General features: G+C 35.7%; 1 protein-coding gene across 1 annotated transcript; it reads left to right on the top strand.

Annotated features, from left to right (window-relative positions):
* Nucleotides 1-25,617: 25,617 nt before the first annotated feature.
* On the top strand, nucleotides 25,618-30,532 carry LOC121320256 (ALX homeobox protein 1-like). Its single transcript, XM_041258507.1, has 4 exons — nucleotides 25,618-25,924; nucleotides 27,527-27,834; nucleotides 28,599-28,727; nucleotides 30,162-30,532. Exons 1-4 carry the CDS (start codon nucleotides 25,705-25,707, stop codon nucleotides 30,480-30,482), a joined length of 978 nt encoding a protein of 325 aa, XP_041114441.1. The 5' UTR covers nucleotides 25,618-25,704; the 3' UTR covers nucleotides 30,483-30,532.
* The last annotated feature ends 41,557 nt before the right edge of the window (nucleotides 30,533-72,089 follow it).

The following is a 72,089-nucleotide window of genomic DNA, read 5'->3' on the forward strand; positions in this document are numbered from 1 at the left end:
AGTTCACAACATTGGCACTCAAAGAAAGCTGTAAAAGGCTGCAGGAGACGTTCCTGTGCACGCATTCGGGCTTCAGTTACAGTTTTAGGGCCCTATCTCTGATTATAAACCGAATCTTAAAAAAATAAAAAATCTGTACTTAATTTTCCTACCTCCTGTCTATCAGCTGTTATATTTAGTCTGCTTTCATGCTTTGTGAAAAAAGGTATTTCTCTTAGTCTGCATGAGAAAAAGTAAAAACTGATTTTTTGAGAGTTTCCCTTTTTGACCTCTGAATGACCAGATAGCTGTTTCCTTTCCCTAAGGTCTTGACCCAGGGCATGGAGAGCAGGAGACAGTTAATTTTGTTGAACCCTTTTTAAAAAGCAAAAAATGTTAATTAGTTACCCTGTTAGAAATACACAGACACATGTAATACATGCGCAATAAATAATAATAACAAAAAAATGTTTAGTTTCTTAATTTTTGTAATAATTGTAAGTAAATATTTGTCATGCCTTAATTTTTTTTTTTTACTAACCTTTTTTGACTTTTTGTTATCAATGCTTGCCTATACAATCTTTTATCTTAGTTTGCGTTGTGACAGGAGCTGTATAATATTAACTCCATCTGTAAAGTATCATTAATAGAGTAATTCCACAGACGTTTGGCTAATACATGATTTAGTTTTTAAAATCATATTTTTTAATCTGATATAGCATGTTGAATAACTGGCACCCTAGAAATGAAAGTCATTGTACCAATACTTTACCAAAATGGGGTTCATTTCAGGATTATCAATGGATCTCAGCCAGTAGTAAATAATGTGGACATTTACTTTCCCGATGAGTATACAAACATGCTAAATGTATACATAATCCTGTGTGGTAAAGGCAGAAAATGCAGCATGTATCCATTTCAATAATTTCACAGAGTAAAACCATAATAATGTAACTATTTAAATATAATTGTATTTTTTTGTTTGTCTCTGACAGAATAAATGCTGTAATATATTACCTTTGATATATTTATTTTATTTTATCAGGCAACAAAACGGTTGAGACATATATCTTATTTACATACCCTTCTCAGAAATAATACTTGCACAGTATTTTATTAAGTCTATAAATTCTTATTTAATATACAGAATTGTGTAAGTCCTAAATGTTAACCTATTAGTTACAGAGAAGCAATAACACTCCTCTGCAGTGTTAAAAATGTTAGCCTCAGAATCGGCTGCAAAGGAAAGGATCTAACTTTGAGCACATTTTTTAATCATACTTTTATCAGACACAGATTCAATAAAAAAAAAAAAAAAGTAGTCAGAAGCTTTCATTGCAGGTGGCTGTAGGCAGAGTCATGGTTTGATAGTTATTTTGGTTGATATTTTGGATGATTTAAATTAATGGATTATAATCTATTTACTGAACTGAAATTAATTTAAGCAGTATAAATAAGGAATACTAAATTATTCCATTAACTTGTAATGCGACAGTGTTGGCTTTTTATTGCAACCTTTTGAAATTCTTACGATACTGTCCTGACAATATAGCAGATTTATAAATGTTTCTAATACCATTACCTACCAGCTAGATTGGTTGCATGGTTGTTAAATATATGCCTTGCTTCTGTACCATTTTCCTTTCATGACATGGAGCCATGTACATGTTCTTCTTATTTTAATTAAAACTGACTGGGAGGATGTTTATTTAGGAGCTGTTTTCATTTTTATTTTTGTTTTACCGTGTTTTAGCAAGGTTGTATATTATAATTATTAGGTTACTCTTAACTTTGGGGCTTTGTAGTACAAATGTAAGTTAAATTAGTATCAGGTTTAAGTAAATGTGAAATAAACAAAAAAACGAAATGCTTAAATTGAGTAGGGGAAGTAAACAATAAATCTCATTAGCAGTTTCCTGAGGTATGAACTTCAATAGTTTGGTTTCCTAATTTAGGCGGTAGGTCAACCCAAACTGTCTTCTGTGTGAGGATTTTGAGGTAGAAAATATATTTGCAAAACTAAATAAATAAAATAAATGATATAAGTTTTTTTTGGTAAAAATGTACTTGAAAATATTAATTCTAAAACCATTTAAAAACTTAAAAGACAGGATGAAAAAAAGAAAAACTAAGTAAGAACTATATGAATAAATAATAGGGACTTTACATAATGTGTACTAAATGTTAATAGTACAGTTCATTATTTAAATCTATCTAAACTAGATTACTATACTGTTTTTGCACACAAATGTACCAACACATTTTCACTGTCATGTTTTTAAACATTCTTTTATATTCATTTCTAAAAACACTTCATTGATCTTTGTTTAGATTTCTCCATTTAGAGATGTATCCTACCAGCTGTAAAACAAGGAAAAAACGTTTTGAAAATGAGCCAGTCGTGTAATACTTTATAATTAAGTAGCCCACTGTTAATGAGGACCTCACGAGCATCACAGGTTTTTAGCTTGAAAGCAATGATCAGGGGTTGTATAAACACTTGATACAACTGGACAAACATGTTCTCTTCTTTCAGGATTTATGATGGGGATTGCATTAACTCTCCTTCAAGGGTATATGCCACCATTTGCTTTCACTTCATTGAATAGAAAAATGTTCAAGGCTAATGGAGTAACATGGAACAGTTTCATTTTTCAATTCGTAAAACACTGTATAGTACCATAAAATACTTAAAACGATTTACTTTTTCAAGTCTCTCTTACTCTCATTTGTGCAGCTTACATCCAGCACCTTCTTTCTCATGTAGCTCACTCTGCAAGCAGCGATCCCATTCATTCTTTAACCAGCTTCCCATCACACAACAAGATGCCATTCAATGCAATGTTGGTGTGCTTGACCTATAAGATTCTTATATTGAGTTTAACCTGTAGATGACCTTGGCTTGTTTGTTCAGATGACAGTTCTTAAAGTGCATGCAGTGCACTACTTTTTTAAGTTAATTGCTGCAAGCCTTGACCTTCTTCATTGTCATCAAGCGGCCCTGAAGTGCTTCATTCTCGGATATCGTGATATTGCTTCTGTTGCCTCGATAGTGACCTCAGATTACATGATACCCTTGAGAACTATACTTAATAAGCTTGACTCCTGGTCATCAGGCCAAGAAGGAGTTGGTGCTGCTGGACAACTTTTTCTTATACTATGTATGTACAATTAATCACTGTCAGTAATATATGAAGAATGTGATTGACTGTATACAGTGGATGAGTTGACATTTTATAATGTTCTTATTCCCTTGTATGTGTTGTGCAAGGGTGTTATCTCAATCGCAACACATGCACACATACAACATTGTAAGCCTGTCTATATTTAATTGTTATGTTGTAATAAATCGATGTCAAATAAATGTAGTTAATTAAATCAAGGGAGCAGTTTCCTGAAATGTTTAGTATGTTATCTGCAGTTACACTTTGTAAGAAGGTAGAATTGTAATATGTTAAATTCCTGTCTATTTTAACCCCTAGAACAAATGTATGCTGTAGACATACAAAGGTTAGTACCCAGCATTTGTCAAAGGAGCGTAACATCAAACTGCATTACTTTGACACTTCCTTATTATACGTAAGATTCATTACTGCTATTTTAACCAAAAACAACTGCTACGGTACTTGGAATATCTGTCAGACCAGCTCTGCAGGCCATACTCTTCTGTTTACAAGACGATAGATTGCTGTTTCATTGGACTGTCACAGTAGTTATTTAGGGATGATTTATAAGTTGTGAAATACATAGCTATGAGCTGTTTTCTCCCACTTTAAGTGGGAAAGGGTTCTTGTGCTTACTTTTTCTTCTGGGATGGGTACAGTGTGAACTTGGGTTCTGGTTCAAATCCTTGCTCAGACTCAGTATACTGTGTGGCTTTGGGCAAGACCCCTGACACATCCCTTTGTGGTTCATCATTCCCATCGCACTAAAACTGAACGTGAGCAGGACCCTGCTAGTAATAAGTTACATGTGACTTCAAGTGGCCAGTAGAAATGTTATCCTAGGTTGACAAGGTTGTTCTGTGACTTTGTAGCATTTGGTGGCAATTGATGTGTGTTGTCTGTATGCACAAACATAATCCCCATACATACACATATGATATAATATTGTTGTTACTTTTAAACTGCAGTTTTTTTTTTCCTTTTGTAAATGTGATGCAAAGCGGGGCAACGCTTGAATTCAAACCAACATTATTCAATTGAACAACACAGTTAGACATAACAAAACAAAACAATTCTGCTTTACATTTGGTACAAAAAATAAATAAATGGTAGTCCTCTATTAAGCAGAAAAAGATACAATACATAAGTTTGTGGCTTCCTAATTGAGGTTTGAGTGGCTGCCTGAACAAAAGCACAAAAAAAGATCATTAGGGACAATAAAGGCCAATTTATTTACAAGTCATGTTGCCTTTTATAATCTGAAAAGAACTGCACAAGCAATTTCAGACTCAGATGTAGCATACTTAAATTAAAATTGCATCCTGTGTAGGTCAAAACTGGTTTTCATGTTGTTGCTTCCGCATTGCTTTCAAATGATACTCCAGCATTGTTTTCCAAAGCTGAACTGTAATTTACTGTAACTTATACCCGACAATCAACAAATGACTTCCAGTGCACTGTCACTTAAACCCATAGAGTAAATTAATGCAATCTGGTTCAGAAACGAAAAGCGAGAACTGAATTTTGTCTTGTTTTTACTTCAGTCAGTCTCACGTACAGTGACCTGCCTGTATGATTTATCTTGTTCTAACCAAATTATAAAACAGCAAGCATTAACAGCATTCTGAATTTGTGATGATGACATCACCAATCACATAAACATTCCTGTAGACTGTTGGTGATTGGCAGAAATTTGTGATAAATATTGATCATTATTTACTGTTCCTACACCAACCTTATGTTAAAAAAAAAACATTTTTTGTGATAATGGCCCTTAATTTTTAATTTTGAATGACCTTGCACACTACACTTGAAAACAAATGGTAAATATCACTGTGGATTCATATATCTGAAGTGTTGCTTACCAAAAACAAGCCCATAGAGTTGTTAAACTGACAAAATGTTACATCTCAGTTTTGGGTCCTTAAAGCTTACCTAGTAAAAGCACTGATGCAAATTGCATTTATGCAAGCATGGTTCAAATCCTGTTTGTGCCAAGTTGGCCTTGCCTCCAGGGTTCAGTAGCTTGTAAAAAGAGACCATTGGTTTGGCAATGGGAACAGAGGTTTCCTGTTGGTCTTCTGTCCGTCTCAAACTGTTTAGACAAATGAGGGTAAAGTTAGAAAATATATAATAAAATTATGTAAATGTATTTCACTAAAATAAAATCAAGCATCTATATCCTAATATAAACTCTTGACAAAAAATGCTAGATTCTGTGGTTGTTCAGGGGAGCAGTGCCAGCTAAAACAAACTTTTATGTAATTTTTAATTCATTATACTGGGTTAAAACATATATGTTTATGTATCTCTTATATTTTTAGCATTTTTGTGGTTTGAGGTCAGCAGAAAGAAAAACATTTTAAGAGACAGATAATACAAAACACAGTTTCACCACTGCCCCTGTTAATAAAGCACACCATTATTACTGAAGTATTTCTTCAGTGAAGCACATTGGAGTACTGGATATGCACATTTTAACATCTGCTTCTGCAATAGGTTTGGGGAGTATCATTATTCTATAAGTTAATATGTTGTGTGTAGGGTCTCTTATTGTAAGAGAAGTCATTTTGTGCAGTTTGGGTGAGAGGACCACAAAGCAAAGTTTTTCTGGCTGTTCAAAGTGTGCAAAATGACATCACTCATACAATAAGAGACACTCTACATATGACCTATGAATTTATTATAAATTCGACAAGTGAAGATTGTACTCAGTCCAAATTATAGGGGGTTTAGACTAACCTTTTAAGACACTCATTTCCTGGTGCCATCTTTACATAAATACTGAAACATTAGGATATCAAATAGGTTTTGTACATTTCCTGCTTAGTCTTAATAAGGTATATAGTTGCCAAGGCATTGTCACAAATATTTGATGCTAGAATTCTTTGCTTACTCTCTTTGAAGTACCTAAATACCAACCCTTCAAACACAGATACATTTTTATTGTATGAAGACAACAGAAAGACACACCTAAGCCTGGCAAACACTAGATCCAACAGACAAGTACCATCTATTAAGCAATAATGATCAGTAACATGAACATTCTTGATTATGAAATTGAGCTACCTTCTGCTAACAGCCTAAAAAAAATGAACTCAAGTAGAAATCAGATGTTTTAAGCTGTTAAACATAACTTGATCTACATACTTTTAAAGGATAAAAGAGATTACATATTATAATTTTCTTTTTTAAAAGAGGAACAAGCAAGAAACATGGTGTATAGTTATTTTATTTTATTTAGTTTTTTTTTATTTATTTTTTTATATATTTTAGTATGTTTTACTGGCTAAAATCGGCATCTCTTTGTTTAACTACTTGTGATGTACAACAAATCTTTATTGCTGCATTTTGGTCAATCCATTTTAATGATATGCAGTAGCAAAAAACACAAATCGCTAATATTACAACTGCACAATGTTTTTTACTGAAGCTCATGAGGAGGAGTTTGCTCGTCAGTATATACTACCCCAGCCAAGAAAATAGAGAGAAGCAGAGAGATAACATACCAGTGACTTCACATGTAAGTTGGGGATTATAAAATAAGTTCCAGAAATGTGAAAAGTTGAAGTTATAGTTCTATTTTAATTTAATTGTTTGTTTGTTTTTTCTTTCAAATTAGAGTATTTTATTATATAGACAACTGGTAAAGTGAAACCCGGGGCAGCTGTGCTAAAACAAACGCAGTGGAACATTTTAAAACCAGTGTACAGGACCACTTCAAGAAACAAGAGGTATAGTAGTTGTGTTTAACTTTTTGTTTTAAATTGTAATACCTTAAATCATAGGGTCAATAAACTATGACTTATTTGGTGGCAGGCAGCACAGAGAAAACATAAAATGTTCATAAATGTTTCCTGTTTTAATAATGTTTCCATCTATAACTTCAAAACACTCAAATAAAAAATACAAAGTAAAAACTGTTTAAATTTTAAATGACAGCTCATGATAAGGATCAAGTCTAAAACTCTTAAGTTATATTTGAAATGACAGATCATGATAAGGATCAAGTCTAAAACTCTTAAGTCTTGCTGAAAATACTGATAAGCGAAAGTAGTTATAGGCCCACCAAATATTCTAATCCCACATTAAGCATAAAATCCAATGACAACACATTTTATAGATGTTAACGTGGGGTTTTGATAGTTTGCAGTGTTTGGTTTTAAAAGTTTTGTTTTCTGCAAGTGTGGAATCTTTGTACACATTTCAACTTGTTACTGGCTGGATTTTGACAGTGATCTCTTTCTGCCAGAGATTAATCCTGGAGTACTGAATGGTGGGCGAGTTTAGTTAGTGGTAAATATACTTTTGTTTTCTCATATTATTGACTGCAATGCCTCAGTTCTTATTTTTGAAGTCTGCAATAACATATTAGATCATTCATGTTATTGTAATTTCTCTATTGTTTTTCAGCCAATAGAAAAATGCCAGTGTATAAGGTAAAGACAGAAATGGGCTGAATATAATTAAGTTGGCTTCTGTTTTCTGTGTTTATTTTTCAAAATGTTCTGGCTGTTTCAGCGTTTTTCAGGCATTTATTTCTTATCCTGTCTTGACAGTGAATTGACTGGTTCTTTCTGGTATCATATTGCCAAAAAATAATCTTCTGGGGCAGGTTTTTAAAAACATTGTAATCTGGAAAAAATTATCTGGATTCCTATATTTTGTGATAGGGATTACTCTTACCTGGATCTTTTTGATCCGGCTTTTCAAAAAATGTCACTGCTGGATTACATTTATCCAGATTACAAAAAATCAAGATTATGAAATTAGTTATATATATATATATATAATTCACTTTTGCCCTGCTAATGACACTTGATGCCAATCCCACTATGCAGCACGGACATATTTCAGTAATACCCATGCTAAAATGAGATGCACAATAGACGGACGATATAATTCAGACAATACGCTTGTCTGAATTACCTGTGTATGGAACCGGTACGAGCAGCATAATTCGAGCCTGAATATTTATTTTTTTAATTTATTTATTTTTTTTGCTCAATATCACTGTCAAACACAATGTACCAGCCACTGAAGGTGAGGATTTGAGTGGAGCCGTGGCTTTAGGCATACAGCATGTTGCACCGCAAGCAGTATCACAACAGGAAGGACTTGTTGGATATGTGTGAGGGTTGCCATTGTAAAGAACTACTTCTAGAACGATTCTCCACTGACGTTTCACGTGCAAGATATGTCATTTTTCCCACATCTTTATTTCTACATAGCACATACATTTACATTATTTTCATTAATTTGTGTTGGACATTGTGTAAATAAATGGAAACATGTATTATACTACTTCTATTTGGACATATATTGTGCATTTTGTATCAACATTCAAACTATATATGTGTGTGTGTGTGTGTGTGTGTGTGTGTGTGTGTGTGTGTGTGTCTGTGTGTTCTATGATTATTTAAAAGTGAAATCCACGTTTGCAGTTTCCTGATAATAAGAATTACTTATAGACACATTTTTTTGCTTTCCCTTGAAATTCATATTAACAAGATTTGACTACATTACAAACCAATACATTTGATTTCTATGTTGTTTAAAGTGTAGGGTATTTATATAATAGTGTATAAATTATTGAAGTTATTTAAAACATTTGAATCATAATATAGCCTTTACAAAGTAATGCTTTTAAAAGTATGCTATTGTGCTAAAATTTGAATTGAAACAGACTAACAGATTACATTTGATAACACATTTCTTCAGGGAACAGTTATTTCATGAATGTGCAGTTTGTTTATTTAGGGTTGAAGCGTGAGCTGCTTGTAGAAATGTCATATTTTGTTTCATGTTTGAGTCTGTTCTCCCCTGCTGCTCTCAGGCAAGCCCTGTAAGCAGAGAAGGTCTGAATCTAGAGAGTGCGTCCAGGCCAGTGGTAGTGCTTTGACTCAATCCAACGAAAAATATAATCAAACATGCATACACTCAGCGGGACCTGCAAGTGAGTAGTGAGATCATAGATTGAGCATTTAAAATAATAGTTTTGAGGCACAGTTTCAATTAACAGGCAATAATTAAGGCGGTAGTTAATGTGCAGTTTCCAGTAGTGAGAGAGAGAGAGAGAGAGAGAGAGAGAGAGAGAGAGAGAGAGAGAGAGAGAGAGAGAGAGAGAGAGATTTTTTTTTTTGTAAACTATAGTTGATATAAGTGCATTATTCCATAAGCACTTTTGTAAGTTACTCAATGGAAGGTTTAAAGAAAAACGTCAACAGAGCGAATTTTGTATCAGTGTATAGATATTTAGTGAAACTTTATCTTATTCCATTCACCGCCCCCCGTCACCGTCACCCCCAAAAGCCAATCAAAAGATTCTTTGTATACCTTTATATCACTGTAACTAGCACTTTTAAATGTTATCTTCTTCATTTAAATTAAAGCTACTTACAGGTTGGTTAGTGTATTTTTCTGTAGCTGTAACTGAGATCCCCCAGTTATACTAACATTTTGGTGAGGTTTTATCACAGGTCTGTGTCACTTGGATTATTATCAGTTATCTTGTTTCTTTTTTATTATCTTTCTGTTGAAAAAACCAGACAACAAATGCGTATAAGTTTAATTGCCTAAAGAAATAATGTGAGAGACCTGAAGTCTGTTTATTTTAGTGTGTATTATTTGCCTCTCAAACCAGACAGCATCATCTTTAAACATTTCACATTTTGTAATTTATTTTACATTTCTAAAATACTGTGTGTGAACTGATTACCAGTCTTGCTGACAATATTTATATGGGATCTATAAAATAAAATGTAATGTTAAAATAAATAATTCACAAATATGAATAATTAATTCACATGATCTATTATAAGAGGGCCCTTTAATAATTCATTGCCCTCAAAGTGTTTATATTTTTTTTGTGTAGGTCAGCTAAATAAAGGATTACTGTACATAAAACATATATACTCTAGAGCACCACAATGAGCAAGAATAAACATTTCTCAGTTTGTTTATCACGTATTTTACATTTTACAATATTTGTATGACCACCCATATTGCAAATGTAGCTGAAAAATATATTAAGAACACTTCAACGGCAATAAATACATAATATAATACATATTAGTCTGCATAATAATAATATTAATAATAATAATAATAATAATAATAATAATAATAATAATAATAATAATAATAATAATAATAAACACAGAAAAAGTATCATCAAATAGTTTTTTATTTGCCTGCTGTTGTTGGAGGTAAAGGAAGGGGTCATATAAAGGACATGGCAAAAAGACTTTGCCTGGGCAGGAAACAGCAAAAGGCCCATTTAGAAAGAAAGACTGCCCTTCTGTCAAAGGTTTTCCTCAGGGTCTTTTGTGACAAAGATGCTACACATAGAGAAGGCCATGGAGGGCACCATAGTGACTAGATTAAACGCGGTTTATAGAAAGCATGTCACAATAAAAGAAAACAGTGTCCACTTTAACATGAGCAAATTAGATTTTGATGATGATTGAAATGAAATACACGAGGAAGGCATCTAACGTAGTGTGAAACAAGCTGTTTGTCACTAAGGAAAAGAAAAAAGTGTTAGGCAAATCGTTTTAAGATGAAAGGTTGCTGTAAATAATAAAATAATTAGGAAAAAATTATGAATTTAATAAATTATGGTATAAAGTATGGTTCTATGGCATTAAACAACAATAACAACAACAACAAAAGGCACCTGACAGTAAACAATAAGTGTACTCATTGCATAGGATTTTTAAAATAACATATACATTTCTCACAACTAAAGGTCATAAGTTTGACAACAAATACTACAAAAAGTTGTAAATCACGAAAATATAATAATTGATCAATACGTTATTGGTATACCTGTTCTCTAGTCAAAGGATTAAAGGTTGATGTTTTATATGAAATACTACATTGTTTAGGCCTGTATTATGAGCTAATGATCCCCGGCCATCTTTTGCCATCTTTTCCTAACTGACACACATTTTCTGTGTGTAAAACGTGCACAGAATTCTCTTTGTACATCTACACATTGTCAACAATACGCAATGAGAGATCGTCCTTTGCTCCATTTGGAACAGGGCCTCTGTATATTTTTGTATGTATTGGGGTACTCTAAATTGTTAGAGCACTCTCTCTCTCTCTCTCTCTCTCTCTCTCTCTCTCTCACGGAAATCTCTCTCTGCTCCTCTATATCATAGTGCATATCTATATATATATCTATATAATATATATATATATATATATATATAATCGTATGAGCATAGCATACTTTTCTATGAAATATACATTAAATCAAGGTTTAGAATGGCTTGGGGGGTGATTGTAGTTTAAATTACCAGTGTGTCTATTAAACTATGTATATAGTATATAACCAATCAAACATTTTTAATGTGATACTTGCTTCTCACCAGGAATTTCCAAAACCCATATTTGTTTTTATAGCTTATAATACAGAAACCACTATCGACACCCAACAAACTTTAAAGTGAAATTATTTGATCAAGTTCTTGGCCAAATAATCCCACATGCTTTTGTAGTGTGTCTGCCTTTTATTGATACTATCCGCTGTTAGAGAAACACTTGCATAAGAAGCGATGCGTGGTTCTGTCATGAGTTTTGACACGAACTGTACACATGGAACACATAAAGAAGTCAAAAATCTGAGGCGCCAAGTATTACTCTAGTATAAATATTACTTTTGTATTACTTTAGTATAAATACATGTTAATTTGGATTCATATGTCGTTTTTTCCTGACTTTATGTGAACGAAAAGACACGCATTTGCCCGTTTTCCCATTGGAAATAGTAATATTTTGAAATGTCCTGGTCACAAAAGCAAAGTTTATGGGGAATAATAGCCATTTTCTATACTTTTGAGACATAAGCAATTAGGAAATAACACTTACTACCCAGGAACAAAAAAAAAAAAAAAAAACAGTACATCCTTTCATATCTATAAATCGTTTTAAACATGATTAATGAAAAAGTATGTTCATTTTTTCAGTGTATTAGCTTAACTAAGTAATAATTGTTGTGGATCTCTACTGCACATTGAGTCACTTTTGCCAATGGTGTTGTTTAATTTGAACCAGTATATTTTAATGACTAAAAACGTACCTGCTTAATTATCAGATTAATAAAACAAATGTAAACATTTCCTTATTTTGCTGATATTTTATAAGCTTTTTTCATGTTTAATAAAATAATACACAAATGAAAGAAAACAAAAATGAATTATGCCTCTGAATGGCTCCTTGCCAGCAATTACATGCAGTCTGTTTATTATTTTGCCTAGCTTTACCATTTTCTTTTGTGTTTTGACTGTCCTGTCATGCCAAGGGTTTTGACAACACTTTTTAAAAGTTATGTTTGTTCATGATGTAGAGGTTCTGATGAATAAAAGCTGTGTTATTATTTGAAAGCTTAGCACACAGCTATCCTTTTAAAGTGATATTGAACTTTTGCCCCTCAGGAGCGGTTTCATGTTACTACACAATAACATTTGTAATATTCATCTTAAAGACATGAATCCAAAATGTAAGCATGGTGTGCTTTGTACTTTTTATTATAACAGCCTCCATCGACACTTTATATATATAAAAAATAAAAATAAAACTAATAATTTTTAGTATGGTAACTGTCATATCCCGCTGAAGATCCAGCTGGTAACCAAGTTTAATAGTCACGAGAAAGCAAAATACAAATGAACTTGCTTTATATTATGATTGCCGTGCAGGCATCTTTCATGATATAAAACCAGGTCTCACGTTTCCCTATGACAGAACATTACGAGTGTGAGAAAAAAGAAAGAAAACTAACAGTGAATTAAAGAGCAGTGTCTTAATACTAAACATTTAGCCATTCTTTACATTTAAACATATGCATATAGTTTACTACAGGACAAATATGTTTTGTATCATAAATTGAAATGAAACAGTTTGTGTCAAAGGCATGTATTGTCGACTGATGAGAACTATCAATTAGGCATTGCATTTGGTGATTTTTTGTGTGCATTTGTATAAGACTATGTTAAAGAAAAAAAAAAATTGGTGACGCTGGTGTTTTATAACTGAACTGTATCCCGTTAAGACCGCCCACGCAGCATTTGACAGGCTGAACAAAATGTCAGTTTATCAGCCGAGATGATTATTGGTTGTTAGTTGCATTGGAAATTAATTATATCCTGTGGTTACTTAGTAAAGCCTGGCCACGCAGCATTTGACAGGCTGCACAAAACGTGACAATACGCGTTTGATAAGGGGTGATATTAAAACAGGTAATTTCTCAAAGAACTTATGGTGCATGGTGATTGTGTTTTTTTTGTTTTTTTTTTAAATCGTGATAATAAACGGGGAATGACATTAAGCTAGGTGATATAAAATGGGTTCATCTTTACTTTTGGCAATTCACAGTATGACTATATTTTATTATTTAACCACAGTACAGTTTAGTATATGTACAGTTTACTGTCAACATAACCTAACACGGAATACTAAATTGAGTATTTCTTGGATCACAAAATAAGGAGGGACCTTGATAATGTACTAAAACAGCCATATCACTCTAAAATTCAGTTAATCTTTCTATGTTGCTTTTTGTTTATATAAGTCATGAATTGAAGAATTCAACTTTAATTCGAAGACAACAACCAACAATACTTTTGGGATATGCCTGCCACAGGTCAGGTATTCACTGAGCATTTTATCTCGGTGGTGCTGATAGGCCCTTTCGGGGAGTGACGTCCTCAGTTCCGCTTCCCGAGGAAACAAACAGTCACTCCACGGAGCTCACTTCCTCTTTTTCTTCTCACTGCGGTAAGGTAAGGTACTAACCTGTCCAGTTGCTGTGATTGAGTCTGTACAAAAGAACTGTCACTCGAGATTTCAGAAGTTCCCCTGCAATATTTTATATCGGCTTACCACTTCTCTGAAATCAGAAACTCTGCTTCAGTGAATTGAGTTATAAACACTGCGCAACTGCATTTTGTTAAATCTTTTCTCTTTTTCACCAGCCTTCATTGCTTTGCAATTTTAGACTGCTTTCTAACCCACAGTGCTTGTTGTTTGTGTGTATACTCTCCTGCTATATGCAGCTAAAAAAAAAAATACAGACGCAGAATTTCGTTTGCTCTGCTGTGTCCCTCTGTTGAGTCGACTTTGCCAGGTTGTCTTGGCCCACCCACTTTCACAGTTCACCCTTCTGGTGTGGTAACTGTTCTACCCTCACAGCTTTGCTGTTGTGTGTGTTTATCTTCTACTGCCTTTGCAGTTTTAAAAGAAAGCAGTACATTCTTCTTTCCTGTCTAATAGCCTACCACAGCTCCTTGAGTCTGTACTCCACTCTGTTGTACGCTATGCACTGCCCCATTGTGTGACAGCACACGGTCCAAGCCAGTATCACCCGCGCTACACCCTGGTGCAGGACTGTGTGCTTCCCTGTACTGCTCTCCTGATTGCCTACCACAGCCACTCGAGCCCGTGTATCCACCCCGGCGTATGTGCTACTTCCAGGATGTGTTGACTACACACGGTTAAGGCTAGGCGCCTTTCCCCTGTACCTTCTGTGTTTGCCGTCTTCAGTGCATCAGCACCCCGGCACTCCAGTACTCAGTTATTAGGTGCCCCCTAGTGCTTTAGCACCTGCGTGACTTCAGACCTTCGGTGCTTCGCCGCCCCTGGCGCCCCAGTGTCACCCTCCAGATGTCCTCGGTGCTTCAGCGCCCTCTGGGCCTCAGAGCCTCAGTGTACACAGTGCCCTCATTGCTTTGGTGCCCTTGGAGCCTCAGAGACTTGTTGCACGCAATGTCCCTGGTGCATTAGCACCCTCGTGCCTCAGCGCTCAAGAGTGCCTGTCTGTCGTCACCACTTTGCAATTTAACACCACTCCCATCCGTACACCCTCGCGCAGGTGACAGGTCATCCTCCACCAGTGTAGGACTGCTGAGCCGTCAACCGATGGTGTCTGTCACACTTGGGATGTAGTTGAAATGCATTGAGCCACTCTTGCAGCGGGAGCATGAAGAGTAAACCCAGCCAAATGGCTGATATGGCTGCGGTCATCGGACCCAACAGTTTCTGGCACAATACCAGATTGACCTGCAATCCCTGTCAAAACGGAGAGGCGACCTTGAATAGCTACTACTTTGTCGTCCAACAGGTGTGCGCACATTGTACTGGAGCCAGAGCCCCACGTACGTCGTGCACTGCACCGGTGTAAGCCGACTCTTTGCATCATTGATGGTGAGGCCCAGCCTCGCCAGATGCTCTGTCATGACCTCCGTGTGGGCCACTGCTCCCTCTCGTGACTGGGAACAGATCAACCAGTCATCAAGGTAGTTTATTACTCTGCTCCCCTGCAACCGCAAGGGGGCCAAGATTGCATCTATGCACTTTGAAAACAAATGAGGAGCTAGGGAGAGACCAAAAGGCAGCACAGCGAACTCGTAAACGCTTCCCTGAAAGGCGAAGCAAAGATACTTCCTATGCTCTGGAAGAAACAAAGAAGGCAACCTGCAATGGAAGCGAGCAGGCTGCTGAAGGACAGAAAAAGGAACTCGATTTTTATCGCTGATTCCAGGAAAGCGGCAAGCCAGCTTTCAGCACAAATGCAGGAGAACGGCATTTGACAAGAGCTCTTTTCTATCAACACACTCACCTAAACACGTCTTGAGAAGCAAAAAGAGAAATGGCTTCCTCAGGATGACGGTTTTAATCCCTCAGTGGGGAGAACCAAGTACGTTATCCCAGGAAGAGGCCTATCGGCAGCTCTGATAGAAAGAGCTCAGCAATACCTACCCAATAGGCAGGCATAGCCCATAGCAATGTTGGTGGTCGTCTTTGAATTGAAAGTGAACCACAGTTAATCGCTGTATTTAAAAGTTTGTCAACTCTCTTGTTCAGAGGCACTGCAAAACATACATAGCTATGCCAGATGTAACTGAAGCAAAAACAATTGCTCTGCGAGACCGTCCCTCTTCTCCCAAATGGTATCTCCTTTTATTTGTCCCTAGCTTGTGGGACTGTGTGCTCTATTCCTCTTTCAACCACTTGTTGGTACACATGCTTGTTGCGCTGTTTCAGGCGATCGAGCTGGTTCAACACATCCAAGTCACCAACTATACTTGTTAATGCCTGGGTTTCCTCCTAGCTCCGCGATTTTGAGTGAAGTGTGATCACATATTGTCTTTGGACATAGCTGGGATCAGTTACAAACATCTAGTAAGCAGCTCACTTGCTCTTCGTGTTTAATTTTAGCGTACAAGAAAATCCATAATATTTAAAATACATGATATACAGTAAAAAAAAAAAAAAAAAAAAAAAAAAAAAAAAAAAAAAATTTGTTTCATATTATGCAAAGTGCATAATAGATGAAACAGTACATTAAATACAGTGGAAAGTGCAGAATACCTGATAGTAACGTAACATGTGAAATAGTAGCAGCAGCTAATATCAGATATCAGGCTTAAGGAGCATGGAAAGCAAGAGAGAACAGGCGGGTTTTGAGAGTAGATTTAAAGAGAGTGACGGTGAGAGTATAATGCACCGAAGCTGGGAGAGAGTTCCAAAGAGTTGGAACCATGAAACTAAACGAGCATTCTCCAAGTGTGGTGCACTTTTGCTTGGAGATAACAAGCAGGTCAGAGTCGGAGGACCTCAGCTTGCAGGCAGGGACATAGCGAGTCAGCAGGTTGAGGAGAGGCTGATGTGATCACATTTTTTACATCTGGTAAGGATACTGGCAGCAGCATTCTGAACTAATTGCAGTTGGTTTATGGTGCATGCCAGGAGACCACCATATAGAGAATTGCAGTAGTCGAGTCGAGAGGAGACACATGCATAACAAAGTATCTCTGCATCTGGGAGGGAAAGGTAGGGACAGACTTTGGAGATGCTTCAAAGATGGTAGAAGGATGATTTTACCACGGAGATGTGCATCAAAGGAGAGATTGCTGTCAAGAAGTACACCAAGGCTTCATACTGTGGGGGAAGGCAGCAGCAGACTGTTTCCAAGGTTCAAGGCAACTATATTGAGATTCTTAAGTTGAATTTTAGATCCTACTAGAAGGAGTTCAGATTTGTTACTGTTCAGTTGAAGAAAATTGACAGACATCCAGGCCTCGATGTCTTGAATGCAGGCAGAGAGCCGGACCATGGCAGAGGGGCTACCAGGGTCAAGTTTAAAGTAGAACTGGCTGTCGTCAGCATAGGAGTGAAACATGAGGTTGTGTTGGCGGATGAGGTGACGCAACGGAAGCATGTAGATATTGAAGAGAAGGGGCCCAAGAACAGATCCTTGGGGACACCACAGATGACTGGGTTTGCAACACCACTGCGTCCAGCATAAAAAAGTAAGAGGACATCCAGGAGAGACAGGTTCCAAAGATTCCAGCATAGTTCTGAAGGCAGTCAAGAAGAATGTCATGATCTATGGTGCCAAAAGCAGCTGTTAGGTCAAGAAGAACAAGCACAGATGGAGCAACAGCATTAGCATTGAACAGGCGATCATTCTTCTTAAGGATAAACAAGCTCATTAACATTTACACGTGAAATGCAGTTTCCACGTGAAACTGGACTGGATTTACCCTATCCTTCTCTTTGGACGTTTTTTTCGGCCACAAACTTAATTTACACGAGTAATTCCCCCAAATGTGCAAGCGCATTGCCATTTCACATGTTAATTGACCCGCATGGAAACCCCATGTATGAAGGCGGTTTATTATTTTTTTTAATTATTTCAATGAGTGTAAGTCACATGAACTCTTTGGTTAATATTTGACACAGATGTACCTTTCAGCAAACTGAGTGCGACTTCTTAGGACAGAAAAAAAGCATGAGACTCACAGCTGTTGAACTGTTTTTATAATCTAATCTGATCAAAAATAAAGTGATTTGCATCCTACAGCCAGTTTTATCACATTGACATTAGAAGAATATACAACTAGAGGATTTGTTGAATATAACAGACATAACAAGGCTTATGTCAGATCATAAAATAAAACACTTGAAAACAATGTATAAAATGCCTATCATTATTTAATTGCTTGTCTATTCTTATGGAATCCAGTAATTACTGTGCAAACTTTATGGTAGTGTTATCAACCTTATTATCCTGACTTCCTCCATGCTGCAGGGCGTAGCTTATACATATCTCTTTACAAAGGTAGAAAACGTGTCCAGCTAGATTGAGAATTGTGCATAGCTAGCAAACCTGTATTGAGTCAGATCAATGGAACTTAGAAATTATGACCCACATCATTTTCTGCCCAGTGAATCTGTTCCTTATGACCCTTTGTGGCAAAGCGTAAGCCTTGCACAATGGAATATGTAGTTTATTGTATGTTTTTGTGTTAATTGTTAATATTGATTTAATTGTTTAGCTGCTGTGGCGCTCCGCTGGGGACGATTACCCGTCTGCGTGGAGCAGCAGCTGAAAGCAATCAGCTGTTCCAGCAGGCAGGTGGGCGTGTCTCAGCGGAGCGTCAGTATAAAAGCATGTTGATCGCTGTGATCGGGGCTGCTGCAAGGCCTGCCGTTTTCACGGCACCTTTTGAGTTATAGTTTGGGGTATTGTGTTTTATTTTGCACTTTTTGTACGGTTTTCTGTATCTGTCCTCTGTGCGTTACCATCGCTGGTAACGTCACATGACCGCCTTTATTTTACTTTCACTTTCTTTTTGTTGTTAATAAATCCTGCGCGCCTGTGCCGGCGTTTCAACACCAACCTCAGTCTCTCTGTATGCTTGAACAGCGGCTACCCACGCGTGTGACCCGAGGAAGACCCTGTCACACCCTTCCAAAGCGTTTTCAATAATTTTGTAAGGAGTGAGGGCTCACAATGGCTCATGTAGTAAAGAAACTTGTTGCTCAAGTCCTGGTCGCCTTGACTTGCCAGTCTTGGCTGGGGGATGACAGGGCATGTTACACTGGCCTTTGCACTTCCACTGGCAAGGGACAGAAAATCACCTGAGGTTGGTTCACGTTACTGCGCCCCAGCAACCCCTGCTGTTCAGATGGCAGAGACCTGCAGGATGAACTCTATCCTCCAAAGTTCAGTAGTCTGGCTCATCCACTGGTTAGGATGGCTGTCCCCCCTGCCCAGTATTTTTGTTACAAGGGTGAGGAGGCATTAAAATGTGTGAGAAACTGAAAAATACCTAAAGTTGGTCAAAAATTCTACTTTGTTGTTGACAATTATGAGAACATGTTTTATTTGATCGCCAAACACTCAACATTGCTTTCATTCGAAAAGGCTGCAATGTTGGCATGAAAGCAAAAGAAATCTCCGCCAAACTCCATTTGTAGTTCATATTTTTTATTAAAAGAAAAACATTTTATAATATCGTTAAGGTATGATGAATGTTTATCCTCACATGTTTCTTTCTAAAATGAAATTTACAAATGAAACACCAGCCAGGAATGAAAGTGCATCAAAGGAATTAAAGGTAAAAAATGTAGTTTAGAGAAAGAAAAAGAAAAAGTTTTCATTTATGGTTGTGAAATACATATAAAACCATAGAGAGTTGAATATGTATTATGTTGTTCTGTAATGATGGTTTAGTAACCACAGGTTATATTGTGTATACAATAAGCACGGATACAATCTAAGATGGAATTCTTAAAGGTTTTATAAGACAAATATTTTAATCTGGATTCCAATAAAAAAAAAAAGAAAAAAAGTCAGTTATGGTCTGCACTGAGTGTAACTTCAACCAAATGTGTAATTTGGCTCTGTGTCAGGCTGTTGTTGCTATGGACCTTTTTTGACATTTTTATAGATATTGCCAAAAGTTTTGCATCACCCTATAGAATTAATTTTGCTTCACTTGAATGAATAATGTTATGTTAACATATTGAATTACATACTGTGTTGTAATTTTCCATATACTTAACGAAACACTGACAGACATGTGAAATGTGAAATTTTGAAATCTAACACAAAATACTGTCCCACCATTATAGCTTTCAGTACATTATAAATTCTAATTTTGTAGTTTCTTTGATTACATGATGTTAAGTAAACAATCTAAATTATATTCATATAGTTTTTTTTTTTTTTTTTTTTTTTTTTAATTATGTCTCAATCCATAGCTATATATCCAAACTGCACTGTGGTGTTTTGAAGCAGGATAACATTTTTTGGATTCCCAATGAACGTGAATCATAGATTCACTTTCACTTGTCATATAATAAAGATATGTATGCCTCCTTTAATACAAACTAATTCAAAATCTAGAGTAGAAATAACAAATGTGTATGATTTTTTGCTTGTTTTTCCTTGTAAAACTGAAACTTTAAAGCGATGAAAAATACAATGACTTACTTTTCAGTCAAAATGATATTGGAGGGCATGTATTCATTGATGTGCCTTTTGGAACTATCTGTGTACTCGCACAGTAATTAGGAAGAATTTGTCAGTATGTTAACCCTTAACTTAGTAAAATGTTCCCCTGCATTTTGAGCAGAGGGACACTTTGACTCTTGTTTAAAAAATCATGCAGCAAGCCCTGCTAGTATGAATACCAACACCATCTGTCATTAGGAGGTACATCACAGTACAGCTCAATGTGAGAGCACTGGCTGTGTTCTAAATACAATAGATCATGAGGTTAAACACATTACAATATAAAGGCACTGCTTGCAGATAGTAAACTATTGGAATCTACCTGCAAACTGATGGATGCTGTTATCATCCAAATACCTACATAAATGAATAGTTTGGTAAAAGTCTTGTAATTGTAAAGTGTTTTTACGTTATAATAGAGCTGTCTTTTAGTATATTACCTAGCTCTCATAAAGTAGCACTTGTGATTTTAAACAAATGCTATTTAAAGCATATTTTAATCAAAAGCACCAAGATTTTAGAAACACAATAGAAATGAAGACTATATGAAAATTATTAGTGTATTTAGGTAAGTTTTAGGTAAGTTGTATTTATCTCAACCACAAACAACTATCAAATGCATTTTACATACAAAGCATGAATACAGTGGCTCTCAAAAGTATTTACCCCCCTTGGACTTTTCCACATTGTATTGTGTTACAACATGGAATCAAAGTGAAAAATAAAAATATACAAATTGTTCTAAATTAATTACAAATACAAAACAGAAAATAATTGAGTAAGTATTCACCCCCCTGAGTCAATATTTGGTAGAGGCACCTTTGGTAGCAATTACAGCCATGAGTCTATTTGGATAAGTCTCTACCAGCTTTGCACATCTGGACACAACAATTTTTGCCCATTCTTTGCAAAATTGTTCAAGCTCCGTCAAGTTGGATAGGGACCTTTGGTGAACAGCAATTTTCAACTCATTCCACATATTCTCAATTGATTTGAGGTCCGGGCTTTGACTGGGCCACTCCAGGACATTGACCTTTTTGTTTTTAAGCCACTCCAGTGTGGCTTTGGCTGTATGTTTGAGGTCATTGTCCTGCTGGGAGATGAATCTTCTCCCAAGTCCCAGGTCTCTTGCAGACTTCAGCAGGTTTTCCTCCAGGATTTCTCTGTACTTTGCTGCATCCATTTATCTTCACAAGCTTTCCAGGCCCTGAAGCAGAGAAGCATCCCCATAGCATGATGCTGCCACCACCATGCTTCACGGTAGGGATGGTGTTCTCAGGATTGTGTGTGGTGTTAGGCTTGCGCCAAACATAGCGCTTAGCTTTGAGGCCAAAAAGCTATATTTTAGACTCATGAGACCATAGAATCTTCTTCCTCAGAGACTCCCACATGCCTTCTGGCAAACTCTAGCCGAGAGTTGATGTGAGTTTTTTTTTAAGAATGGCTTTCTTTCTGCCACTCTCTCATAAAGGCCAGTTTTGTGAAGCACCCGGGCTATTGTTGCTGTATGCACAGTGTCTCCCAGCTCAGCCGTGGAAGATTGTAACTCCTTTAGAGTTGCCATAGGCCTCTTGGTGGCCTCCCTGACTAGTGCCTTTCTTGTCTGGATACTCCGTTTTTGAGGACTGCCTGTTCTATAGAGAATCACAGTTGTGCCATATTCTCTCCATTTTTTAATAATGGATTTTACTGTGTTCCGGGGGATATTCAATGCCTTGGAAATGTTCTTATGGCCTACCCCTGATTGGTGCTTTTGAATAACCTTATTCCAGATTTGCTTTGCTTTCTTCATGATGAAGTTTTTGTTAAGAAATGTACTGACCAACTGTGGGACCTCCCAGAGACAAGTGCTTTTAACCTGAAATTAGGAGAAACACCTTAATTGCACACAGATGGACTTCATTCAACTAATTATGTGACTTCTAAAGACAATTGGTTGCACCGGAGCTTATTTAGGTGTGTCATAGCAAAGGGGGTGAATACTTATGAAATCAATTATTTTCTGTTTTATATTTGTAATTAATTTACTGCAATTTGTAGATTTTATTCTTCACTTTGACATCATGGACTTGTTTGTGTTGATCAGTGGCAAAATTCTTGATTAAATCCACTTTGATTCTATGTTGTTACACAGTAAAATGTGCAAAAGTCCAAGGGGGGGGGGGGGGGGGGGGGATGCTTTTGACAGCCACTGTACCTACAAAATGAACACTTATCAAGCATGAATAAATCAAAAGTACTACAAGACATGAGCTAGTTGTGTGTTTATCTAAATTAAGGAAAAGTATCTGTTGTTGATGAAGTTAATTTACTTTGCTAGTCATGTTTTATTTCTATTTTATTAGTGTTTTTTAATCTTTGGGTAAAACCCTCTTGAATTTGGTGTGTGTGTGTTCTCAACACAGTATTAAAGCCTATCTACTACCCACCCCCCCTTCCACCCAGTGAACTCTGGAACCAAAGTTGCTCAAAACAGATTTTTCTAATGTATGTTGGTGCTCATGAAAAAAGCTCAATTGAAGACCCAGATCGTTTCTATGTATTCACATCAGTAGAGGCAGCATAAGCCTCTTCACCCTCAAGCCAACCCTGGAGGGATCGTCCTCTTACTCTTGGTCCTTTTCCAATCTTTGTAGAGTCTTTTTTTTAGACTGTCTGCAAAGGTGCCCTGAATTGTAAGGTAGTTTTTTTTGTTGTTTTTTTTAATAAATAAAACAAAACAAAACAAACGCTACACATACACATACACACATACATAACATATATATATATATATATATATATATACATATATATATATATACATATACACATACACATACACACACACACACACACACACACACATATGCATGTATAAGTAATTGTAGACACACATGTAGAAATGTAGAATGTAGCAAACAGTCTTAATACATTCTGTATTATAACTAGTACAATAACCAAGAATACCTCATATACAAAAATTATTGTCTGATGCCATTATATTAACTTTTGAAGGAATTCCTTGCTTGGTAAAACATTGCATCACAATCTGATATGCTGGAGGAAACTTAGTAAACTTTTTATTTACAAATTAAGGGCACTTTGCACAAAGTTTATTTTAAAGTGTTATTTAAAGTCTGTTTTTTGTAAATAAAATACAGTTTGATATTTATGTTTTGTAATCTTGACCAACAAACAAGTCTATAACATGAATATCAGTCATTATTGCATTCTTTAAAATAACTCATGTGTTCATTAAACCTTTGTGATTTTACCTATCGTTTGGTATTCTAAGGTCAAACTATAAACAAGAATATTTTTTCTTTTCATTGAAATGTATACGTTGAAAAATAAATGATGTATGGCAGTTTCTACACTGCAGTTGTATGGGTATAATTAACTATTAGTAAATGAATTAATACAGAAATTTCAATATAAACAAATAAAGAATGATATACGCATAATTTTCCTCTCCTAAGAAATCTGAATGCAGATACGTTTATCTTATCAGCCTATGACTGTTTTATGATGTTTACATTCGAACTGCAGTGAATGCCAACAAGAGTTGCACTTTAAATAAAGATCTGACAATTAAATTCTGCATGGTATTACAGTTGTATATTGAGGGCATGTTTTGTGAAGTTTTAAAATGAATAGCTTTATTATTATTATTATTATTATTATTATTATTATTATTATTATTATTGTTGGGATTTGGGCTCAGATTTGTTTGTACCTGTCGAGGTACTTGATCATTTATTTTGAAACATATATTATATTTTACAGTATACGGAATCTACAATTCCAATGAAACATCAAAAATCATCTGTTTCAACAAATGTAATTTTTAAAATAGGCCTAGGCTAATTTTGTGTATGTGGTTAGTTAAACCTTTGATTTTAATGCTATGTAACTGTTTTAAATTTCCAGTTTTATATAAATATTGTCAGTCATTTTAGGTGATATGTCCACTTTTTAACTATCACTACTGTAAAGTGTAGGCTAAGTCTTTGCCCATAACCTGATTCCACGTGTGTTTTTAATAATATAATTGCTAATGTTTATTTCCCTGTCAGGTCATTTTGCTGAGTTAACGCTATACCCTAAATGTAAATATTTTACAAACAGGGAAAAAGGTTTATAATTGCATATATTAATTTTATAACCAGGACCGACACTGAAGTAAATGTTTGGAAAATAAATATGTGATGTAAAGTCTTGGGAGAGACCCATTTAAATGGTAGGCCTTTAAAGACAAAAACATAAAGAAATAAGTAACTAAAAGTCTTTGTTGATCGGGATCACAACATCTTTCTAAAACATTAATTATTTAAGTAACAATCTGCCTTTAAAATAAGAAAATACATTTTATAACACCTTTTGAAAATAAACATGCCAAGACCCAATAAAGCATTATCTATTTTATCAACTCTTAAAACGCTGCTTTCAAAGTCCTAGGGCATTCAATCATCTAAACAGTGTTTAGACATATAGAGAATGTGATCATATTTTTAGAGCAGCTTTATCTTGCCTTTAAATCCAAAGAGAAGCTAATATCACTCTGAATTGGTTGCTTTAAAATGTATTTACCCATTGTACATTTTGACCAAAATAAATGAAAAAGTAGGCTTCTATTTGATTTACATGACAGATTATTAAAATACATATTTTCTCAAATGAATAGATGTAGCCTAATAAAAAGATGTTTCTAAAAGTCACAAAATAAAAACTGGAATATGCAGGTGCTTACTTTTACTGAAATGGTCCCTAAAATTTCTAAACAAAATGCAGACTACTATTATATTTACCTTAATTTGATAGCATGTGTCATGTAATGTTTTATGTTATATTAATGAGTGTAAAAGTATGTGTGTCAGTTAGCTTTTCACTTTCTAAAAATCCTCCAGAAATGAGTCAACGTATTAATATTCACAAATCCTCACACATTGTACACCGCACTTCAAAACACGTGTTGGAAATGAAAGTCGATTTAATAGATCACATTTATTTAAGTCAGTTTTACTATCACTTTAAGTTGTATTTGGTTTGGGAGGAGTTTCGGCTGCTCAATATTAATTAGGAATTGGGAGGCTACTTTGGGGGACCCGCTGGGCTTCAAGATATAAAAAAGAAGCCTCGGGATACTTTGAGACAAGGGAAATTGACAGGCTTAAAGAAGAGATCAGCTGGCTAAATACCGCAGTCTGCAACAAAACAAGATTTATTTTCTGTTACAAGGCGAGAGCTCTGGTTAAGCTGTAGCTGATTATGGAGTTTCTGAATGAGAAATTTTCCATAAAAAGCCAGCCAGTTAAAAGCGGTTATTTCTATATGGGTTCAGGAGGCACTTTGGAGCACGTTATGGAAAGTTTAGACAGTGTACCCTTTTATAACAAGACTTCACCCAAATGCGTGCAGGCCTATAATCTTCAAAGTAATGATCATCAAGGAAGACTGGAACGAGCATCACCATGTGAGGAACAAAACTGTGAGTTAGGCATTTATATTTACTGTATTTGTAGTTTATCTAACTTTTTTTGTTATCCATGTTTAATATTTTGTATGCAATATATAACGATTCATCAAAAATGCATAAATACATTTCACCATAAAACGAAATACTAATAAAACAATTAATGCACTAAAATACTTATGTTGTAATACTATGATGTATTATTATGTTAATTACAAAAGTTTAGTAAAACAAAAAACTAAAAATCTGATTAATGTTTTATACCACATAAAGTATTGGTAAGTATTGGTAAAGTTGTTTTTTTTTTGTTTTTTTTTTGTTTTTTTTTTACAAGTGCAACAAATAAAAGCCAATCATCAACTATAGCTTTACAGATTTATTGAATGTCTGCTTTTTAAGCATTAGTAGTATTTAAACTGACAGAACATATAACATTCAATACAAACAAGTCAAGATGTTATCAAAACAAAAGATTTATTATTTTGTTTCTGGAAATCAATACCTCATAATTACGTAGCACATTTACAATAAAAATGCAAACGATAATGCTATTGTATTTGTTAATATTGTTAAAATATACAAGTTTATTATTTAAGTAAATTGATTACGTTATTATTAAATAATTAACATTATTATATCATTAAGCATTCAATAATATATTTCGGCATGTACATACAGCAATGACATGAGGCTTAAAGTATTTAATAGTTGAACAGTGTAATAAATAATCGTCTGCATTAATGGCTTGTTTGCATTTTGCATATAAACTTAATGACTTTTCACTGAAACAGTTAATGTAGGTTATTGTGTAAACAGTATAGATACTCCCGCTTTGTTGCATGGAAGGGACAGGAAACAAACAGTTGAGCTAATTTATATGTTTATTTGTAAACTTAATTTTCAATTTCATCAAACTTTTCTCTAATGTTATTTTTCTGTCTAAAAGTTTAATTACAAACGAATGGTTTATTCGGTTACTTAGAGACACAATTAAAAGGCTTTATTTGACGTCATGTTTGTTTATAACTCGCCTGAAAAATTGTTTTATTTAGTTACCGTTCACTTCGTATTTTACTGAAGAAGTGGTCTAAGCAATAGTTTAGGCCTAGTGCTTTTAAACTTTTGACTTTAAAAATTAAAATGAAAAAAATTTTTTGTGTTCACAAGTATAATATAAACAGTTATAATAATCAGTGTTCACACACACACACACACACACACACACACACACACACACACACACACACACACACACATATATATATATATATATATATATATATATATATATATATATATATACTATTATATATAGGCCTACTTAACGAAAAACATGTTTTTAACACCGTGGCATTTTAGATCTAACTTTGAATACTGTAATACAATATTATGGCGTTCATCTAGAAAACGCTACAGTCATGTTGTAAATTAATTAAATGTCTAGTTTTAATACAAGCTTTTTACGAAAAATTAAGTTTTTATTATAACTTGTAACACTATATATATATATATATATATATATATATATATATATATATATATATATATATATATATATATATATATATATTATATATATATGGTTTTATTTTATTTATTTAATTTCTGTCTCTGCAGCAAGTTATAGAGTTACTAATTCAGACGGGAACAGTGTCCACACAGAACTCAGCAAGTCCATGGACAATTGTTGCAGCTTGAAAGTGTCACCAGCAACGCCAGGAGGACAAGGCAAAGTAGACCTGCAAGACATAAGTGAAAATTGTGACAGCAACGTGTCCAGCAGCAAGAAGAGGAGACACAGGACAACATTCACCAGTATACAGCTGGAAGAATTGGAGAAAGTGTTTCAGAAAACCCATTATCCAGACGTGTACGTGAGGGAGCAGTTAGCGATGAGGACAGAACTTACCGAAGCTAGAGTGCAGGTAAACTAGAGTTGCATAACTGCTAAAATTGTACTGTAACTTCACGTGTTTGTTAAATGGACTGATGCATAGATATCAGTAATGTTTGGATATGGGTAAACTTCACATTAAAAAAATAAAATAATAAAATAAAAACATTTAGACTATTAATGCTTTATTAATAAACCGGCAAACCTGGATAATAAAAAAACGGTTCTTCCCACAATTTACTGTGAATCGAAATTCTGGACCACACTTTCCTTGTTTTCATATTAGCCCTGTTCGGTGCAATGCTAAACATTCTGGTGGGCGTTAACATTTTCTGAAGGAATCTTTTGCATGATGTTAACAGTTGCCGATCTCATAACCTTCAACGTCCATTGAAGAATGAACTGATTTGAATACTTTTGAATTACATGGCTTTTTCCAGAGCATGCTACTAGAAGTAAAATAGCAATAGTAATACAAATACAAAAGACGAAACAGAAACGTGCACATAAACTTGCACAGATGTTTTAGTTACACATGGGGTGTACAGTAAAAAAAAAAAGGCATTTTAGAAATTGAACAGGAATTACACATTTCAGTCAGATGCGGTATGGGATAGCAGCAATTAAATAAAATAACTGAAAGCCATTGACGTATAATTCGCATCTATGCGGCTGTGCGTATTTATGCATTGCACAGGAATTCAAATAATGCTCATAACTTCGTGTTATAGCCTAACGCAAATATTAATGTGTGAAATAAACAAATCGACAAGTAACTATCTTGTGATGCTTTAGGTCTGGTTTCAAAACAGAAGAGCCAAGTGGAGGAAAAGAGAACGCTATGGCCAGATCCAGCAGGCAAAAAGTCACTTTGCGGCTTCATATGATATATCAGTTTTGCCGAGGACAGACAGTTATTCACAGGTAACTATTATTCATTTACAGTTACGATTTGTATACAACAAAAACACCCTTTACTATAAACATTTTGACCTTGGCAAAATAATTATGCTATTACAATGTAGGCCTATTTTAAATTATATTAAACGACATTATAATATATTTTGCACTGTAAAATAATAATAATAATAATAATAATAATAATAATAATAATAATAATAATAATAATAATAATAATAATAATAATACCGTATTTTATTTACGGTAGATGGCTCTTAATATATTGCCATGTTTTTTTGTTTTGTTTTTTAAACTATGGTAAAAGCTGTTCAATATTAGTGTAAACTACGTTAAGAAAATAATGTAGGCCTACCTTTTAATAATATGGAAATATACAGTAGAATTAATTTACAAATAGGACAGTTTTATTAAGTTACATTTACCGTAAAAATACGGTATTTTTTACAGTGAGGTGCAGATTCAGAATGCAGATTCAGAGTAATCATAGAAATTGAGTAATATTGGCTTCTGAAGGAGATTGACTCGTTTGATTTGGTGTAAAGATCAATCTTTACCATACCATGTCCTGTTATGTGGCTGGTGTTCAGCATAGTAATGGTATCTGTTATTGTGTGGGGCAAGAAATGAGTTAAACTGCAATTTAGGTATCAATGTACACTATCAGAAAACAATATTTAGGTCTGAAGTAGGGTTTATCTGCAGATCACAGGCCGTTACTGCAAACGAGACATCATGTAAGGTTTCTCTTTTCTTTTTTTAAATTTAAAATGCCACACAGTCAGTATTGCTACACAGTCATTGGAATCATGCTGCCAAATGCTCATTTGTTTAGAAAACAAAAATGCATTACATTTTTTCTTCACTTTTGCAATGGTCTTTTAAGTGCAATAAATTATACAACTTACTAAGCTATTGCTACATTTTATGTGTTCTTCCCATTTGGTACCTTATATAGTTTTACATGTTAGGAAGGCTATGCTGTTAAACTTGGTAATTATGTCAATGCTTTTTCATAGGATTGCTCTTCTTTTGTGGTTCATTCTGAGATGATGATACCAAATCACTGTAGTTAAATAGCTAGACCTGGCTCTGCACCAAATATCAGAATTTAGCAATCGTTAACAAAAAGATGAGATAATCCACAGGGAACCTCTTATGATTTAGTGCAATTGGAATGCATGATTCCATGGCACTGGGATTTAATATACTTTTGACCTCCATATTTATAACTCATAAAACGCACAAAGAAGCAAAGATATTTAGAATGTAAACCAGAGCATTCGCAACATTCAATGCATATATTTCTGATACAAATTATGTACTATTTTAATAGTATATATATATATATATATATATATATATATATATATATATATATATATATATATATATATATATATATATATATATATATATAGAATTTTTTTTTATCTTATGATTCAGAACAATTTGTGGACTGCGCCTCCTTCAAGTGGTTCAGTGGTTTCTTCATGCATGATCCCACGCGACACCTCCCCGTGCATGACGTCATACCCTCATTCACCACGAAGTGATCATGGATACGTTGGTTTCACCAGCCAGCAAAACCAGTTTAGCCACGTCTCTCTCAATAACTTCTTCACTGACTCCTTACTCTCGGCAACCCCAAATGGACATGCTTTTGAAACAAAACCTGAGTTTGAGCGGAGGTCATCTAGCATTGCTGTTCTTCGAATGAAAGCAAAGGAGCACAGTGCTAACATTTCATGGGCTATGTAATAATAATAATAATAATAATAATAATAATAATAATAATAATAATAATAATAATGTGATAATGTTCACTCCACAATTTTACAAGGCAATTGATTTCCTTACTGTATTGTGGATTATACAATGAAAACATATCAAGGACATCAACAACAAACTTATTTCTTTGTGTGTGTGGGGGGGGGGGGGGGGGGGGTTGTCAAATGTTCCTTTTTAAAAGCTATACAATGTTATGTCATGTTTCAGAGAAGATGCCAGAAGGTAACCAACAAGCAACATCAGATTAAACAAAGTCCTTTTGGATTATTTCAATGGCTACCCTATGCAGGTTCTGATAGGAATCCAAGACCACCAATGTTCCTATGATAAAGGCATTGTTTTTATACTTGTTGATCAATATAATACACCAAACAAGGTCATAAGGTTCTGTACCAAGCTCAGATCTTAGTGGTAATAAATAACCAAATACAAATACATTTTGGTAGGGTCAACTGCGCTTTAATGGGATCTAAATACGGGTTCTTTAAGTTCAGTACTTGTGTAACTAGTTATGTGTGCCTTGTAGCAACCCCCCCCCCCCCCCCCCCCCAATAGCATTCCATTTCTGGTTGTGTGCATTCTTTGCCAATTTCTACAATGTTTTAGCACAAAAAATAACAGTAAGTATTTTTTTTTTTTAAATAAATAATAATAAAAAAAAACTATAATACAGTCTGCATTCAGTCATTTATATGTTTTCATCCTGCACATATATCACAAACATTAATTTACCCACAAATGTTTTAGTTGCATTTATGTCATCACCATTAGTTACATTGGATTGTATAGAATATAATAATACACAATATTTCCATCTTTAAAATAAAAAAAAAAAAATACACAGGGTTTCTACCTAGAGATGTCAGTAGGATAATAGGAAGGGTTAACAAAATTAGAGCACTCCCTAAAAAGTAATGTGTTAATTTAGAGGTCTGTTGTATATCTGGGCAACCTGAACAATTTCCACTGGAAATAGAAATGGAAAAACAGAAATCCTGCATACTTAAGCTACCAAACCACAAATGAACACATGCACTCCATCTATTGTAAAGCTTCTTCGTATACATGTGCTCTCTGTTAGTATAGCCTTAAACACCAGATATACAATAATTTGTTAAGGGTTAGCTGTTATTCCTGTAGCAAAATGTGGTAAAGCCATAGAAACACTACATAATTAGCAGTATAGTTTATTCTTCACAACAAAACGTGTGCACACAGTCAGTATTATGAGGAAATGTTGAATGTAAACCACTGTTAATATTTTGAGACCTGCAACTGTATGAATACAAGGTCTTACATACAGTGGCTTGCGAAAGTATTGACCCCCCTTGGCATTTTTCCTATTTTATTACCTGGAATTAAAATTGATTTTTTGGGGGTTTGTTTCATTTGATTTACACAACATGCCTACCACTTTGAAGATGCAAAATATTTTTTATTGTGAAACAAACAAGAAATAAAAGACAAAAAAACAGAAAACTTGAGCGTGCATAAGTATTCACCCCCCCAAAGTCAATACCTGTAGAGCCACCTTTTGCAGCAATTACAGCTGCAAGTCTCTTGGGGTATGTATCTATAAGCTTGGCACATCTAGCCACTGGGATTTTTGTCCATTCTTCAAGGCAAAACTGCTCCAGCTCCTTCAATTTGGATGGGTTCCGCTGGTGTACAGCAATCTTTAAGTCATACCACAGATTCTCAATTGGATTGAGGTCTGGGCTTTGACTAGGCCATTCCAAGACATTTAAATGTTTCCCCTTAAACCACTCGAGTGTTGCTTTAGCAGTATGCTTAGGGTCATTGTCCTTCTGGAAGGTGAACCTCCGTCCCAGTCTCAAATCTCTGGAAGACTGACAGGTTTCCCTCAAGATTTTCCCTGTATTTAGTGCCATCCATCATTCCTTCAATTCTGACCAGTTTCCAAGTCCCTGCCAATGAAAAACATCCCCACAGCATGATGCTGCCACCACCATGCTTCACTGTGGGGATGGTGTTCTCGGGGTGATGAGAGGTGTTGGGTTTGTGCCAGACATAGCGTTTTCCTTGATGGCCAAAAAGCTCAATTTTAGTCTCATCTGACCAGATTACCTTCTTCCATATGTTTGGGGAGTCTCCCACATGCCTTTTGGCGAACACCAAATGTGATTGCTTATTTTTTTTCTTTAAGCAATGGCTTTTTTCTGGCCACTCTTCCGTAAAGCCCAGCTCTGTGGAGTGTATGGCTTAAAGTGGTCCTATGGACAGATACTCCAATCTCTTTGTTGTGGTGCCATATTCTTTCCATTTTTTAATAATGGCTTTAATGGTGCTCCGTGGGATGTTCAAAGTTTCTGATATTTTTTATAACCCAACCCTGATCTGTACTTCTCCACAACTTTGTCCCTGACCTGTTTGGAGAGCTCTTTGGTCTTCATGGTGCTGCTTGCTTGGTGGTGCCCCTTGCTTAGTGGTGTTGCAGACTCTGGAGCCTTTCAGAACAGGTGTATATATACTGAGATCATGTGATAGATCATGTGACACTTAGATTGCACACATGTGGACTTTATTTAACTAATTATGTGACTTCTGAAGGTAATTGGTTGCACCAGATCTTATTTAGAGGCTTATTAGCAAAGGCGGTAAATACATATGCACGCATCACTTTTCCGTTATTTTTTTTTTTTAGAATTTTTTGAAACAAGTTATTTTTTTCATTTCCCTTCACCAATTTGGACTATTTTGTGTATGTCCATTACATGAAATCCAAATAAAAATCAATTTAAATTCCAGGTTGTAAGGCAACAAAATAGGAAAAATGCCAAGGGGGGGTCAATACTTTTGCAAGCCACTGTATTTCAGCACTGACTCAGTTTAAATGATAGTGATTTACTGTAGCTTATTTATACTTTCTTGCAATATCTAATTTGTTCCTTGGTTGGTACCTTCCTCAACATAGATCTTCTAGGCGACCATATAAGTTTTTTTTTTTTTTTGTGCACATTTTGCCTAAGGATTTCAATAGGACTGTTGCATTTCCCTGACTTGATTAACACAGTCCACTTCAGTCTACCAGTTTGGTATAAACTGACACCTTCAATACCTGACAGTAGATTTCATTGTACTGGTATTTAAAGCATGCACTAAATGGGAAGTTCATGCTCAAATATCTGTGTTAGGTATTTTGTAGCTCAATGAGTTCTTTGAAGAGTTCAAAATTTCTAAACAGTGGTTCAAGTGATAAGGACAGGGCAATGTTCATAATGAATACTTCAACTTTAATAAAATAGTACAACAAATGGATATGCTGTTATTTTTATTCTTTACCAAAACAAATGTGTTGCTTTAGACCTAGATATGTCTTTACTGATATTACAATATCATCAACATTCAGGGGTTCTCATATATTGCTTTTACCAGATATGTGTGTCTCATGATAGAGGTTGGCCAGTAAAACCTATAACAAACAACTCAAGAAACAAGTATACGTCAAGCAGACACACACTCTGTCCAGTCTCTTCACAGTTATTTGGACAGTAACCACACCCATTATGATAGAGAGTATGCTATCTATAACCACCCGCAGCCGCAGGTGGTAAGCCTCTGCAGATACATTAGAATGAAGAAGGGGTTGGCACCTGAATTTAAAAAACCAAAGTACTAAAATAAGTACCAACATAAAAAAAAAAAAAAAAAAAAAAAGTTTATTGTGTATCACTTAAGTGTGCATCTCTTAGTATAAAAACACTGAGCACCCATGTCCTCCTTAACACTTCCCTTGAAAACACCAATATTAGCACACCATTACTGGTGTAAATGCTGACAATGCAGAGTGCAAAGATTGTTTCTAATGGTGCAAATGCAAACATGAGTAATGAAACTAAAGCGTTTCTAAATGGAAAAGATTGCTAAATGTCAAGCCTCAAAGTCACGTTTGCACAATTGTTGTTTCTGGTATTATTTAGTAATCGCCAGCAATTGTGCTTCGCATTCCCTTTTTACAATGTTTCTGCAATTTGGCATTTATTGGATTTTAAATGCTTTTCACTGCCTTGACCCAGTGAAACCAATAAAAATCTTTCCACAGGACATCATTCATTCTGTAAAAAAATCTCATGACTTCCTTTTTGGCGAGAAAAGCACTTGAAGCTTTTAAAAGAGTTTTTAAACAAATCAACACGCCTGATGTACAACCATGTCTATACTTCTCTCTCTAATGGCCTATGTGAAGTAATAGAAGGATGATGGCCTTTGACCCCATAGATCATGTGCCCAAGCTATAGAGCTTGTGGTTCAGAGGGTATATGCCTGAGTGATGGGACCTAGCTGATTAAAATATCATGTCCACATTAGTTTTATGCTTGAAGAAAAAGCTTGTGTCAATTAAAACATTTAAAAAAAAAATATGACATGTTTTTAAAATAGATTCTATACCAATTGCATTCTGAGACTTAATGTTTCCATTAGAGCATGTATCCAGTGTAGATTTCCCACATTGCACCAAAATTGTGCCTTGGTCATATTTGGTACATCTTTTAGTGACTGTCAGGGTTCAACAACAGTAGAGAAAGACAACGCAAATTATAGTGGACTACAGAAGACAGTCAAAAATATAAATCCTAGCCCCAGCAGGGCCAATCATACTGCATATCAAAAACAAGGATGTACATTGTTTTTCATTGTCTATTACATTTCCTAAAATTAAGAGTTGATATCTTTGGGTCTCAATTATCAATAGTTCATAAAATCATCAAATGGAAAGAAATCTTGTGGAACGCAAGATGATACAATTGGTTGGTGATCTGAAATCCTGTATTTAATAAACTTGGCGAGGACATTATTGTGGAGTTTGTCTGCAGCCATAACACCTTAGATTGTGAAATGGTGTGGGAGGCACAGTGGGAGCACCCCTGTGGTCGAAAACACAAACACCCCAGCATGATGTAGGAGGACACTGTTCTTGGAGGTGTCATCTTTCCATAAGATGTTATACCAGGGTTCAGTCTGCATTGTGAACTTTCAAGTGACTATGGCACTTTTTTTTCTAAAAAGGTCAGGGGTGACACTTTTCAAAACAGGTATACAAAACAAAATAATCTATCTTGGCTGAATTTAATTTCGTTTTAATACATCTTTAATTTTGAAAAAAAAAAAAAAAAAAAAAAACAAACAAAAAACTCCACATATAGAGACAAAGTTATACTCCCTGTATCCCGAAAAGATGATGAGAGACAATTATAACTGAATACAAACAGCCAGAAATAACTTCCAGGGAAAAGCATCCTTTAAAGATACCTCAGGTTATTATACGGTTGCCAGCCACACACACACATTAGGTACCTCAAACTCAGTTCCACTTCAATAGCAAACTCCCCCAGAGGAGTTAATTTATTAATTGTTTTGGATACCCTCTCCAGGTCAAATCCATTCTCCTATTGATGGATCTCATCTGCTGTGGCCACATAGACAAGTTTTTTTCACTTGTGCAAGTTGTAAAAGGTCCTTAATCTCTATAGGATCTATGGAAAATCAAACTGCTTTAGAGTGAGAGGGAGTACCCAGAGGGCAAGTGATGGCCATCTAGATATATTGCACTCACTTTATGAAAGCTTACATGTGTATGATAAATAGCCATGCTGCAGTGTGCGCTCAAAGCATCAGGAGCTTCTTCATTTATAATAATGTAATGAATAATTACAAATACTATTTTTAATTAAAAAAAGCATAAATTATGTTACCAGTATTGTTATTACACATTTAGGAAGATATCATCTAAACCTCTGCTTTGGAAATAGGTCAGAATTGTATCGCAAATGCAGTATAGATAGTAACTAGAGTTTTAGAGTTAGTGGCATCAGGTGCAGGGCTCAAACACACTTTTAGTTACCATTTATCAGTGTGGAGTATGGATATTTTACATCATTTGTACTATAGTGGGTGGCGTTTAACACATTAGCAGATACAAACACCTCTATCATGAATATGCAAATCAAGATGGCTCCTGCTGTGATAATGATGTTTGTGCTTGCTGAGCGTGATCAAACAATAACATACAATTATGTCTAAAAGAAACACACAAATTAAGATATAACTGCAAAACTTGCAGATGTTTTTGGGGAAAAAAAAGTTCATGCCCACTAAATGAAACATTTGTTTTTGGCCTGACTAATGTTTGTAATACAATTTAAAATAATGTAATGTTGCACTACAAAATTGAATATTGTAACTGTCACTGTTGCTCTGGCTTCCTTTGACATGACTAGCTGTCAAAACATCTGTTCTGATTGTGTCAAGTCAAGGGTACAACCCTTGTTACACACCATTCTTCAGTAAGAGGAGGGAGGGGGGGGGGGTCTTAGTTAAAAGCACAGAAACCAGCTTTTTTAAATGTTCTCATTGTTTTAGATCCTATTAGGTCATCTGGTATGCTATTCCATGCACTTATAACTGTGGAAAAACATTCTTCCTACCTTCTGTTCTAAACTTACTTTTACTCAGCTTCCATGTATGCCCTCTTGTTCTTCTCTCTGGTGAATTTAAAGTAGTCTCTTGGGTTAATTTTATATATTCTATTTATGATTTGAGAGACTTCAATCAACTCCCCTCTTTCCCTTCTTATTTTTGGGCTGATTAAATGTAATTATTTAAACTTTTCCTCAGAGCTCATGTCATTAGTTCCTGTGATCAGCCTAGCTGCCCTTTTCTGTACCTTCTCAAGTAAAAGGATGCCTTTTTTTGTAGTAAAGGTAGGGTCTAACTAGGGAATGGTGTAATCCTAGCATAACAACTCTAGTCCTGTATTCCATGCTTTTTGGCCAGTTTTTCTGATCAGTTCTGTACCCAATTACATGTCCTCCTCTGTATTCCTGCTGATTTTAATTTAAGTATTAGTCTTTCATGTGGGACTTTCTCAAAGGCTTTTTGAAAGTTAAGGTCAATTATATCTTAAGCACTGCCAACTAATAGGTATATAATTACCTGGGTCTGTCTTGTCTCCCTTTTTAAATAATGGCACTATTTTGCCAGCTTTCAGTCTTCAGGGACCTCACCTGTTTCAATAAAAACTATTCATGACAGTAACGAGTGGTCTAGATATTTCTACCCTTGTTTCCTTAAGCATCGTTGGATACATCTCATCTGGGCCTGGTGGTTTGTTATATGTTTTTTAGCTCCTATAGCTTATTTATTACCTCTGCTTCAGTGATGCTGAACTCTTTTTGGATTTTGATTTGCATCCCAGGCAATATATCTTTCAAAATCTCTTTAGGTGTTTCAAACATCCATTTGTACCTATTTAAACATACTCCTATAGTCTTCCCAATTTTTGCTGTTCCTTCTTTCCTTTGTGATATACAGCCTTCTTTTTTTTTCAAGTTTATTTTGTATTGCTCTGTTTACCATCTTGATGATTGCTTGTTAATCCTGGTCTTTTTCATTTTATTTGTATACTTGTTCTACATGTCCTGCATTATAACTTTAAATCTGTTCCATTAAACTTCAACTGTCATACCTTCCAAATCCCCTGCCCAGTCTATTTATCTCAGTTCCTGTCTCATCCCTTCAAAGTTAAGGCCACCACACACCAGACGAGATGTGATTTTTCAATGGGCGACAACACACTTTCACAGCAACATGACCATACATACTAGAAACACAGAGGTGATGCGATAGAAACTGCCAAATCAATACACTATAAAAAAAAAAAAATGTTAATGACAAAACTATGGTCAAGACTGGTACATATTTGTCAACATGATATAGTAAATATGTGTGCCTTCTCTGACAGTATTGCAACATACATGGCAGTAAATCACACATACCAGGCTTAACCAGTGCCTTCCATATGGACTCCATATATTACCTTTCAAATCTGTATCTTTATAATTGTGATGATCTTTGTCATAAAGCTCTGGGTATTTTTCCAAGGCAAGTGTTATTTTTTCCTCCATCATTTTGATATGGCTTCACCCACTTCTATATTACATAGCATGTTCTGGTTGTTTGTGAACAACAGATCAGAAATGACTCTGTCCCTTGTTGGGTTTTTGGCACACTAGGTCAAGAAATAATGAATCAATCAGTTCAGTTTCTTCTGTACCACATCCCACGATTACAGTATTCTTGCCACTAAAATAAAAAAAAAAAAAAAAAAACATATCAAAGAGGAGGTAGTTTACAGAATGCATATTAGAATAATGAATCACCTGATATCAAACTGCACACTGTTTACATCCTTCAACTGATTAGCCAAATCAGACAAATCAAAACAAGATCTTTCCAGTTTACCCTATAATGTAAATCACTTCACATTTTAAAATGTTGTTCTGAATAGGTAAAAAAAAAAGTGCAGAGTAAGCAAGCCAGACACTGTATGTAATGTAGTCTAGACATGCACATCTCGTCTCATAGACCTGCATTGCACCATGTGTCTGATTTATTTTTTATATTATCGTTTTTATAGCACTTTATTACTTTTTTAAAAAGATTTGGTCTGATTACCTAAAACATTTATGCCAAGCTACAGTTTGAGACTTTAATGTGTTATAAATATGGTTTTCTAAAAATATGCTACTCAAAACTTACAAAAAATCATTTAGAATTTAGGATACCAGTAATAATGACCACTTGGTCTCAAATTGCAGGCCTACTTAATTTCTTGTGCTTTGTACATATTTGAAAATAAATCATAAATGAAAGCAATGTGTACCTATACATCAGGTATATAACTTAATAATTTTGATAGATCAAATAAACGTTAGTACATTTCATGTATCGAATATAATTAGCATTAGTTCCACATGTGTGTGTTCTGTGCCAAGTAATTTGCCCACATTTTTGCCAGTGGATGTCAAGACTGCTATCATTGTCTTTTCACTAAAAGTGAAGCTGTTGAAGATGTAACAGTAACTTGTGTGGATACATATTTTAAAAATAGCTTCAATCATCAGGTGCTATGAAGGTTAATGCAATGCACTGTTGTTAAAAAGCAACAATCATGCTGACCATAACATATGTTATACTAGCGAAGAGCTTGTGCAAATTCTTAACAGTCCATCTTATCATAGTAGAAGGTGCCTTCTTACTAGTTCTGCAATTGCAACTTTTCTAGGCTAAGGCTTCAGTTTGTAAGTCTGAACTCAAGGTAGAGTATCCTGCTTTAATTAAAAATTGTTTATATTTTAATCTGCCTTTCAAGAGGGCCTAGACTGAACCCCCCAAGCTGTAACCTGTAGTGAATTTTAAGATGAGATTTCAGACCCCCTTGGTGACCTCTACACCTTATCCTGAAGCCAATTAAAAGGACCATCTTCTTGCTTATGTTGTGTTACCAATAGCTGGTCTGTAGATGTGGTCAAACCTGCAAAGTGACTAGACATGCTGAGCCAAGACTCCAACACATATTTTGGCACCTCCTTCTTAATCAGATGAGCTGCTGGGCTTACAGCAGGCTGTCTCTTCTTCAGAGGGGACAGTGGCATTGCTTTCAATCCACTTTTTTTTTTTTTTTTACCCTTGTTAGTATGCATCTCCTTGACGTTCTATCCCCTGTGAAAACATAAGGTATTGAAACCAGGGCCGTCTGTAAACCTAGCAAAAACTGAACAGCAGCTGCCACACATCTGGTAATTGGAATTCTACTGGGAATGGAGCTCATACCAGTTTTTAAAGACATATATATATATATATATATATATATATATATATATATATATATATATATATATATATATATATATATATATATAATTATTATGTCCTGGTTAAAATAAATAAATAAAATAAATAAATAAATAAATAAATAAATGATTAAATACATGCAATGGAACAGCACTATGTTTATTTTACTGTTTGTCTAAAGTGGTTAAACGAAAGCTTCTAAACGGTTTGTGAAATGGAAAATACATTTTATAATATTAAAAGTGCAGTCAACAGTCTTTGCTTTTTAAAAGGTTCTTTAGTGGAGTAGAAAATTAAGTTTTAGTTTGTTGTCTTATCACATTTTTTCAGCATGAAGATAGAACAAGAACATGAGGGTTACAATACACTAAATACTTCTTGTAGGTTCAGTTTCCATAATGTTTATCCACAGGACCGTTTCACCTCAATGACGAAAAAACCTGGTTAAGCAGTGGCAGGATATTAACATAACTGTCATATAGAAAAAACGTCCCTACATCTATAGCATTTTGTTTCCCTCCTCATACAAAATACAAATAGTCAATTTTCATACAACCTGATAATAATGTGGTAATAGCTGAATATTCTTCAAATAATTCTCCAAAGACAATGGTTTCAGGTTGTCAGCCAGCATGGTCAATACGTTCTCCATGCCAAGAAAGCAATAGATGCACAAGAAGGAAGTTGTACTAAGATAACAATAGGCACAGGCTGCCAGTTCTAAAAATCCCCTACTTTTGGCTGCTGGGCTAGCCCTACTAGATTGACAGTCACAACCCACAACACTTTGTTATTGAGCTTGTTCATTCTCTCTCAACCATAGGAGACCAGAAATAGCAAACATGACCCAACTCAAAACAATGTGTTTGGTATCTAAGATATATAAAACAACCTGTAGCTCAGACCCACTATTAAGGCAGCATGGCCTTAAGATGCTGCTGCCTACCTAGTAATTTGCATGAAATATTAAGTGAAAGGCAATGCTCTGTGCTATGGTTTCCTTCAGCTGTTACAGATGGCAATAAAATCTGAGTCTGCTCTAAAGAAGTCAGTTTCCAGTTCTCTGCATAACTCTGTCTGTGCCAGCACTCAGCCAATCTTTCTTTCTGAAAATGTGATCTCATGAAGAGAGATAGGCCATAGGAAACTAATCAAAATAAATCTCAGTCACTCTATTAGTATAGTTTTAGCCACATAAAAAAAAAAAAAATGCACGATGGGAGAGTAGTTCAAAGCAGTGCAGTGACATAATGCACCTGACAGGCGTGGCATATCAAGAAACTGATTAAACAGCATGATCATTACACAGGTGCACCTTGTGCTGGGGACAATAAAAGGCCACTCTAAAATGTGCAGTTTTGTCACACAACACAATGCCACAGATGTCTCAAGTTTTGAGGGAGTGTGTAATTGGCATGCTGACTGCAGGAATGTCCACCAGAGCTGTTGCCAGAGAACTGAATGTTCATTTCTCTACCATAAGCCGCCTCCAACGTCATTTTAGAGAATTTGGCAGTAAGTCCAACCGGCCTCCCAACCGCAGACCGCGTTGTAGGGTCGCAAAATAAAATGCAGAGATGTACAGAGACAATCAATCACACCGATTGTTGCATCAAAGGTTTATTGCAGTGGTCATCAAACAACAGAGCGCTCCGGAGAATAACGGTCACTTTGTCAGTAACCAGTGTATTCTGCCGGGGTAAAGCACGTACATGGGTTATATATGTTTCACACAAAATTCTTCGCTCCTATCAGGATTTAGCATGCAGCACACAATTCCTTTCCACATCCAGCTTTTTCACCTGCGGGATCATCTGAGACCAGTCACTCGGACAGCTGATAAATGTGGGTTTGCACAACCGAAGAATTTCTGCATAAACTGTCAGAAACCATCTCAGGGAAGCTCATCTGAGTGCTTGTCCTCCTCACCAGGGTCTTGACCTGACTGCAGTTTGGCGTCGTAACCGACCAGTGGGCAAATGCCACTGGCACGCTGGAGAAGTGTGCTCTTCACAGATGAATCCCAGTTTCAACTGTACCGGGCAGATGGCAGACAGCATGTATGGCATCGTGTGGGCGAGCTGTTTGCTGATGTCAGTGTTGTGAACAGAGTGCCCCATGGTGGTGGTGGCGTTATGGTTTGGGCAGGCATAAGTTACGGACAACAAACACAATTGCATTTTATCGATGGCAATTTGAATGCACAGAGATACCGTGTCGAGTTCCTGAGGCCCATTGTCATGCCATTCATCCGCCGCCATCACCTCTTGTTTCAGCATGATAATACACGGCCCCATGTCGCAAGGATCTGTACACAATTCCTGGAAGCTGAAAATGTCCCAGTTCTTCCATGGCCTGCATACTCACCAGACATGTCACCCATTGAGCATGTTTGGGATGCTCTGGATCGATGCATATGACAGCGTGTTCCAGTTCCCACCAATATCCAGTAACTTCGCACAGCCATTGAAGAGGAGTGGGACAACATTCCACAGGCCACAATCAACAGCCTGATCAACTCTATGCGAAGGAGATGTGTCACACCACATGAGGCAAATGGTGGTCACACCAGATACTGACTGGTTTTCTGATCCATGCCCCCCTACCTTTTTTTTTAAGGTATCTGTGACCAACAGATGCATATCTGTATTCCCAGTCATGTGAAATCCATAGATTAGGGCTTAATGAATTTATTTCAATTGACTGATTTGCTTATATGAACTGTAACTCAGTAAAATCTTTGAAATTGATGCATATTGCGTTTATATTTTTGTTCAGTATACTTACTTAAATATTTTTGACGTTTTCTAGCCACTGTATCTGATGTTTGGCATAATTGATGACCATGCAAGACATCATAAACAGCTTGAAGAAAGTGATTTTATAGTAAAACAGTATTGTGTATCCTTTTTTTCCCGCATACAGCCCAACCTGTATATGGGTTTAGAAACCTACTTGTGTTCTCAGCTTCAGTGGGCTTAAAGCCCATTTCCTCTTTATTTTTAGCAACTGTATCATTCTTCAGTTTTTCAAATAGACGTGAAATCTAAAGTACATAATACAGATTATAGGTACAGAATATTGTAAAAATATAGGATTTTTCAGGACCACTATTTTGAAAACCCTTATAGTTTCATAGTCTTTTTCTAACACTCAAATTAAATATTTCAGTAAGTGTAAGATGCAATTTTAGGATGCAGTGTACAATGAGGTGAACTGTCACAGGAATGTCACGGTTTAGTTTACATTTAGAAGAAAACTGTGAGTCTTGTCTTAGCTTATTTTCTTTGTGTTAAAATCAAAGTTAGTTTACTTTTGCCTTTACTATGCTTGTTTCATATGATATTTTTTGTTGTAGTACACAACAGTATTTGTGCTGATAGGTATTTTTAATGATACACAGACCTTCTTACTGTCCCTCACTTTTAAGTAATCCCTAGATTTGCTTCAGTACTCAAAATAATAAACAGAGGGTGTGCTTAACAAAACACAACCTAGTTACTCTTAAACAGTGAACTGACATGAGGGACCTACATACACTAACAGGCTAGATTTACCAACACATTAACAATAATGTATACATTAATTTGTAGTATACCCTATGTGTATTTCTGATGACATACATTTGTAATCACTGCTTTTTGTTTTCCAGATGTCAGCACCAAGTAAATAATTGTTTTGCATTCCAACGAGCTTGAGAGAATAACAGTGCCAAGGTTTTTCCATGTACATATGTGGTAGTGGTCAATAGTCCACATATTTATCAAAGCCTTATACTCCAGGGTGCATTTGACTCTTTTTGAGAAGGAAAAACTTATCAGGAATGTTACAAAACTACAGAAAGTCTTAATTTAACCTACTGAGAAATGTTTCCCACTAGTTTTGTAACATTGTCTGGTTTATTTTCATTTTACAAAAATTGTGCAAAATATGCATACATATCATAAACAGAGACCAATAAGGTTTTGGGGATTATCCAGTTAATCTAAAGGGGAGCAGATCTAAATATCACAATCATCAAAATGATTAAAGAACTACCCCATAATGTGACAGACAGAATTATACCAAAGGGTCATGCATGGTTAGATATTTTATACAAATAAATACAAATTCCGCAGCATGCAGCAAAGCCGATGAGGCTCGGTGATAGCCAGATCTAATTTGAAACAACCTCTGGCCCGCCTAACTCCTTAAATAAGCTGTGGTCAGCGCCACATCTTAATGTGAAGTACCACTAGCACCTGAAAATACAATATTGAATTCCAACTTGCTGTATTTAAAATAGAAGAAAATATACAGACCAAGACATAGCTACATTTTTGCAAATAGCTACATTACGATAGCTGAGCTATCACTAGACCATAGTACTACTTGTTATTATTATTACCATTATTATTATTATTATTATTATTATTATTATTATTATTAATTGTATTTTGCCAGCTTGATTGGCTTTATGGGTCATAAGGGTCATAGTTCTGAGAACTAGTTGAACATTCTTCATCTACAAACACCCAGCATAGTGCGTGGGGGTGCTGTGCTCTTAAAAGCGCTGTCCTTTGAGTGAGATGTAAAGCTAAGGTCCTGTCTGCTTTTGCAGCTGTTAAAATCCCACAACACTTCTTGAAGAAAAGCAAGGTAATACTTTAATACTTGTCCTGCGATTTTTTGCGAGTGTATTGCCCTGTGTGAAAACTAGGAAAGTAATTTAGAGCCAAAAGCATGCAAAGATTAATTAAACTGCAACCCTGCCTGAACTGTCTGCTTTTCAAGCTAAAATAATTTAAATGTGTTAGGTATACGAATACACATGCTGGAATAGGTCTGATTCCAAACCATTGATGTACTTGAACTACACCACTTTAATCAGATTCCAAATCCATTGCAGCTTTTAGGTCTCAAAGATTTTGGCATCAAAGCCTTAGATTTTTGAGCTTCAATCAGATTAGAATGTGGACGTCAATAAACCAAATGACATATTAGCATTACAAAACTACTTTAGGCTTTTAGGCCCAGTGTTGCATTGTTGATGACCCAAACTGGAATGGTTCAGCAGATTATACCTTTCTGAAGTGATTTATCTGGCAACTTTGCGAGGCATAGCTCAGGTGCTAGTTACTAGTGATTGACAGGGGTTACACAGCATGCTGCAGCACTCCTAGTGCTGTTATCAGCTAACCACCTAAACATATGAGGACTTCTGTTGATTGCCCAGTGCAGTAGCAAAAAGTAAACAATAGAGGAGCAGTGTGTGCTGGTGTTTATGATTATTTCACCCTGTTTAAACTCACACTTCTCCCTCACTATAAGAGTGAAGCTGCTTCCAATGAATCTGCCTGGGAAAGAGACTAATTCATCTCCTCCCTCCCACTTACACCCTGGAGGTAAACCCTGCAGAGGTCACATTTCTGGACAACACACTGGGGTGTCCCCTGTAACCTGCTGCTTTGGCTTTGCCTGTCCTGCCTTATCTCAGGATATCATCTTCTACTTTGCACTCATTAGAATCTTTCAACAGCTCATCATGAGATTTACTAACATTGGCTACATTTGCCACCAAAATAGAAGTAGCACACTATGACTGTAGTGCTATTATTCCTGAAAAAAATCCCTTGACCCTGTTCTTTTATGTTTTAACAAGAGTGGAAAACAAACTTCTATATGCTGTGCCAGTGGGTGTCATTTTATGTTAATTAAGGAGGTCTATGATAATATTTAGGATATCACTCATCATAAGACCACTACATAAATGTGCATTTGTATGATATTACAGAAACTTTCCAATTTGACTTACCTAATCATGGCCATTTGTGTTTACAGCAGATGTAACTGGGGGGTTCTACTGGTCATGATGAATGAGGTGTGACTTTCTCACGTCAACACGCCCCTGGAGAGTCTAATGCTTTTTTAATATCATTGTAATTGTTTGCTTGTAAACCATTAAAGAAAATCCTGATCGAAATGAAGTACAGTAAGTCAAAGTTAGCAAAAGGCTTTTAAAACAAAGCATAGTCTCTGTAGTGGGTGTGAATGTTCCCCTTATCTATTACATGCAGAGACTCTTTAAAAATCTGAACTTATATTATATTTAAAGAAAAAGGTATAGTGACTGCTGGCAATAAGCAGCAACATAGATCTATCTCTATTACATTTTAGTTTCTTGCTCTGGCCCTTGAGGTAAGTTCCAGTCTAGGATTTTGTTCCAATCAGTCCTAGCATGTTTAATTAACTAATTTAGGACCTGGCTGGAAAAATATCTGGCCTGGAATAAACCAGGAAGGGGGTTATTCTTTATTTTTACTCTTAAAGGTAAATAAAAACCTTGCATATACTATAGATATAAATCCATTCTGAATTTGTGTTTTAGTTTAGTAACAGAGACTTTATCAAAGTTCTTATTAAAAGTTAACTGCAGTATTTTGTTAAAGTGAAGTACAAAGCATAGTAAAATCATGGTAGAGCAAAGTTAGGCAAGGTACAATAAATCACAGGCATACATGCTGGGAAAACCATGTTTAACCCCAGGAAAGCCCTTCAAGTACATGGTAAAAGCATTGGATCTCACGGTAAATTGCAAAATTACTGTGGTCACATTTTGTAATAGTAAACTGCAAAATTACTGTGGTTAGATTGTATAAGAGATCACACATATTAAAATACAGAATATATTACAAAGTATTTTTTTGGATTTAATGCTACCCCATATAAATTAGCCACATTAAATACAGGCCTTTGAAGTAAACCTCATAATATATTCTTGTGATGGTCCGAATGGAGACTGTCAACAACTGACACTTTAATCAGCAAGAACAAGTACCCTTAACAGTTGAATCAGCTTCAGACAATGGTTGGAAATGTATCCATGTGCTTTGGCTTAGCTTTCCGGACATATTGTCAACTTGCCTGAAATAAGACACCAGGCTGCACATTGTTGGAAACGTAGCTGTATGAGTGCCAAGCAAAATAAACATATCGTGCAAGTGTCCTGTATATAAATAACTGAAATATTTGGGGATTATTTTAATTTTTAAATATTTCATATGGTCTGAATGGTTCTGAATGCTGTAGGAGAGAAGCATAAATGCATGTAACTTTTAGAGACCCAACTACAAAACTACTCCAAAAAAACTTTTCCATTTCTTTCAGCTGATTGTTCTTGTTTTCCTCAGCTGATCACAGTGTTACCGTTATGTTTTCCAGTGTCTGGAAGAGTTTAGCTAATAAGGGCAGGTAAAGGGATTTGGATCTTTACTCTCAGGCAGTTCTGTACTGTTATTTATGTTTTAATTCCAATTTCTAACATAGTGTGCCACTGGAAATACATTTTTTTACACATTCACCAGTTCCTGTGCCATTGTATCTCTTATGTACTTTACCTAGAATAGTTTGTAGCATATTTCTATGCATTGCACATACAGGATTTTATACTGGGCATGGCCAGTTTTTAGGAACAGTCTGTTGCTATTAATAAAGTGCCCCACACACTCTTTGTCCTGCACTCAAATTCACCTAGATTAACTGTGAGACACTTAACCTCTTTTTACACAAAAAAAAAAACAGACTTACCAACTGTAACCAAATATGCTACACTATAATGTAGTTGAACTTTCAATGTAGTTTTCTCACTCTAGTATATACTAACATCTGCTGGTAGATTATACAACATAATACATAACACTTCCAACACATTTTTTGCTATTTTCACTAAATTGCATAATCCACAATTGTTTAATTGATTGGGAATGAATTGATGATGAATTGTAATTCATGATTGATGCACATTATTCCATCAAACTAGATATGAAGATGACAAAATGATTTACTGTAATGATGAAAGTGAGGTGGAAAAATCTCCATTAACCTATTGATGAAACCTATGTGATGTCTGATGTACTTACGTGCCTGTGCTTAATTTGTGTTTTCGATGATTTATCTTCTAAAAAAATTCTGGCATGTCTGGCACCCTTAGAAAGGGCATCTCACACCCCCAGGGAGTGCATGCACCCCAGGTTAAGAACCCTGAACTAACTATTGCAAAGTTAACATTAAATACAAATAAGTATTTAACTGAATATTTTGGGTTAGACTACTCCTAGAGTTGTACAGTATATGCTATTAGACTTACATAAGGTACATTATTAATTGATTAAATGATCATTCACACCCCCGATTAAGATGTTAAAGAAAGCATCACAACAAAACCTAGTTTGAAATAATAATTAAAAAAAAAAAAAAAAAACATAAACAATACACAATTTAGTCCATAATATAACATGGTTAGTTTTAAACTTCAGTATTTGTTTTAGTTTTTTACAATAAATCACTTTTTCTTTATCATATTCAAAAATATTTTCTTTTCATCTCACAGATCTTTCATTCTCACCATCACACATTTGTTCGCTCAATCTTGATAAACCTGCAACGTGTGCCATAAAGGGAGATTTTAATAGTGGGTATAAGGCAATGCCTGGCACAAGACATTGGTGACATCATCACTTATAAAGGCTACACAAGAGATATATTGGCTCAATTGAAGATTTTACACTGATTATTAAATTAATTGAGTTATACTTATTGGATACTGAGCTATTAGTAATTGGAGAAATGTAGCATTTCAGACAATTAACTAAGAATAAAGTACTAATCAGGGAAATAGTGAACTACTTCACAAATGACTTTCCTCAATAAGATCTATAAATTATAGTTGGTCTTCAGCAACTAAAGATGCCAAGTTTGATTGTAATTACATTCTACAAGTGATTGATGTTTACTGACAATCTTCAATACAACAGGTTTGTTCCTGCTGAGATGGTCAATTTTAATGTATTTTCTGCAAGATGAAAACAGCTGGTGTGAATTGAAGTATTAACAATGGATACTGTTGAGTTACTTGAGCCCCTCTCTGTTTGAACATATAATTCAGCTTTGACACTTGTGTAACCTAGAATACTTTAGCTTTAGGAAAATATTTCTGGAAGGTGTGCTTTTCATTCTGTGACTGTACATTAATGTCATGCGCTAATGAACATTCTAGTGTTCTGGGGCATGAATGCTCATTATTGCCAAGTAAATTAAAGAATCAGGGTAGCCCTCACCTAAAAAAAAATCTGCTGCCTTAAATTTACACTGCACAGAACTTAGTATTGAATTGCACTGGTTTGTATACATTACTATTACATTATTTCTTACATTAAAAAAAAAAAATAAAAAAAAAATAAACATATTTTAGGCACTTATAAATAACTGTTGTATTAGCAGGGATCACAAGGGGGAACTGCAAGTAACTCAGATCAGAAAGATGAGATACTGGTATGGTACTGTAGCATATAACGAAAAGAAACACAGTTTATTTAAACAATAATTTTAAAATAAATAATAAAAAATTATATTTGAGTTCCAAATTACACCTTGCTGGGGTGCAAAATGTATTGGGGTAGACGACTCCATTAAACTGTGCCAGGGCAGACACACCACAGGCAGTTTGCTTGCTGTAGTGAGTATTTCAAAGGTAGTGTTTGGGATATTGTGTCATTAAGTATGGTATTGATCTATAATCATACATTAAGTATGGTATTGATGTATCAGCATACCTCTATCTACACCGTGCTTTCATGTGAATTAGCTCTGACAGGTTTAATCAAAACAAGGGTTTGGGCCTGTATAGAACAGGGGCGTGCATGTGAAAATAACATGCCTGCTGCAGCTATGCAAGTGAACACATGGAAACATTTTGGTTTAGCAGGGATGGAAATAAGACCCCCTTTGCATAGCAGTTTGATCCATTCCTGGTTTCACTATGAGTTTAATAGGATATGCTTGTGTTTGTTACCGATAAACTGGGTCTAATCAAGTTAAAACCTGGAATTGGTGAAACTGCTATGCAGCTATGTCTTATTAAGACCCCCTTTGCATAGCAGTTTGATCCATTACTGATTTACTTTGAGTTTAATAGGATATGCTTTGTTTGTTAACCGATACACCTGGGTCTAATCAAGTTAAAACCTGGAATTGGTGAAACTGCTATGCAGCTATGTCTTATTTCCACCCCTATTTAGCGTAAAACTGAACGTCAGTGTGGAGAACTGCCACTTTATAAACTAAGAATAGGCAAATGTAAAATAATAATCTTGTTTTATAAATCACTAGGGAAATGGTAAGGACTGAAATGAATTTGCTGTTACTTTAGATTTTTTCTAGATCTGCCTTGACTTCTATTTCTGTTCTGTTCACTCTCACTGCTAACTTGTTAATCCCAAGCAGCACAAGTAATTGCATGTTAATCATTTCCAAGACTCATCAATGATGAATCACGTAGTCAAAATTGAACAAGTAATACTGTTTGGCATGATACACAGTACTACAGGGTGGTGGCAATCACTTCTAAAAAATGCTGTGTCCCCTAATGCTTTGAAAAACACACCACAAGCCAAACCTTGCAGTGCACATTTATATGCAAGTCCAGAATAGCAGCCTACAATGCGAATCCTGTCCTGAACACCTCTGCAATTCATTCCAGCCAATTATGTGTTTTTTGAATTTTGGATGTCCACTGAAAGCATTAATTAAGAATACCAAACTATTATGACCCAAGCCAAATAATACCCAGGCCAGCTAAGGTGAAAGGCATGGAAGGCAATCACATTATCCTGCTACTTCACCTACAATATCACTCTTTAACAAAACAGACAAAAATAAACAAATGCAACTGATTCCTGGAGTTCATTATTGCTACAAAACTGCACCAAATATATTCATATAATGTATGATACCTTTGTTAAAAAAATAATGTGTCTTTTTTTTGTGCTGTGGCACCTCAAGGCAGAACATCACATGCTTTTTTTTTTCAATTAAAGATGCAAAAGAATAAAATAACAGCACAATGATTAGTACTGAGAAGTTCAAAAGATTCAAATTACAGTGGGAGCCAGGGGGATAGACTCTACTATGTTTTAATTACTTTAATGTACTGCTATATTTAGCAGTTAAAATAATCAGATTTATTATATAAAACTCATTACTTTCATTAATATTATACTTGGTAAAACTGAACAGTACATTTTCAGTATGTCATTTGAAGTTTTCATTTTTATTGTATTAATGATAAAAGTGGCAAAACCTTTCCAAAACATTCTTGAATATATACAGTTCCAAAAACATGTGCAAAATTGTTTAAGTGGAGTCAATACAGAATGAACAACTAAGATCAACGTCATGCTTGAATTTTCTCAAATTCTTCTTAGCAGCATAACATTTATGTGTAATGTTATATAACAATAATTTTTATTTTATACAACGAAATTCATGCAGCACATCTCAAAGCACTTTACAATGTAAAAACACACTAACACATAATCATAAATGAGAACTCAGACTATCCATATTAAAACACACACAAAACACACATACTATACAAATTAATAAAAACAGATCTGATATGCCAATTTAAAAAGGTGCATTTTTCCACGATTAAGTGATTATATATATATATATATATATATATATATATATATATATATATATATATATATATATATATATATATATATATAAAATCCTTAATTGTCTGCGGAAGGGCATTCCATAACTTGGGTGCTGTGAACCAGACCACTCCGCGTATTTGTTGGACCATTGTGTCTGATTTGGTGTAGAAAGATGTGCCAGTGACCAAGAGCAAAAATAATAATTGTTTTAATATTTTCCAAAAGTAAAACAAAAATACACACCAAAATTCTTTTTGACAAAAAGAAAGATAACATTTAAGAATAATAATACAGTCCAGAAGTGGTTTCCAGTTGTTAACTTCAAGTGGATCCTCATACTCAGAGATCCCAGGTGAGTTGTTGTCTTCCTGGTAAGTTAGGCCCAGAGTTGGTGAGGTACTGTGGTCCTTTTGTCTCCTTTTTAGGTTCCCCACCAGATGGCGCTAAAAAGTCAGGAAAGTATACATTAGATTTGGCTCGAGGTTGCCACCGGTGGATCTCTGCAGTATCGCGGTGCTAACTGCTGCCTGCCAACCTTTCACATAGACAATCAATAGAATTCTGTACAGGTTAGTATCTGTTATGTGCTCAAGTTTCTGGTCCACTAAACACGTTTTGTAATTCCAGTCTTCTCTTTTCCAGGTTCCACTCTCTTCTGGACAGTAAATAAAAGTTTTTTTTTTTTTTTTTTCCCAAAACCTGGCTAGTCTCTCCAAGTTTTTATTTGCATATCCAGACATAAAACACAGTTCAACACAATGTGCTGGATGTTCAAACCTCCTGAGACATCCCTTGCACACAAAATTAAACACAGGCTAATGCCCGGTTCCTTCTTCATTTTACAGAGTCTCGCTTTCCTATAACTGCCGTAAGTACAATGTAAAATATAAACGGCATACTCACTGTTAGGTTGCGCCGTCAGTGAGCATTGCTCTTTTGTCTATTATTGCTCCATGTCTGTAGTCATTGCTCTGCTGCTTTGCCTCCTTGCAGCTTGCTGTCAATCCTTCTTTCTGTATTGTATTCCAGCTGGCGTTTTACACCACGTGCACCCGCACAGCTTTTAGTAGCAGTGGTGTGTTTGCTCGTTATTGCCTTGATTTTTTTAAATTGCAGCTTTTACTGTAACCAGTAGAACAACTCCCTTTTTCTTCTTCTTCGCTAACACTGAAAATGTTGCAGACTTGAGCAGTGTAGACCTTTCCACTCTCATCCTGAACTTGAACGGTCTGTTCTCTATTGCTTTGGGTCTTTGCTGGCTTCTCCTTCTCACCCTTCCCATTCATTGAATCTGGCAGCTTTTTAAAGTTGCCGCTGTTACAGTTGTTTGTTTTACTAGGGCTGCTGGGAAGTGTAGTCTCTATGTGTGTATCTATGTGTGGTTTTCTGGACTACAGGGGGAACTACGAGCTGTATTTACTCTTGGTACATCGTCTTCTACTGGTGCATCTAACCCCTTCAAAACCCCTTTTGTCACAGTGCATAACAGCAAAATGCCCTGTCTCCCATAGACCAGAGCCTAGATTTTGGGAGTCCTAAGAGCCCAGCTTCAGCAGATCGCAGGTTGGTGCAAAAACGTTCAAGGCCTTATATGTCAACAGTAATATTTTAAAATCAATAATGGACTTAACATGCAGCCAGTGCCAAAACAGGTGCTATATGTTCAAAAGACTTAGATCTAGTTAGAATTTGAGCAACCGAGTTTTGAAACACCAGCAAGCAAGGCATTGCAGTAGTCAAGACGTGAGGAGACAAAGGCATGCACAAGCCTCTCAGCATCAAATAGAGATAGAGGTCTTAAGCAAGCTAAGTTACGCATGTGAAAAAAAACACCTTGATGACATTTCAAACATGCACTTCGAAGGTTAGACAAGTATCAAGAATAACACTGAGATTTCTAACTTCAGAACTTGCGCTAATTTCCAGCCAGTTAATGACCAAACTGAAGCTGCCCAGTTTACTCAATTTATGTGGTGAGCCAAGCAGCATAGCCTCTGTCCTATTACAATTTAGCTGCATCTTTATATTAAAGAACAAGGGCCCCAGAATAAAGCACTGTGGGAAACCTGTGGAAACTGAACTGGAATTGGACAAATAACCGAACGAAAACAAATTGCTTCCTGTCTGACAGATAAGACTTAAACCAGCACAAAGCAATGTCAGAGATGCCCACAAAGGTCTCTAGATGGCTAATAAGTATTTCATGATTAACAGTGTCAAATGGGGCACTAAGGTCCAAGAGGACCAAGATGGATAATGCCCCAGAATCTGCAACCATAAACAGATTATTTATCACCTTTACAAGAGCTGTTTCTGTGCTTTGTAAAGGTCTAAATCCTTACTGAAGAGGATCATAAAGATATTGTTGCAATAGGTGAGTATTTAATTGATGAGCCACTGTATGTTCCAGAATATTCAACAAAAATGGCAGATTAGAGATAGGCCTATAGTTACATGGAGCATCTAGATCTGTTTTTTTTTTTTTTTTAACCAATGGTAAGACTGCTGCACATTTAAATGCTGATGGGCAACTCCAGTGCTCAAACACTCATTAATGATCTTAGCCACCACAAAAGTGACAACTGGAAAATTTGAAACAATAAGAGATGTTGTAACAGTTCCAGACATCTGGTTGTAGGATTCATATCAACAACCTTTTTAGTCAGACTCGATGGAGTAACCTTAATGAATTCAGAGAGAAGAGTCCCTGTAAACACTGTTGGAACAAGTGACAGCACACCAGTACTAGAAGGGGGTAACAGATGGTTGTTGAATGTTATCTATTTTAGTTTGGAAAAATTCCATAAACTTGTTACATTGGTCTTTACAATCAGATGGTGTAGACTTACATTTTGGCTGCAGCACTCGATTTATTTTCGAAAAAAGACACCTAGGATTGCCAAGCCATCCTTAATAAGATTGATCGGGCATCCTTAAAAAGATGATCGGGCTGAATTAATAGCATCCTTATGAATGTATTTATGCTGCCTCCAAGCCTGAAGATGCACAGTTAAGCAATTGTCCCTCCATTTGCATTCAAGCTTACACCCTGCTGTTTGCAAAGAGTGTTACTGATCATTATACCAGGGAGAACAGAGAGTATATGAGACTAGGCATATTTTCTCAGGTGCTAACCTGTCAAGGACATTATGAATAGTGGTGTTGTATGAGTCAACCATATCCTCCAGTACAACAGATTGCTCATCAAACAAAGATGTAGACAGAACAGCCTCAGTAAATGGTTCTATTGGTTAGCAAGTACTTGTTGGACAGAGTCCCAAGATTTTCTCCAGGTTATTTCTTCTATCAACCCATCCCAGTATGCTACTAATGGTATGTTTCACATCAGGTATACCCCCTTCATGACAGTCTTGAACCCCCCCCCGTTCATGAAAGTTTGGATCCTCACCTGTAAACGTGTCCATGTACGATGGTATCATCTCTTCTGCTGTGCCCTGCATTGTTTTAAATTGTTTCTTAACACAGTCCCAGTAGTTCTCCACGTTGCAAAAGCCATAACCTGCAAAGTCAGTTTGATTAGCACAGGTATTCCATAATGGGAATAATGTCTTTCTTGCCACTGTAAAGTGGCAGCACAAATCTGGTTTAGATAACTCCTTACCCTACATAACATAGGACGATTAAAAAATAATAATAATAATAATAATAATAATAATAATAATAATAATAATAATAATAATAATAAATAATAATAATAATAATAACAGCACTCTCACATGATACTGTTGCAGGTCTTTCGAGGAAGGTTCTGCAGACTAATTTGTGCTGTGTCATGATGAACATGGCCAGTAATACTTTACCTTAGAATGTAATGAACAAACCAAGAATTACAAGAAGTATAACAAATTAAATAAAGAAAAACTGCACTTTCAATTGCAATGTTCAACATGGAACATTTTTTACTTAGCTCAGTTTTAGGCTCAAAGATATTTAATAAAAATGACTTTTATGTTAAAAAAAACTTTTTACTTTATTTTTTTCAGTTAAGTAAGTTAACCCATTTTATAAGTGCAATAAGGCACTTATTGTGTGATATGCTCTCATATCGCCATGCTCCAGCGATTGAAGCCACTCAGCTTCACCTCATGACTTGCAGCTCATGGTGATATCAGAGTATATCACACACCATGTCCTGCCTTATTGCTTACATAAGAGAAGGAGTGGTGCTACAAAATAAGACTATGGTTTGGTCACTGAAATCGTGAAAATTGTGAATTTGAAATAAAGTCAGTGAAATCTTGGAAATGAATGTAAAAAAATCTTTCGATTAGGCGCTTCCTTTATTTCTTTTTTTTTTAAAAAAGCAGTGTGCCATGCATTGAAAAACCAAATCTGTGAGTAGTCTACTGTATCTGTAAATGGTTGGGTATGCACGCAGCATTTACATGTAGGTCAGCCAATGAGATAGAAGCAAGCATGTAAAGGCGACAGCTAAAAGGGAAAAATAATAATAATTGTAAGTGAGCTGTTTTCTGTAAAGACAGAAGAACAAATGTATTGGGGAACAGACGTTTACCAACTTAGAGGTTTTCTTTACAACTTGCTGTTTGTTTCAGAATCGTGGAAAACTCTATTAAAGCCTGTGTCGTGTCGCAGCCCTTTTGACTGCGCAAAGTGATCACAGCTGTTGTTCAAATACAGACTGCATTCGTAAAATTGGATACATTTACATTTAAGTAGATGTGCTGAGTTTGTACCTCTGTACAAGAGGATTTTATAAAATCTAAAGCGACATCATTGGTACATCCGTCATCTCAACCAACAGAGAACCCGAGAATGTCAAGCATTATTCATAGAGATGCAGGAATGCGACAGTGAGAGATATTTTAGGTATTTAAAATGACAAATGTTTTTTGTTTAGTAAAACAGACTTTATCAATGTGGACAACTGGACTCTATCTAAATGTACAATTTAAAAATAGTTAATATTTTTATATCACAAATCACAACAAATAATAAAAAAATATATAGTTACCAGTCCAATATAAATCTGAATCAAGCTGCAACTGAAATTTTGTATTACACATAGTTTTTTCAAACTAGACAATATTCAGTGTGGAAATAATTGCTGCCAGATTTTCCAGCACTTTAATGACATTTTAACTTTACCTTGTCCAAAGCTGCAGACCCTTTTCCAATTCTCACCTACTGTTTTGACAATAGTGGGGATGAAATAGGTTGAAGTGCTGCTGGGAAAAAGAAGCAATTGTTGCTAGCAGTTTTTGCCAAGTGTAAACTGACCCTGACACTAGTATAAAGTAGATATTTAGCTCCATCAGTTGGACATAAAAGCCATGACACGTCTCCTAAACAATTAGTAATCATTATTCTCACATGGTGTAAGTTTATTTCTTCTGAAATTTGTGGTGGCTGTGAAGAAGTAAACAGTCTCCTAAATAGTTGGCCATCTCCTAAATGCTGAAGGTAAGCCAAACAAATTGCTTCTGAATGAACATGAGTTTCCAGTAAAATGTACTGTTAACAATCATAATTATAACAAACTAAGTTTCTCTGCTGAAGTAATGGTCTGGTAATCGTAAAATAGACATCCTAAACTAGTTTAAGAGAAATTGAAACATTATCCTTATTCTCCAGGCTGGTAAAAGAGCAATGTCAAATTGTACCTTCTATAAGCTGCCTAAACCTGTGGTTCAAATTGAGGTATTTAGCGGGACAAGTTGAGTGATTTAAACGGATGCTGAATACAATAAATATCTTGATTTAACTTGTTCACTTTACAACAATTTCACAGGTGGCCACATGGGAGCAGTATTATGCACCAAGTTCATTAAAAAAGGACACTATACAATGGAAGCAAAAAATATACTCCACATTTAACTTTGGTAGAACATTTTAACAAAAAATACAGTCCGTCCGTCTGTCCGTCCGTCTGTCCGTCCGTCTGTTATATCATTGTATAACAGTAAATACACATCAGACACATGTCAGTTTATTACTATATAAATATATAGAGTGCTGTTTAGAAGTGGGGACACACACAGTCACAAAGCTACATAGCATTTCTGGGGATGTGTGTAAGCACACTTATGCACTGGTGAACCCCACAGAGGTTGCATGTATTTGGAGGGCACAGGATGACAACAAAGTGTGTTTCTGTTTTTAATGATAAGGCTCAGCTAACACATACAGTACATATGCAAAAGTATATATTTATTCCTCATCCAGAAAACTAATTATCACCCCAAACATCTTAGCAGACAAACATACGGCCACCATTGATTTCAGTTCCGGCTCGTTCTCTATTAGGTCATTGGTATCTTCAATTGACTGTTGGCTGATTAGTCTTATATCAGTACACATCCAGCCTTGCTTTAACGAGAAAGATACTGTACAGCCGTGTCAGTGATTTCTACACAGCAGGCAGTTAGAAAACCGCCTGTGTTTATACCCATCCTAAGCATGTCTGCTTAACTTTCAGATCTCTGGATTTTTTAACTGCAGCACCCACATTACACATCATGTTGGTAAATGGACAGAGCTTACTGGTTAAGCACAGTCCAAAACATGATCTCAAGGCCCAGAGGCAAATGAGTTTGCTGCTGATCCACTGACAAGCTTCATAAATTGTTCTATATAACAAGCTCTTACATGAGGAAGGGTTACAGTAACTTACTTTTTATTGGTTCAATAAAACACGATTTTGGGTCATGGACAGGAAGGCACATGCCATCAGATAGTATAATACAGGACAAGAGATTCTTTCAATTATCGTAGCGACTACCTCTCATTCTAAAATTTTAAAATAAAACAGTTTCCTCAGATACACTTTATAAACTGTAAGCCTTATCATAAAATACCTTTGCTTATTTTGACAAAAGCCTTAAGAAACCAGATTGACCAACACTAGCTTCAAGACACCTAAACAGGAGAACATCTTGGATTGTATGTCAACTGAGTTGTGCGTTAAGCTTAAAATACAATCAGTCCATTTTTAAAGGGAGAAACAAAGTATAAAGGTTGTACATTAGGCTTATTCAAAGTTGTCTGTGTGCTAGCTGCTTGACCGGTACCACTAGGTTGACCCTACCACAGAAACATGAAACATCATGACACATCGGGAGACTGAGCTACAGGCAGCCCTCTGCCATGAGAGAAGTTCTGATCCCAAACTGCCATAGGGGGCTGGATTAGAAACATTTATAATTCTCACTAGTTCAGACTGACAAATTAGACCAGTGTGAATGTTTCCTCTTGCACTGCTCACAATCCTTGGCTTCAGTGGAATACAATTTGAGGTCCACACTGTTGGCATACAGTGCTTGTTAAGCATGTTTGCAATCAAAGTAATTGAAATGACCATTATAAAATATTTCTGGATCGTCATCAAGAAAATATTGCCATTATTTTATATATTTTGTATGTCTAAATTCAGCAGCCTTCCCAACCAAGCTATAGAAGAAAAATATAAAATGCACAATGCTTGAATGATATTCAAAGAACTTAATGGTATGAAAATGTTTTGGCCCCAAAACCCACAGCTGAAGGAAGAACATGAATCAATCATTGATGTACTTGATAAAGCGTAGCAGCATAATCTTTCAGATTGTTGACAAAATAACAAGGAATATGTCTAAACAAAAATGAAGACACAATTACACAGTTTCACATGGTTTTTACACCATCCATTTACCTTCAGTAGAGAAAGATCAGAAGTATAAAAGTTACCATGAATGACTTTTCAGAGAGAAAAGGAGCTAAACAGATTTGGGGTCACATGTACAGCCCAAACTCTGACCTAACATTCCTGCTTTGTAAGCTGCATCAGATAACCCTCGATGAGCTTTCTGGGTAGAGGACTTGTCTTTAAAGCTATTCACTCCCTAGAACATCCGACATTTATGTGACTGTTGGGACTCACCCTAAGCACTTATCGGCTTAAACCCACCAAATTGAAAGGGTGACGTAAAACAATCTTACATTACAAAAGTAAGAAATACAATAGAAACATATTTGCCCTTTTTAACATTTGGACAACTCCTCTGTTTAAAAAAATATATATTTTACTTTTGAGATAGCAAATTTAATTGTCTCCATTATTTGCCAGATCAACTACTACTGTTGTATTTGTGACATGTAAAATATATAAGGTATAAACCATGACAGGCCTTGCGGTTCCCATGATATATACAGTGCCAGAAGTGGTATATATCATCAGAACATCATGGCACAAAGCGGTTTATAACGCTTATAACACCTGTCATTTGGGGGAAAATAATTAAAACACATTTTAAATTAAGACAAAACCAAAAAACTTTAAATTCAAGTTCCAAATTCAATGTAATGTACTGTTCACTTATTAAAAATAAATTGTACATGTTCGTTTATTGTGAATTTCTGCACTGAAAGTGGCATCTCACTAGAAACTAGAGGACTGAACATAAGCTGATGATGGGTGGAGTTTCAAATGGCACTGAGGAAGGCAGGAGCAGCTGCGATGGCTGAAGTCGGATTTCGAGGTGAGTTTGTGTCCTGATTATACACAAGACACACATAAACAAGTCCTTTTTCAGCCTTTTGGAGCTCAAGAGATGTTTTTGTTAGTTGTCACACACGTCCAAGTCGTGCCAGATTAAACTGAAGATCAAATCAGACATTGCAGTTTTCAGTATTAGGGTCACTGAGGTATTGCGTATGATACTGTAGCATAAAAACAGGAGTATTTCATCTCAGATAAAAGTTTACAGATGATGTCGTTAAGAAACAGCTGGATAAGTGTGGGTAACGAGGACAGACGAGCATGATGTTTGTGACACGAGTCTGGATTTGTCAACAAGGAGTACCCAATTCCTAACCATGAATAGCATCAAAAGGAACAGATCAAAGTATTGTTTATGATACACTCTTTTAAAGGCCATGGACTTTCCTGGTGGGAGTCTGTCATAAATCATTTGATGGCTTATGTTATATCAATCCTAGATGGTAGCTGGTGTACAGTGGTATATCTTGAAATGTCATATAATATTTTACTACCTGTATTGGTTCTAGCAACGTAAAAACATTTTCACTTTGTGATAGGATAGGTGAGTGATGACGTCCCAGACCAGAAAGCTGACAGATTTTTTTTTTTTATTCAAACAGAAATAAATGAAAAGGATATACAAAAGCACTGCATATAGAGCAAAATAAAAAGTTCAAACAAAAAACAAATCTCAAACATATAATAATAAGACCTAGGTCAGGCTGGGCAGTCACCTTCACTGGTCCTATTTCATTTTAGTTTTGTATTAACCATTCTCCACTCTCTCATGTACCTCCACTCTGTACAACCCCACCCTGACCAGATTAGATACTGATAATGACCACAAATTAACAGAACACTACATCAAGATATCATCTCATCTAGTGGGGTGAATTTGACCAAGGTTCAAGACATGGCCAACTCTCTCTCTCTCTCTCTCTCTCTCTCTCTCTCTCTCTCTCTCTCTCTCTCTCTATATATATATATATATATATATATATATATATATATATATATATATATATATATATATATATATATTATAATAATGGCAACTCATATTTTGTTGATGACGATCGAGAAATATCTTATAACTTAAATTACTTTGATTGCAATTCAAAGCTCAAAACATGCTTAATAATCACTGTATGCCAACAGTGTGGACCTCAATTTGTATTCTATGAAGCCAAGGATTGTAAGCAGTGCTAGAGGAAACATTCACACACTTGTCTAATTTGTCAGTTTGTACTAGTGAGAATTATAAGTGTTTCTGATCCAGCCCCCTAGGGTGGTTTGGGATCAGAACTTCTCTCAGGGCAGAGGGCTGCCTGTAGCTTAGTCTCCTGATGTGTCATGATGTTTCAGTGAAGCACCTGAGGTGGCTCTGTGGTAGGGTCGACCTAGTAGTACTGGCCAATAAATTAAGCTGCTTATATCATACCACTTGTGTCACTGCTGGAACATCTTCAATTCTAACTGTTCCTACAGCCTACCACCTTTAACTGGGCTTTCAGTGTCTTTTCTATGCACTTGCATAATTACCAAATTGAATAATGCATTAATTAATTGGCCAGCCAATCAGTGTGCCAGTTTCCCCCATTCCAGCCACATTCTCACATGGCTGGAATGAGGGGAGCCAGGGACCAATTTACATTCACGGATAGGAAGATTTGGCCCTATCCGTGCCAAACTGCAACAAAAGAAAACAGTAAATCAATCATAACGCAACACCTCACTCTGTCACAAACTCGAAACAAATACATTCTAAAAGATGAGTGATTTATTATTATTATTATTATTATTATTATTATTATTATTATTATTTTATTATTATTGTATTTATTAGCAGATGCCCTTATCCATGGAAACTTACAGGTGCTACAATTCATGGATAATTGTGTGTATGTGTGCTGGTTTGAGTACCGTTATACTCTTATCTTAAGAATAAATCAATCCATTCAATGCCATCAAATTTATGATACATTATAACAGTATTTGAGTATGTAAACTTTTCAATTGCATCCATATTTTAATATTGAAATTATTCATCATTTACAAGCTGTATCTCTCAACATACCTTAATCCTTAAACATAAATTCTGCCTAATTTTCATACCAGGATTGCTGACTATGTTATAAATAAAATGAAGTTAGGTTTCAAAAATGATTTTGAAGTCTTCATTTTTTATTTACTTACATAGCTATTTAATGGAAACTCCTTATCGCTTAATTCAATGACCTATCAAAGCAAAATGTTTCACAATCCTCCACTAGGTCATATTATATATTTTAATGAAGTATAAAAACCCTAAATTAATCTTTAAAGCTCTTAATCCATTTATCTCTGTTTTAGCAAATATAAAAAAAGGAATTTAGAGTGCAAAAAAAATGTGAAACAGATGTAGTTACACAAAGGTGACAGCATATGTTTTTACCTTACTAGAATAAAATAAGTCATGCCTTATCATTGTAGGGAAAAACGCCCTTCTGATTCTAATCTATAACAATTTATTGAGGACAAAAATAATATCACCCAATTTAGTTGTCAAACAAAGAGCACCCTTATTGGATAATAAGGCCACAAAATAAACAGCCCCATCTATCCATTGCTGGGGGTATCGTATCCCCTAAACAGTCAAGTAACATCTTGATAAATTACAAAGCTTCATTCAACGATGGGGTGCCTAAACAACAGCAACATTCAATTAATTTAAAAAGGGGACTGCAGGAATGCTGTGATTGATTATGACCGGGTGATACATTTATCAAGTGCATTTAGCAAGAACAAGTCACAGCCAAGAGTTTGAGAAAATAATAGTTTAAGAACAAGCATCCTCTGCTTGTCAAGAATACAAAACATGTCATTATCACATTGGGTTTCAATTCCCTAGCATATGTGCATGATGTGTTCATTTAAAAATGAACCATTACAATGGCAGGTCGCTGCATCATTTTCTTGAATTGGCAATCAATTAAAATGACAGATTACTAACAGTGAACACTAAACACTTTAAGCCATCAGCACACAGTAGAAGCTAGAAAATCCTGCTAATGCTTTATTAATACACATACATAATATCTTAGCTATCTATAAAATTCTAATGAAAAATGTATAAATGACATATTTGTGAAGTTGTGGGGTTTGTGATCACTGTTAAAAAAATATTTTCATTGTACTGATTATTTTATATTCACCTTTCATATATATATATATATATATATATATATATATATATATATATATATATATATATATATATATATATATATATATATATAACTGTTACTATATTCATATATAACTACATTTTACCATTTGGGAATGTTCTTTGTTCTTCTCTTGTATTTTGACAATCCACTTGTGGCTAACTTTGTTGTCTTTCCTAGTCTTGACATTACGATGGTTCTGGGTTTGGAATTGTGATATTCACTACTAGAAATGTATTTAAATTTAAATTTGTTTTTAAATTTATTACAAATCTTTATTTTCAACAGCAGTATTAACGAAGCTGTGATGTGCCAAATCACAGTTCCCATATAAAATATCATAAGTAAGCTCTATATTGCAAAGGCTGGAAATATGCAGAGTTGGGATAATTAGCTATTTAAGCAACACTTCACTGTAATATTACTTTAGTCAATGACGAGATAATATAATGAGTCCAATTTTTTATAGGAGTAATAATATTAGTTACTTTCTGCAAAAAAGAAATCAGTTAGTCTTGTTGCATTTTCTCTGTTGTACACTTACATTAGTGGTCTTTTCTTTTTTAACCACGAAGCGCTAGATTGCTCAAATGTCTGTGCCTCAGCACCGATGACGCGAGATGTCTCACGGCAACAATAAGCCTTGGGGCAATCAAATGTCTTTTTAAGACATGTATTTGAATAAGGCTAGGCACTAGGAACACAAAAAATGTGTATCCATACAGGTCAAATTTGATGATACACAGGAAGCGCGTCTACCACTGCATATTTTGAAGTTTAATAGGACAAGATAAAGAGGAGTGTGTACTTGACTGTACGTACCACTTCTATTAATGTATTAGCTTGTTTGCTTGCTTACAGTGGTGGCCACAAGTATTGCATCACCCCATTGTTTTTACATTTACTGCTTTATCACCATATAGTTTGTATTTCTATAGTTTGTTTGTTTTTGTTATGGTTGATTTGCTATGTGTGGTTTTATTGAATTCTACCATTTGTATGATTTTCTCTTCATACTGCAATTCAGTCAGAACAGTATTACATGAAATAACTACCTTTATTATAATACAAAATCTTATAGATTTCCAAAAGACTGAACCCAAATAATAGTTGAAAAAAAATAAAAGTAGGATAAAAATAGTTGTAGCACAGCCTCATCATTCAGAGCATTCTGGTGCCACCTGCTATAAAACAAACAATAAAATAATAAATCTAATACTCCCCCCTCCAGAGAAGGCTGGGATTGAGGTGGTGGTAATTTGGCAGGATTGTGTTTGCGAAGTAGGTTTATATACCTAATGGAGATATGCCCCTTTTTTGTGGTTTCATTTGGCTCCGGCCTTTTCCAGAGAAAAAACAACTAGAAACCTGTGCTGTACGTCTTTTTGATGATGTTGGACAGGGTCTGACATCGGACTGGAAAGGGAAAATTGTAATGAACTGCAAAGGGTTAATAATGCGAGCCAAGTCATTATTTTATATAATTTTTATATAACATCTTATAAAGCAAAATAAAAAAGTTATTTCCATTGAACCCTGAAAAGGTGGTACTGAATTTAAAAGCATCTGTCATGTCAACCTTAGAAAGCCATGCCCCTTGACCTGCAAGTTTAATGAAACAAATTGCATCATCTATTCTAGCATAATAAATGGAAAATTGATCAGGGAGGATGTCACAAAGATGGCCGAGTGGGTGATGTCAGAACCAGGAAGGAATGAACACAAAGACAGGATGGATGAATTGAAATGATGAGGTGCTTGCTTGTGCCAGTTTATTGTAAATAAAAAGGTTTAAACAAACATGAAAAACACAGGACACGGCACATTCGCCAAAATAAAAAGACACACAAAAACGGACTAACACTTTACAAACGGTGAGCAGATCGACAAACAAACACGGTGAGTTTTAAATAAACAAGTATCATGCTGGTCCCACCAGCATGCAATAGCAATTGGATAATATAACTCTTTCTCCTTCTCTCTCTTCTGTTCCCTACTCACCGAACACCCAACCCCAAGTGAGTGAAAACATGCTGCTTTTATGCATCTGTACCAAGACTCGATTGCTAATCAATCATTCAATTGGAGTCTCGGTACAACTGCACGTGAATTAATAAAGTGTAATTCCCCGTGCTCACATATTATTACTTTTTACTTGCACGTGAAGTGCTGTGCAATCCTCGTCCCTACATACAAATATACATTTTCAACACTTGTGTTACACAGACCCGTTTATATCCTGTGTACCAATGACTATACACCAACATTTAACACGCCACATGCAACATATAACAGATAATAGATAACACCGGGGTGAGCACTTTGTCACAGAGGATTACATTGTTTATACTAGAAACAGAGCCAGAATGAGGGGGAGATAAATCAATGATAAGTCTTTTCTTTCAGGAATACTTGCAAGTGGTGACACCTAGTGGATGACGTAGAGCAGAAAAGGAGGTTCTGAAAATGGGCTGATCATATAGCCTTTTGATATTTCTTTTTTGACCAGAAGGTTGACAGTTTCTGCATCATTTAAGGTTGAGTTGAAGGAGGGTTTACGACACCCATGGTAAATCCATCATTGAGACCTGCAATTAGATTGGCAGGTGTAGATGTCAGGCTTCTGAATCGGGGCGAGCACATCTAGGGCAAACACTTTTACTCTGACTATCACCACAAAAACTACAAATGTAAAGGAAAAACAAGCGCTGAAGGAGCAGACATTTTCATTAAAATTATTGCATATGGGTTTCCCAGCTACAAAAAAGACTTCCCTGTCTTCCCTGTTTGTCATTTGAATGAGGAGAGTGAGTGCAGGTTTAGATGTTATTTGGCTGAGAATAGAAAGTAGTGATTTCTGCAGAAGGTGCAAGATGGCGATAAAAATGCTGGGTTTGATATGACTATGCATAGAGTGGATTTATGGTGAGCAGAGCCAAAAAGCTGGCAGGAGAATGCTTTCAGACTGGTGAAATGCCGACAAAACAATTCGTTGTTCAGGACGCCCAAGTTTACCCTGACATTAAACTTTTCTAAGATTGCAGCTGCTTTAGCAGAAAAATGACTTAAGGTAGTCATAAAAAGCTGTACCCCCATATCTCACTGATAAATCAGTAACCACGGCTGAGATAGGCATCTAGTTCCTAACGGCGCATTGGATATTCATCACAGAGAATGTCCCTGTAGAGACTGAAGGCAGTAAAAAATTCAGAGAGGGTTAATTTGTCGATTTTTCGAATACTTTCGATTTTAGTACGACAGAAACTTTGCCGCAACCCAAAATTCTACTGTCGTAAGCAACAGAAGGACGAGATTAACGTTCTTACTTTCTTGGATTTGCGTACAAATTTTACTGGAAATCAGGGACGGACGGGGCAACAGAGAAATCGATGAGAGAGATTCGCTGTTGCAGATTGTCGTAGAAAGGCTGAAGGAGGGAGGCGCACTGTTGGTGGGACTAGGCAGGGTGCTTGAATACGGAATTGCTTTAGACTGGAAAGCATCACTAGAGCCAAGACTGTGAGTGGGTTGATTTATGGTGGGTTTCAACAGTAGAAAGATGCTTATCTAAGTCAGAAATAGCTCCCTCAACTTTTCTACTTTCTGACACCCTCGATCGTCTCTGCCACACATCCTCCATTGTCTCTGCCACACATCCTCCCCCTTGTGCGTTCAATGTAGAATGCAATGTGGGTATTTGGAGCTAATAAATGCTAAACATGGTTCAAATTTGAAACATGGTCTGGTCTCATCCTTATAGAGTAACAAAGTAGTTAATTTCATGTTTACCTTACTTCATAAACCTTACCCTGGCGACTGTTTTAAACCTTACACTACGACAATAAAGAGCAACTTTTTCTTCATTAAGATGACAGCCAAGGCAATCGCTAAGACTATCGTTTTCTTAAAAGAAAATGTCAGTTGCCCATGATTTGCTTGCAGCTTTGACTCACTTTTTCTTCATTATCAGTGCTAACACTATTTAGATCACCAAAAACAATGCAGCAATAACTGGAAGTTGCCAGAACAGGTTGAAAAAGAGCAGCTTGTTAATCGAGAGCATGCTTTGGAAGGCACAAGCTGTTGGGCAACAGCTACCATATGAATAAGGGCTATGAGGGTAAATAAATACCAGTATAGCAGTGCTTAAAGTGGAAAAAACTGGTTTCAATTCAAAGGATTTTTTATGCAATAAACACATGTGGAGGGGATTTGATTTTATCCGTTAAGGCTGGCATGCTAGCTTATAGCATCATAATGATAGTTATAAACCACATCAATTGAGACCATTCCTTTATTTTTCAACATTGCAAGGACCAGCCACATGAAGCAATCAGACCAGAGATATGTATTACTCATGTCTATTTCCTGCATATATATGAAAACTAATGCATGGGTGATTTAATAAGAAATTTCAGGTAAAGATTTATTGATCTTCCCTTAACATTTTTAGCAATAAATATTTTGGTTGCTGGTTTTATTTAAATGGCATTTTAAATCAAAATGTTTCCCTGAGCCTTTGAATATCACTCTGTATTTTGCAGTAATTGTGTTGGTCTCTCTCCTGAAGAAATGATAATTGAGGGAGTTCACAATTACAATTTCTATTAGTTCACATCATAGTGACAATACAATAAAAAATAGTAACAAATATTGATACATTTTTGTGGCAAAGTGGTTTGCAGTTTTTGGGAAGATCAAACCTATGTGAGACTGAAAAGTAGTCCCAACAGTAGGTGAATGCTCGCAAAAGCTTTTTAAGCAATAAGCAAATGCTATCTCTCCTGTAGTGTCAATGTATTATGATTATGTGATTCATCTATTTTCCCTATTTTTTTACTTTAAAAATAGACTTTCACGAAGTGGTGTTTGTTCTCAACTGCAACAAGATGTAACATATTGTAATGTACTTATTTTAAAGTACTGCACTGTATACTGTCTACTTTTTCTTAATATCTGAGTTTTACATGTGTTCACAATTATACATATTTAATAGATGTGTCCCCTATCATTCTAAATAGCAGTTTCTGTTTAGAACATTGTCTACTAGGCTAAAACTGTGGTTTGTTGAAAAAGGTGTTGCATTCACTATTACAGATACCACAGAGGGGCAGAGATTGCAGTTACACACTCCTTATTAAAACCTTACTTCAGAAATTCACATTCACTTCAGATTGGCATAAATCAATTAGTGAGCCTGGAAAATGTTTCACAGAATAGGGCATTGCTGTAATAACCCTAGACTTCGTATTAACTTGACTCTTAGCCAATGCTCAATAGATTTAAGTTCCAGGCATACCAACAGTAAATCAACTTTACTTTTTATTTACTTGTTCTGTAGTGGCCTCTTACAAACCTCATTCTAGTTAATGATTCATACACACTTCACTATGAACAAATATACTGAAGAGTTGTAATTATTTAACAAAGAACCTGCATGATATTGGTCCGCTTATGTTGGCGTGAGTTAACAAGCTTATTATTCTGACACTTGTTAAAAGCCATATCTTCTCAGCGAAAGCCTACCCTCTTAAAAGGGATTGATAAAAGGCTATAGACATCTACTGAATTAAATTACACTGCTAACACCAGTCTTTGAATGAACAGACAGCAGACCCGGTCTCGAGGCTGATCTCAAGGCCACATTTTAAGGTCTTGGTTTTGGTCTCGGTTTCGGGCCGTCAGGTCTTGGTCTGGGTCTCGGACCCTCGGTCTCGACACCTGGTCATGGTCTGGGTCTTGGAACCTCGGTCTCGGCATGTCGGGTCTTGGTCTTGATAGCACATAGATTGGTCTCGTTCATAAACATTCTCAAGATTATTTTATTTCCTCGATTATCATATATTCTTTTTTATCCTTCAAAATGCACTCACTTTTAACCATTGACAGCTATTAAATACAAAATAATGTAGCCATATACTCGAGTCTAGAGAGCAGCATTCAAAATTACTGCTACAGCGTCTCTCAGCCTCTCCCAAGAAGCAAATTTTCCTCCTGCCACCAAATACATTTCCTGTAATATATTACCTACTTCAACAAAATTGTGTCAGGAACACCAATGCCTAGAAATAGTACTATCTGTACATATCAAGTCTTGTCAAGTGTCAAGTCTTGATCAGGACCCTCCCGTTTTCAAGACCAATCTCCTGGTCAGAAACAATTTCCTGCCTGGGACCCGTTTAATCTAGGAATTTCCTGGTTTGTATATTAGGCTAAGTATATATATTTTTTTCTTATTTATTTAAAACATATAAAAACCAAAAACAGATCTTGATTTATTGGCACGCTTGGGTTTTATAATTTTGGAATTATGTATCACTGTTTTTGTTGAGCCAAAAATAAAATATGTCTGTGCACCTGCATTTTGGCCTTTGCTATGTTTTTTGCTATTGTGTTTGAAACCGTACAGCGCTTTGAGATACTTTGCATTTAGGCACCATAGAAAGTAAACATTATTATTATTATTATTATTATTATTATTATTATTATTATTATTATTATTATTATTATTATCGCCCCCACCCCCCACTGCAATAACGTATGAAGTTACAGGTATATTTTAAATGACTAAGCTGCCGATCAGGCTGAGGGTCAGATTCCTCCCTGCCTAAAAACATGTGAAAATGCATGTTTTGTTTGATTAAATTGTTTTTGTTTAATTTGTTTGTTTAATTGTATTATTTGTTAATTGTTTAATTATCACCTGCACCTGGCAAGTATTAAAAATTAGAGCCAGGTGCAGGATATAAAAGGGAAGCAGTTAGTCTGTGCAGGGCTGCTGCTGCTGCTGCTGCTGCTGCTGCGGCGGCGGCGGCGGCGGCGGCGGCGGCGTAGAGCCTGACTGGAAGTTGTAAGTTGAGTTTGTTTTTTTGTTATGTCAGGTAAACAGCTTAGCTGTCCTACGTGTTAGTCAGGGACCTGCATATGTTTAGTTAGTGCTCCAAGGGAGCTAGAATTTTGTTTTGTATTGAATTCAAGTTCTTATTTCATGAACCCAAATAATGGCCAGCCTGAGAGATAGCTATAGTTTCCAGAACAAATCCAGACCTTGCAAGTATCTTTTCTCTGAGCTGAGATGAAATTGATGAACATCATAAATGGATGGCAAAGTGCAAGAACTGTAACACAAAGGTGACAGAAGTGTGGGGAACTTTTTCAAGGTAAGCCAATTTTTTTACATGTGTATAGCTGTTCTATTGAGTGAAACTGTTTAGTTAGTGACTGGTTTTATGAATAAATCTGTTACTGTTACAACCAAGGTCTGTTATGTTCTATAAATCAAAGATCAAGATAGAAGGTGTAAAAATGTTGTACTATTACAAAAGGAGCTACCATCACACTTTATATATGGTGCCCTGGATATTTGGCAAACTTTTTCCTTTGACTCCATGACTTTACATCTCAATGGCAGCTTATACTTAATTATCATGCTTATAATAAGCAGAGTTAATTTTATTTAAGTTTGAGAGATTTTAGATGCGTATGTGCAATACAAAATGAGAATTGAGGCTTATGAGTCATTGAATATTGTGTGTATGACAAGTAAATACAGGACCACATTCAAGAATTCCATATTCTTTTTTTCCAGGCATCTAATAAGAACATCCTTCTATTCATGCTGAGTATGGGAAGTTTCCAAAGCTAAGTGCAGCTTCTGCTTCTAGCTCAGCCATCTGTTGCAGTAAATGTGTTTATACACCTTGTCAGGATGTATTCCTAAATTAGTTGATTGTAACTGGAAAAAGTCAATGGAACAAATTTCAGTTCTTACATCTGTTAAGTTAGCTTTCAAAAAAAGTTCATTGTTCTATCAAATTTGGTTTAAGGTTGGTCAAAACAAAATGCATTGGTCTCTGTACATTTGGTCTTGACTACATCACTGACATACTGTACTCGTATCTAGTCAATTGTGTAACATTTTGAACACTGTAGTTTCTAACCTGGACATGTACTTACAGGGCCATTGTATTGCGCATCTGGTAGGGATGCACAGATTCATGGATTCGGCTCGAATGCCAACTTTGAGCAGGGTTCTGATTCGGCCAAATACTTCAGATTCGGTGATCTGACTCCTATAGCCGCCCAGAGGCACATCCATTTTAATACATCCCTCCAATATGTGCAGTTCTTTAAAGACTCATCTGGAAACTGTATTTTAACAAGAACACATTTGAACTCTGGTGCTCTCAACCCTAAATTACTGGTGGCACATGCACTAAACAGTTCATGCAGCTGCTGAACGCAAACATACCCCGCATGCAACATCACAGTATGGAGTGATGTTATGCAAAACCCGTGTGTATATTAATAACGGCAAACTGTTGTAGACTTGTGCTTTGTTTGTCAAACGTGTTCTAGAGATCATACTGAGATTTGTGCACGGAAATAATTAACTTTACACTGTCAGTTAGTAAATTATGTACCAATACAAGTTGATTTATTTGGGAACTGCTGTTTATTTTTAAAACTATTTTGTAGTCAATTGTTACACACGGTCCATGAATCAAAGTGTTCTTTTGCAGGGAAATTCAGGTCACTCATCACTAACGTATTTCCTCATAACTGATAGGATTGTCAACAAGCTCCAGAATCTCAGGATTCTAAGGAAAGTCAGGTTTTTTGAACTCCTCTCTAAACTGCAATGTATTTGACAGAGTGAATTGCTTGAGCAGTTTAGTAAATGTATTTAATTGTGGTGGCAATTCTATCTAGAGAGCCTCATAACAATTAACCATAT

This window comes from Polyodon spathula, chromosome 8 (genome assembly GCF_017654505.1).
Source record: "Polyodon spathula isolate WHYD16114869_AA chromosome 8, ASM1765450v1, whole genome shotgun sequence".
NCBI classification, from domain to species: domain Eukaryota; kingdom Metazoa; phylum Chordata; class Actinopteri; order Acipenseriformes; family Polyodontidae; genus Polyodon; species Polyodon spathula.

Bases quoted from the DNA above. Each gene is read 5' to 3' on its own strand.
- LOC121320256 (XM_041258507.1), top strand. From the start codon at position 25,705: ATGGAGTTTCTGAATGAGAAATTTTCCATAAAAAGCCAGCCAGTTAAA. The intron at 25,925-27,526 runs GTGAGTTAGGCA...CTGTCTCTGCAG, and splicing joins ACCATGTGAGGAACAAAACT to CAAGTTATAGAGTTACTAAT. The intron at 27,835-28,598 runs GTAAACTAGAGT...GTGATGCTTTAG, and splicing joins TTACCGAAGCTAGAGTGCAG to GTCTGGTTTCAAAACAGAAG.